We start from the raw sequence: 67,993 nt of genomic DNA, 5'->3' as shown, positions 1-67,993 counted from the left end.
ATCTGCCTCTGGCTTCTGATATTACACTGAACGAAAACCCCCGCCGAACGGAAAATGATTCTTCATTCAATGCGATATCCCTATCAACCAGATACTGATTTTCTTTATAGTTCTTTATCTGTCGATAGCGATCGCCATCGTTTCAAAACAAATCGATATCGATCGACATCGAAAATCTCTCACTGGTTGACCGGGATAGATCCGCAGAATCTCAATTTCGAATGATTTCACAGCAGAATGATTTTACTGCCTTCTACTGAATAAAAATCATCCTATTATAAAACAAAAATAGACGCAAACATAAATGATTTTTTGCTTGACGTTTGTTGTGAATGATTATCATCACCAAATCATCAGAAACCATATTCCACTGTGTTCCATATCGAAAATCATTCGACCATTGAACGAAAATCCCCACCGCCCAACGAATGAATCCTCATTCGAGCGTATGCTCAAGCGCTTATTCCCAAAACTGAATGACAATCCCGACCGAATAATTTTCTAAACAACAATGGCGGATTTTTATTTACTCTTTATATTCTATTATTTTGTATGTTGTCTGCCTTTCAGTCAAATATGAAAAGATGGAATTAACATATGAGCATTATGCTAAATCAAGCTGAACATACTTTATCAAAGCCGCGTTCCGAAAATCATTTAGTTTTAGTTTGATTTTCATTTAGCTGTTGGAGCGCCATGCCAGTTCAAAATTCCAAAGTTGAAGTGCCGCAGGAAAGGTGTCGCGTAAAAGTGTTTGACTTCGGTGAACTGTGAAAAAAGTGAATGTAAGATTAAAGTGAAATGTGATTTCTGTATACGAAAATTCTAAATAAAGTTTAATTCATACAATGAAAATGTGTTATACTTTTTTTTCAAAACATCTAATATTACAACCATTCTACTAGTTTGCTTGGAATTGACTTCAATTGAAATCAGTTTCGTTCAAACTAGTTGTGATGGTTGTAATATTAGCTGTTTTGCAAAGTATTAGAAAAAATGAAATACATACAACAACGTCTATATGAGCAACATCAGATTTTGCAAACAATTTCATTCATAAAACGACCGGTGGACTGTATGGGTTTTGAATGATAATCATCCGCACCTGGATTTGTTTTGATTCTGAATTGTATGATTATAATGGTTACTTTGAAGGATTTTTATACCGTGTGTTTTGATTCTGTCAGATAAGCATTTGAATGACAAACTTCCAAAAATCATCTGATTTTAGGCATGGGGCTCGGATGAGGCAATTTTCATTCAATTTCTGGCGGGGATTTCCGTTCAGTGTAGCGCGACAGTCACTAATCATAACAGCGTCACCAGATTTAAAAGTATATAATTCCATTGTTCCCGAGAGGGAAACCAGATTTTTACAGCGGCTCAGGTTTTTTGAAGCAACGCTTAAACTGTGAATTTTTTTAATATACAATCATTAAACATTTGTTTACATTTACTTAACTTTTAAACTACTCACAATTAGTGGTTTCCTCTACCACGATTTCTTGTCCGAAATGATTTAGCGTAGTTAGACGATACCTGGTACCGTTACCCTAATCGGTGTATGTCGTACGGATGCTAATTTTGGAATCGCAAAAATGTTCCATTATGAATTTCTAACCGTACGATATCTCTATTTGCATCTACTTACAGTTTTATTCAGTAGCACGACAGATTTCTTGGGTATTTTTCCTTGTTTCAGGATCCTTACAGGTACCCGATATTTGGTTTGCTGGAGGGAAAAACCCAGGTAAGTACATACAGACAAATTACATTTTCTTCACAGGCTCTAACTTACGGATCGAGTTACGGATGATTTCCCTATATTGTGTCACACCGCACTCCTAGCTCTTTACTAAATTAGACGCACAAATTAATTCAGTTCACTCCGAAATAATCCAAAAAAACTTAATCAACTTTAATTCGGTGTTTTATGATGGCGAAATCCGTTGTTTTCTTTTATTGATTGCTACTTCTACATCACCCTTCACCCAATGAGAGTATATTACAGGTGGGGAAGAAGAAGAGATGGCTATGTATTAGTAAGCAAAGAAAAATGTAAACACAAATAGTGACGTCACTATTTGACACGCGTTCTTATGGGAGCTCGCTTTGCTTGTAGTAGTGACATGTTTTGCACCAAACACGGATCTCACGCATACGAAGTATCTCTTCCACACCTTCATTAGACTCTCATTGCCCTTCACCTCATCATCTCTCTCACCTACCACTACCACTGCACGCGAGCTGTCATGCTGCGGTGGTTATGTTGCGGTTAGACCGGTACATTTTTAGACTGGCCCAGAAATCCAAATAAAATTTATTTTAATGCGGCATCGTAACACCCCAGCCCGTAACATCCGGCATTCCCGGATTTACCTTACCTCCAGTGCCGCTAAATTTACCACGCCTCGTCGCTGTACCTTACCGTCGGCGGTCCTAACGTCTACCTGTCGGACTCGGCCATCCGAGCCCTGGATGACTGCCTCGATGACGCCGCGTCTCCAGCACTTCCGGTTTTTGCCGTCGACTACGAAGACCAAGTCGCCCTCTTGGAGCGGCTGTCGATCGTCGAACCATTTCGACCGTCGGTTGATCGTAGGAAGGTACTCCCTGCTCCACCGTTCCCACATGCGGTCCGCAAGAAATTGGGAACGCTTGTACAAGTTCCGCAGAGCTTCTGCGGGTGTAGCTGATTCCTCCACCTTCACGTCCGCACCAGACACCGTTCCTCGTAGGAAGTGGTTCGGCGTCAGTGCTTCCGTTTCGGTCGAGTCCTGCGGCAAATATGTCAGTGGCCGCGTGTTGATCATGTCGGCCGCCTCCGCCAGTGTTGTCGCCAGGATCTCGTCCGTCAGCCTTCGTCCATCGTCGAGTGCGCGCATAGCTTCTTTCACCGACCGGACCATCCGCTCCCAGACGCCGCCCATGTGCGGGGTTCCGGGTGGATTAAAATGCCAAGCTGTAGTGGGGCTGCCTACGATCTCTGCGCACTGATGATTGATCTTCTCCATCTCGTTGTTCGCTCCCCGAAAGCACGTAGCATTATCGGAGAAGATGTGGCTGGGTTTGCCGAATTTGCTGCAGAAACGAGTGATGGCCATCCGACACGACTCCGTCGTGAGACTATGGACGACCTCAAGGTGCACCGCCCGCACGGCCATGCAGGTGAAGACTGCCACCCATCGCTTCTCCTTTCGCCGACCGACCGCAACTTCTACCGGACCTAGGTAGTCAAGGCCCACGGAGCTGAATGGCCGAAGACAAGAAGTTACTCGTTCCACTGGAAGTGGAGCCATCCTCGGAGATCGCGGCTGGCACTTGTTCACCTTACACCAGACGCACTTGTTTACAACCTGCTGTATCGCTGGTCGCATTTTCGGAATCTGGAACCGCTGCCGCATCTCGTTAAACACGGTCTTCGAATTGGCGTGTCCGAACTGCTCGTGGTAGTATTGGATCAGCTTGTGCGTCACTTCATGGGACCGGGACAGGATTATTGGATGCCTTTTGTCGAAAGAGCTCTCATCCGCGTTCGCGAGCCGCCCGTCCATCCGCAGCACACCTTCATCGTCCAGCACCGGCGAACTCTTGTAGATCGGACTGCATTTCTTGACGACCGATATTGGGCCGCCCGGCTGGCGCTCCAGATTGTTTGTGAGCGCACTCATTTCATCCGGGAAACTGTCCCACTGTGCTTGACGCCATAGGATTGTCTCCGCCTGTCGAAGCTCTTCTTGCCCTAGTGGGGCTTTCACCGACGGATAGTTGGCCGCAACGTGTTGGGTTAGCTGCCGCTGTTTCGCTGTAGCCCACGTGGTCAGTATCGGCTCTCCTCTACATTTTCGCCGGCAGTTGTCAATGAAGCGCACCACACTCGCTGTCACCCTCAGCAACTTCGTCCAACGGGAAATCGGGTTGACGTCGATCGCTCCGTGGAACAACACGATTCCTCTGGCTTCTTCGTCCGTCTCCTCAATGGACGCTTCTTGCGTTGGCCACTGGTCTTGGGGCCGATACAGGAACGCCGGTCCGTTGAACCATTCTCCGTCGCCCTGCAACGGCGGACCTTGCCCCCACTTCGTCAGCACGTCGGCGATATTTAGTTTGGTCGGAATCCATCGCCAGTCCGCTACCCTCGTCAACTCTTGTATCTCGCCGACCCGGAAGGCGACGAATTGCTTGTACCGATGTTGATCGGCATTGATCCAACTGCATACGGTGCGCGAGTCTGTCCAGAAAACGGTGCGGTTGATTTGATAGGAGTGCGTGTCCAGAACGGCTTGGTTCATCCTGGCCCCCATCACCGCACCCATCAACTCCAGACGGGGAATCGACTGCCGTTTGACCGGCGCCACTTTAGCCCTGGACATCATCAGGCTGCAGTGGACGTTCCCGTCGATGACTGCTCGCAAATATGCTACGCAGCCGTATCCGTGTTCGCTGGCATCGGTGAAGATATGGAGTTCCAACGAATCGACTTCGATGGATCTAGCGTCGCCAATATAGCAACGTGGAATCCGGATAGCTTCGACCTCCGGTAACAAACTCGTCCACCGCTTCCACAGCTCCCAGGAATTGGGATCGATTTCCTCGTCCCAATCGCACTTGGACCGCCACAGATGCTGGATGATGATCTTGCCGTGGATGGTGAACGGCGACAGCAATCCGAGCGGATCGAAGAATCCCATCACACAACTGGCGACTAGTCTTTTCGTCGGCCGCTTTCCCTCGTACAGGTACGGCATTAACCCCTCGCGGTGCGTCGTGGAAAACGCAAACTGGTCCGTGTTCGGATCCCAGATCACTCCCAAGACTCTCTCATTGGCCGTCTGCTTGTCTCGGCCGAAATGCACCGGCGTCGCCAGCTTCGCTTCCCCCAGGCTCCGTAGAACTCCCGGCGAGTTGGACACCCAGTTTCGGATTTCGAACCCGCCTTTTTTGTGGACGAGCCGGACTTCCTGCGCCAGCCTCACTGCCTCCTCTTCGGTGTCGACGCTGTCGAAGTAGTCATCGACGTAATGCCGACGTATTATGGCCACCGACGCTTCAGGATACTGAGCGGCGAACTCTTCGGCGTTCCGGTTCTTCACGTATTGAGCCGAGCAGGGAGAGCTTGTCGACCCAAATGTCGCCACATCCATGACGTAGATTTGTGGCGGTTCTTCCGGATCTTTTCGGAAGACGAAACGTTGTTTTTGCTTGTCCTCGGAGCGAATCTGCAGCTGGTGGAACATCTCTTTCAAGTCTCCACCGAAGGCAATCCGCCATTCACGAAACCCGCAGAGCACTTTGATGAGTGGGACGAGCATGTCCGGCCCTGACAGCAGCTGTGAGTTTAGGGATACTCCTTGCACGGCCGCCGCCGCGTCCCAGACTAGACGAATCTTCTCGGGCTTCTTGGGATTTTGAACGACGTTGATCGGCAGGTACCACGTTTGGTCGGCAGGAGTACCGGCCAGTTCTTCGGCGGTAGCGAGATGTGCGTACCCCTTCTGCTGGTACTCGTCGATCTGCTTGCAGACGTTCTCCTTCAGCTTCGAATTATTGTCGAGTCGCTTCTCCAACTGCTTCATTCTGCGCACCGCCATCGGGTAGCTGTCCGGGAATCGTGGATCGTCCGTTTTCCACAGCAGTCCGGTTTCGAAACGGTCACCGACGCGTTTGGTGGTTCGCTCCAGTATTTCCCGGGCGCGTTTCTCCTCTGCTGTTTCCTGCGGGATTGCCACCACTGACTCTTCCAGCGCGTAATGACTTTTTAGCAGCTCGTGCAGGTCCTCGTTGGTAATCTGCTGGTGGTAGCCGAGATAATTACCGACTGCCGCCGAGGTTGTTTGCCGCGGCCCATACACCGTCCATCCCAATTTAGTGCGAACCGCTATTGGTTCCATGGGCGTACCCACCTTCGCTTCTATCGGCGCGAACGAGTGGATGTTGTTCACCCCAATCAGCAACTGCGGCTGTCCGTCGTACGACTCAATGGGCAGCCCTCGCATATGTTCGTGCTGTGCGGCAAGCTCCTGCGAATCCAACTTTTGGTGCGGCAGCATCAACTTTCCCACAGTGTGCACCGTGTGCAACCGCGTCTTGCCGGTGGCTGCGCCTGTTCCCGACGCCCATAGGCTCAATCTTCGGGAATCCTCCACCCTCGACATGTTTCCCGTCCACCGGATGGTCAATCGCTCTTGTACTCCGACCGCGTCCAGACGGTCGGCGAGCTTTTTCTCCACCAGTGTGACGGAAGCACCTTCGTCCAGGAACGCCAGCACTGACACCGTTTTTCCACCGTAGTGCAGCTGTACCGGAACGATCCGGAACAATACCGTGCAGTTTGTCCGGATGTGTGCACTGAGCCCGACCGTGTTTCCGACCGGATGCATCAGCGGATTGTGGAAGTCTCGACAGTCACCGATGTTGCAGCGAATTTTGAATTTGCACTGCCCTCCATGTTCATTCAGACACACGTGGCACAGCTTCTCCCGGTTCACCAGCCTCAGCCGATCCGCATACCGCAGATTCTTAAACTCGCCGCAGTGTCGTAGCCGATGATCCGTCCTCCTACATTGTTTGCAGGGCTTCAAAACCTTTTCCTCGCCGGCGTTGGCGGCCGATCCGCTGGCTTCGCTGTGGCTGTATAGTCCACCTTTCTCCTTCGGCATCCTTTTTCTGGATGGTGGAATTCCTTTCGACGACGGAGAGGGCACGAACTCGACATCCACGTTGGCTTCGCAGGCGTCTGCGACGATGTCCATTAAGAAATCCGTCAGCGTTCGCAAGGTTGTTTCGCCGCGACTCCTCCGGTAATGGACCCACTCCCGCTTCTCTCGATCTGGTAGCTTGGCGACAAGGCTTTTGATCAACAGCGGGTTTATAAGGTGCTGCTTCAGATCCGCGGCCTCCAGATGGCCACAGAGTTGCTCCACCGTATTTCCGAATGGAACAAAGCTCCTCAAATTGTCCGCCCTCGGAGGTTCCAGCCGGTTCACTTTGTCCAACAGGCTTTGGAGCAGTTGTTCCGGGCGGCCGAAGTGTCGGCGCAGCTTCTCGATGACCTGCGGGATGGATTCGGGAAGCAGTAACTGCCCAGATACCAGTTCCAGAGCGTCACCTTCCAGCGCTTCCTGAAGTCGCATCAGGTTCTCGTGGTTCATGTAACCACAGGCCTCATTGGACGCTTTGTAGGCCGCGAAAAACAATGGCCACTGCGCTGGTTTGCCGGAGAATTTTGGGAGTTTATATGTCAACCCCTTCCTCGCGGCCAGCTGGGCCTTCGTCGGTCCGGTCTGCTGCTGCCCCAGCCCGTCTTGGCTGACACTTCCCACTTTCTTGTACGTCTTCAGTTTCGCCTTGCGCTCCATCGACGAGTCCGAACTCTGGCTCTGCAGATCCGAATCACCGGAATCGTCGTCCTCCTCATCCTCTTCGGAGCTTTCGTAGCTTTGCGCTAGTTTCCTCACGTTCGCCTTGCTCAGCTTCAACACATTTTGGTCGACTTTGCCGAAATGGCCCGCTTTTGAAGAACCTGCGACTACTTTCGGCTCCGGTTTGGATTTTTGAGCCGATAGTTCCGCCAACTCCTTATCCATGGCTGCCATCTGCAACTCGAACGAGTCTTGGTCCGCCTTCATCTGCCGAATTTGTTCCTTCTTCTTCTGGAGCATTTCCGCTTGCCAAGCTCTTTGCTCCTCTTGTTCCTCAGCGCGCATCTGCAGCTCTAATTCCATTTTTCGCTGCTCGAACGCACGCTGCATCTCCCTTTCCTTTTTCTGCAGCAGCAGTTCCGCCTCCATCTCCTCGTATTGGCGCTTCTGCTTCTCCTCTAGCGCTCGCACCTTCGCTTCCACGCTAGACGAAGCTAGGCGAGAGCTGACGCTGGATTTGTCAGACTCGTTGCCGTTTTTCCGGGTGCGAGCCTGCTTCTTGGCGTCCTTCTGCTTCTGCTGGTACTCCTGGGCCTTCTCCTGACAGGCCTTGCTTTGGCAGTACCATTTCTTCGGCAGTTTGCCCTCCTCGATGCCCACGCAACGGATGTGGAACCATTCCGCGCATCCGTCACAGCCGACCATCACTTCGTCGCGCGTAGACGGGCCACAGATGGCGCACGGAGTCGCCGTCAGGTCCATGATGGTTTGGTCGTGGGTGGATTCTGCATCGGAAGCCATCTTGCTGCAGGTTTTCACTCCTCACTTGACACTTTTCACTACGCGGGAATCACTTCGCGGGTGTCACTAATTTTTAAGAATGTTCCCGAGAGAGAAACCAGATTTTTACAGCGGCTCAGGTTTTTTGAAGCAACGCTTAAACTGTGAATTTTATTAATATACAATCATTAAACATTTGTTTACATTTACTTAACTTTTAAACTACTCACAATTAGTGGTTTCCTCTACCACGATTTCTTGTCCGAAATGATTTAGCGTAGTTAGACGATACCTGGTACCGTTACCCTAATCGGTGTATGTCGTACGGATGCTAATTTTGGAATCGCAAAAATGTTCCATTATGAATTTCTAACCCTACGATATCTCTATTTGCATCTACTTACAGTTTTATTCAGTAGCACGACAGATTTCTTGGGTATTTTTTCTTGTTTCAGGATCCTTAGGGAACGTTTAAAAATTACGTCCAACATTTGGGGGAGGGGGGGGGTCTAGAATAGTGTGACAGTGCGTGTATTGGGTATAGGGAAATTGCGTGACAGAGGGGGGAGGGGGGGTCTAGAAATCCCGAAAAACGATGGACGTAATTTTTGAATCTTCCCTTACAGGTACCCGATATTTGGTTTGCTGGAGGGAAAAACCCAGGTAAGTACATACAGACAAATTACATTTTCTTCACAGGCTCTAACTTACGGATCGAGTTACGGATGATTTCCCTATATTGTGTCACACCGCACTCCTAGCTCTTTACTAAATTAGACGCACAAATTAATTCAGTTCACTCCGAAATAATCCAAAAAAACTTAATCAACTTTAATTCGGTGTTTTATGATGGCGAAATCCGTTGTTTTCTTTTACTGATTGCTACTTCTACATCACCCTTCACCTCATCATCTCTCTCACCTACCACTACCACTGCACGCGAGCTGTCATGCTGCGGTGGTTATGTTGCGGTTAGACCGGTACATTTTTAGACTGGCCCAGAAATCCAAATAAAATTTATTTTAATGCGGCATCGTAACATCCATTATATTACCCGTTGCAAGAAAATAGAGAGCGAAAAAGGTGCAAAATCGCTAATAGACCTCCGCTGGTATGTTTAATCGTTATGGTGTCTTCTACAATAAGTGCGCGAATTAGCCAAGGAATACTGCGCCGAAAAGACCGAAAGGATTTTTCTTACAGGCGGAGATGTATGGGCACTTGCGCGTACAAATTTTCGCGCAACGCATAATATGGGGTTTGACAGCAAGAACACCCATTCCACTGAGCCACTCTTGTCGTTCGTCACAAATACATTCAAAAACATCTGTCACTTCGCGAAACCCACGTGCTTTTGTTTTTGGCGGGAACACTTCTAGATTGAGTTTAAATAAGGGCAAAAGTAACATGAGAGAGTTCTCTTCATCGACTCTCTCTTCTTCAAATTAAAGTGACAAGATGCAAGTATGGTTGCACTTTTTGGTCATATTATGCTTTTGGTCGAAATTCGAAGTGACCGAACGTGCGAAAATTGATTTTTATCCTACTTAGAAATGTCGCAACTCAATTTGGATTAGTGCATATTGTTGCTCTTAATTAGCTTAATGATGCGCAACAGAAAAAATAGATTCAAATTTACTTCGCAGCTGCAACTTCGCATGTGCTTCTAGCGACGACTTCGATTTGGTGGTGCGACGATAATAAATCGCTAGGTTGCGATGCAATCTAGCGTCTAAGAGCCGATGCACACGAGCGTTAATTGACGCTGCGTGAATTCACGCTGCGTCGCCGCAGCGTTCCTGTGGGGCATGCGTTGACATTGCGTGCCGCACACGGTGCGGCGCGGTTGCGGTGCGGTAGCGTTGCGTTCTCGTGTGCATCACCCCATTCACGGAGAGACGAAACTACCCAAAAGTGAGTTCTTTCCAGCCAACTTCGGGGTTGCGTGCGTCAAGCCAATTTTGAGTTGATGGAATCAATGTTTTTGTTGGGTTGTTGCCGCTTGCTTCCATGTGAAAAAAATACCTAATTTTAAGTTTTTTCCACCCAACCGAAATTTTGATTAGGTTGTATTCACTCAAATTTGAGTACTGTGCTAGAAACTCAATTTTGGCTTGACGCACGGAACTGCAAAAGTTGGGCTGTTTCTCTCTTCACTCTCTGACAACAACAGAAAGAGCGCATGAAAAGGGAGATGAAAAAGAACTCAAAATTGAGTTTAAAAGTACCTAATTTTGAGTTTTTCAGTTTCTCCGTGTTTGATTGTGTGTAACTCAGGACGCACTTGCGTGCACGCTGCGTGGACGCGCCGCCCGTGTGCATCGGCTCTAACTGTAACAAAGTTCGATTGAATTTGCATCTTGTCACTTTAATTTGCAGAAGAGAGAGTCGATGAAGAGAACTCTCTCATGTTACTTCCGCCCTTATTTAAACTCAATCTAGACTTTTTCTTTTGTTTTGCCTTGCGACTGTCATGCGGCGGTATTCCTTGCGAGCGTACGACCGCCGCAGGACTCTAATAAAAGATAAGCGCGACAATAAATAAATAAAAAATGACTCATAAAACTTGAGTATTTTCTCCAGTGTAACGTCGACCAAAAAGTGCGGTCGACAAAAGGTCGAAGATTTGACAGTGCTGTCAAGCGTCTTTGGCCGTCCGAAATCGCATTGTTTATCTTCGCACAATTTCATTTACCGAGTCAACACGTGCAGTTGCGGAATCGTTGCAATAAACTAATGTGAAATAATTTAGTTGAACAGCAGGTTATCATCTATTAATTGTGTTAAAAATAGTTTTGAAATATTGTTTTTGATCCTGGCATGTTGAAACACCCTTAAAAATCATGGTAAAAGCAAAGAAAAACCGCATCGACTCGGATGCGCTGCTCAAGAAGAAATCGCTCCAAGGCGTGAAGAAGCCGAACCCCTTCGAAATCCAAACGAACAAGGCCAAGTTTACCATTCTGAACCGGGACACGCAGGCAAATCGTCGGTTCGCAGGCGTTCCCGGGGTCCAGCGGGCACGGGCCATCGAAAAGCGAAAGCAAACCCTGGGGCAAGAATTTCTGCTGAAGAACAAGAGCAATCGCTTCACGGACCAGCGCAAAGATGGCAGGAACATGAGTCGGGATCAGATGGTCGCGGAGCGTAAGTCGACGGCCACCCGGCGGAAAGAAATGTACAATTTGAACGATACGGTCAAGCTGACCCATCGGGGACAGACGCTGGAGGAGATCGAACGATTCGACGACGCGGTGGATAACGATGACGATTCCGACGAGGACGGAGGCCAGCTGGAGGGTGAGTTTCAGGAGTTTCAGTAATTGATGGGCTTACTTTACGTGCTTTTTAAAATTCCAGCTGACTTTATGGAAGCGGCTCACTTCGGTGGCGGCGAGGAAGACGGAGAAGATCGTGGTAGAGATCGCAAAACCGTGATCGAAGAAATGATCGCCGAATCGAAACGACGGAAGGCGGAGAAACAGCGTGAAAACGATGAAGTGTACGAAATGACACAGAAGCTCGACCAGAACTGGCAAAGTCTAATGTCGGTTGTGGGGGACCACATGAAGGGGGACAGCGTTCGGCCCCAACTGGACGACTACGATCGAGTTATGCGGGAGATGATTTTCGAGCGGAGAGGAGCGCCGGCGGATAAGCTCAGGTCGGAGGAAGAGTTGGCCAGAATAGAGAAGCAAAAGTTGGAGAAATTGGAACGGGAGCGATTGGCTAGAATGAAGGGGGAAGATGGAGAAGCGAAGGGACAGCATCGGTCGGCGGACGACCTGGATGATGGATATTTGTTGCAGCCGGTGGATGGCGACGCGACGGAAGGGTACGATGAAGCGGACGTCGACGCCGAAGATGGACTCTACAATCCACGTGAAATTAGCAGAGAAGGTAATAAGGATGAAGCGCCGGCTGAAGAAGATAGCAAGGAAGAATCTGAAAGCGAAGAATCAGAAGACGAGGAATCTGAAGCTGAATCTGGTGACGACGAGGATAATCTTTCCGACCTGAAAGAAGATTCTGAGAGTGAGGAGGAAGTCGTCACTGTACAAACAAGTTCAGAGAAGCCCACGACGCCAGCACGACCGGATCCGGTGGCAGAAGCAGCTCAGGAAGCTCGAGCAAAGGCAGAAGCGGAATTGCCTTTCACATTTGAGTTGCCCCGGAAATATGAACAACTAGAAGAACTATTGAAGGGACGCTCTCCGACGGAGCAGCTCGTCATCCTGGAGCGAATGGTTAAGTCCAATAATGCAAAGTTTTCTCGTGAAAACAAGCAGAAGATGATATCAGTTTATGCTTTCTTACTTCAGCATTTGAATGATCGCTTCGCATCTGTCGAACCGGAATCGCTTCACGACAATTTTCGTCTTCTGGATGGCTTATCGCCGTTTCTGTACGACCTTGCCAAGATAAACCCATCGGAAACGTCTCAATGCTTCCTGGATGTTCTTAAAGAGAAGCAAGAAGATTACCGCAAGAAACCTCGACAATATCCCCACCTGGATAGCTTGATCTTCCTGAAATTAGTCCCGGTGCTCTTCTCCGCATCCGATTTCCGCCACCCCGTAGTTTCCCCCACTCTAGTCTTCATCAGTCAGCTTTTGTCCAGGTGTCAAGTGCGCAACCGGAAAGACGTAACCTCCGGTCTATTTCTTGTCACAACGGTTCTAGAGTGCGTAGAACAATCCAAACGATTCCTTCCGGCAGTTTTAAACTTCCTGAATGGCATTCTCTACCTATGCTTCCGGAAACGGTCCATCACCGTACTTCCGGTGGTGCCCCCATTTAAATCGTCCCCGCCGCTGTGCAACCTGCTGGCGCTGGACGACACTACGAAAAACTGTGGCGAGGAGGGATACGCCCTGCGCTGCGAGGATTTCCTCCTGGAGGAAGTGGACGATTCGTTTAAGTTACGGGCGTTGAGCGCCGCCTTGGAGATGATTTCCCGGGTGTTCCAGCAGTTATGTGACGCTTCAGGTATGTACAAACCTTAGTCCGTTGTTAACACATGAAAATGTCCACCAAATATTCAACCGTCCTTTGAAAAATGAGGAAATCTGCTCCTGGTGGGTCTTCTGGTTTTGTGGGGGTCGACTCACTGAAATCTATTACCTATCTCTTCTCTTCATCTCCGTGGTACAACCGTTTGGGATGACTTCGAGAAGTGAGGGGACCGTACTCTATTGGTAAGCGTTCCAAGCGTTGGCTATATTTTCTTTACCTGGGCAATAGGTTTTAGGGCTGCGATCTCTTCGTTAACAACCGTTAATTAAGGATGGATGGCAAGGGCTGAAAATTTGGTGGTCATGTTTAATTGTTAACCCTCGAGCAGTCGCGTCTTCGAACACCACGCTCATGCTGTGTATCACAAGCGTGTATTTTTTATGACTCAGTACACGATGCGACAGCTCACGAGTTAATGACGATTTCAGATACTTTGGTAATATTACACTGTCAAATACGAAATCATAATCTTACAGTAGACCGTATTCTCAATTATGTGTCCTTCATTGCAGCCATTCACCAGCTATCAATCGACTTCATACGAAGCCTGGAACGCATCGACGAAGAACTACTGCCGGCAGTCCTCAAAGTGTCGCTCAACGAAACGCTCAACACGGTGAAATCGCTGCACCTGCGACCTCTGCTGTACCTGCTCGCACCGGAACAGAAACCCAAACCCCTTCGTCTGCTGGAGCCGAAGATTGAAGCCGTGTACGACGATATTCGCCGTAGGCCGAAGAATCAACAGCTGTCCGATCGGGACAAACGCCGAAAGCTCCAGCAGAAAGTCAAGAAAGAATCACGTGCGGCCGCTCGCGAAATCAGACAGGATAACGAGTTTATTGCCAAATTGCAGTTCAAACAGCGTGCCGCCAGCGATCGCGAACGGCGAGAGAAAGTCAAACGGATATTCTCCGATGCCACGACGCAGCAAGGCGAGCTCAAATCGCTCGATCGGAAGGCAAAGTACAAGAAGTGAGGCCCAGGTGCGGTGGACGCTGGGCGCTTGTAAAATAGAAATATATGTGCACGTAAGTAATTTAACTAGTTTGTTATTATGCCTTATTTGGTTAAGGAAAGAAAGCCATATAAATCTTACCCAGGAAGGTGAGTATTTACTGGAATATCACAGATATTAAATCACGGAGGGCTGGAAGTTACTACTACATACTTTGAAACATGGGACTTGGGAAAATAACGAAATTTGTTATCAGGAAGTATTACCGGAGGAATGGATGGAAGGTATCGTGTGCCCCATCTACAAAAAGGGCGACAAGTTGGATTGCGGGAAGTACCGCGCGATCACACTACTAAGCGCTGCCTACAAAAAACTCTCTCAAATTTTATGCCGCCGTCTATCACCGATTGTAAGAGAGTTCGTGGGGCAATATCAGGCTGGATTTCTGGGTGAACGTGCTACAACGGACCAGATGTTCTCCATCCGCCAGGTGTTGCAGAAATGTCGCGAATACAACGTGCCCACACATTACTTGTTCATCGATTTCCAATCGGCGTATGATACAATCGATCGAGAATAGCTATGGCAGATTATGCACGAATACGGATTCCCGGATAAATTGATACGATTGATCAAGGCGACGATGGATCGAGTGATGTGCGTAGTTCGAGTATCTGGGACACTCCCGAGTCCCTTCGAATCTCGCAGAGGGTTACGGTAAGGTGATGGTCTTTCGTGCTTGCTGTTCAACAATGCTTTAGAGGGTGTAATTAGAAGAGCGGGGATAAACACGAGTGGAACGATTTTCACGAAGTTCGTTCAGCTGTTTGGTTTCGCTGATGATATTGATATTATAGCTCGTAAATTTGAGACGATGGCGGAAACGTACATCCGACTAAAGAGTGAAGCCAGGCGAATCAGATTAGTCATGAATGTGTCGAAGACAAAGTACATGATGGCAATGGGCTCCCCAGGGAGGAATCACCAGGCCCGCCACCCCGAATTTATATCGACCTTGATGAAATCGAGGCGATTGAAAAATTCGTGTACTTGGGCTCACTGGGGACCGCCGACAACGACGCCAGCAGAGAAATTCAGAAGTGCATTGTGGCAGGAAATCGTGCTTATTTTGGACTCCGCAGAACTCTACGATCGAATAAAGTTCGCCGTAACACGAAATTAACTATCTACAAAACGCTGATTAGACCGGTTGTCCTCAATGGGCACAAAAATGGACCCTACGTGATGAGGACCAACGCGCCCTTAGAATTTTCGAACGGAAGGTGTTGCGTACCATCTACGGCGGAGTGCAGATGGAAGACGGGACTTGAAGAAGGCGAATGAACCACGAGCTGTATCAGCTGCTAAGAGAACCAACCATCGTCTATACCGCGAAAACCGGGAGGCTACGGTGGGCGGGTCACGTCATCAGGATGTCGGATAGCAACCCGACTAAAATGGTTCTCGAGAGTCATCCGACCGGTACAAAAAGACGTGGAGCGCAGCGAGCTAGGTGGGTCGACCAAGTGGAGGACGACCTGCGGACCCTACGCAGAATGCGGAACTAGAGACAAACAGCCATGGACCGAGAAGAATGGAGACGGCTAATAGGTCCGTTTAAGTAGAGAAGCTCAAGGCATACGTGGGCATCCACGAGCCAGCGGAGGTTTGCTTCAAGTGCCTTGAACCGGGACACAAGTCGTGCGAATGTAAAGGCCCTGACAGGAGTAAGCATTGTAGGCGATGTGAAAGTGAAGACTATGAGGCGCAAGCAGTTCGAACTGAAGAGTAGATGCTGCTTACACTCAAAGCGACCACATATGTAGGGGGGTTTGTAGGATCATTATGGGCTGGGGCTGACGATGAGCAAAGTGTCACTGATGAGGAACTTGCGGACTGCAAAATCCTTTAGCGTAGATAAGGCCTCAAGTCTGGATAAAGTTCCCAATCTGGCCTTAAAAGTAGTTATTGTAGAGGCTCCTCCTGGGATTCTCAGATCTGTTAATCAGAATTGTCTGTTGAGTTCTTGAGTTTGAGTTCTTCACTTCTTAAAAGTGGCGCAGACTGGAAAAAAGTTGAGAAGTCCTGATATGAAGAGTACCAGTTAACCCCACTCCATGATCTTTTATGTGTATGTGACCACATTTATGACTTTCGGAGTCTAACAATCAAAACACAAAATTCTAATGTATTGCATGACATCAATCTAACTGCGATGCTAAAAGCAATATACTTGTGCAAAATTATCAAACGATGAACTTAAAATTTAGAACACTAAAACGTGATTCGAGAGAAGCAAAACCCTTCGTAAGTTAGGTGTGCACAGCTTACAGTTCGTCACTCGCCGCCTTGTCCGGCGTTCTTCCCGACTTAAAGGATTCCATTATGTTCAGTCTTAGGTTGAGATCAGCTTTCTTGTTGTCACTTATTTTACCCTTCAGCAAGTTCCGCACGCGGTCTTTCTCCCCCGCAATGAACTCTTTGACCGATTTGTCCGACTGGGCCATTTTCCTCATCAAGGTTAGATAGATTTGGAACGATTTGTGTGCTTTTTCCGCGCTGAAAAGGTTTTCCATTTGCTCCGTTTCGGTCACAATCTCGAGCAGAGCTTCCTTGGACTTTTTGGGGCAGGAGAACTTTGCGGCCAGTTCGTCGATCTCCTTCAGACATCCCGGCAATCCAATGTACAGATCGGTGTTTGCACTGACAAACTTGCGAAGGCTGTCGACCGTGATGGGATCGTCCTCGGGGTAGTCCACATAAGTGTCCAAGGTTTCATTGTTGAAGAGCTTTATGACGGGATACTTTTCCGGAATTTTGAAACGCTTGCCCAGGTCGGCGTTTTCCTTTTCTCCGTAGTCCTTTATTCCGACCAAGGCGAATAGCAGGTCGTCTGAAATGATATCAAAATTAATTGACGTTCTGAGTATGCTACGTGTATAACACTCACCAAGAGCCTCATTGCTTTCCAATGCGAAACTAGTAAAGGCTTCATGTTTCTCCCCGTACGGGAATGCTACGTCGAACTTAACCAGCGTATATCGGAACCGTTTGACTATTTTGTCGAAGCTTAGCTTGTCCAGTTCTACACAGCCATTCGATGCCCAAGATGCTCCGATGTAGAATGTAACAAGCAGGAATGGTACAAGTCTAGACATTTCTATGGTGATGCTGGAATGATTTATGAAAGTTTTTTTTTTGGGGAACTTTCATTCAAGAGAAAGAAAAATCTATATTGCCTCTGTCGGTGGTCCTACTCAGGCTTGGAAAGCGTCAGCGTCAACACGGGTCATCACGCGAATTTTACAGAAGTGCATCTCTCAATGTCATCGAATCGAGAGGCAATGACCAAGAGAGGCTAACAATATTCGCTCATTTTTCGGTCATGACGGAGCGTGACATGGTTGCAAACAAGGCAATTACCACAACATTCATGGATTTTGTCATTGTTTAAATCCTTCAAAGCATGAATGTATATCCTCTCTATCTATTAAATACAACGGCTAGCCTAAATCTGCTTGGACCAGGAGAAAATTTTAATTTCAAAACAATATGAAAGTTTCCGTCATGACGCTTGATCATTGCAAAATGGCATGACCAAGTGCGTGAATGCTCGTTTTGTCTTGTGACGATGAAAGGGCCTACTTGCTCATCGTCATGGGAAGCTCACGACCAATAACAGCGCTGGTCCTACTGCTACGTCTAGCAATGAAAGGTGCTAATGATATTGCGTGCGTGCACTGCGGTGATGTTTTCGTAAACCAGGGCAATGCTTATTATGATGACATGGAGTATTCTCATTGGTTACCGGCCGGCATTATCAATGTTTGAACATCATAGCGTGAAAAAGCGAGAAGCGAGAAGATGAATTACTTTTACTCGGTTTCTCATTTAGAATTTTGTTAAAATGTAACAGATAAGTAATCGCTTTCGCACTTTTGTGCGTAATTAAACATTTCTTTTCGTCGTATGTAACATAATGGCTAAAATCATATCTAAAAATCTCTTGTCAAATAAGATCATGGAACATCACATTCCTTTTATGTATGTAGTATATAATGAAGTTTTCTAATCCTTACCTTAAAATATCCTTAAAATGTAAAACACAAGTTTTGTTTTGTTTTGACGAGTCAGCCTATTTGCACAACTAACAGTCGAAATTTATCTGCATCGACTAACTGGTGGTTGATGACTGTCGAATACCTGTATCTGCTTTTCAATACATCTATGTACCTATTCATGTACGTACAAACAAATTCTGTATAGTATACAGATATAGCACATCCTAGTGGTTTCCAAAGTTCATCTGCACGTTACTTTATGCGGGATTTGAAATTCGAAGATCATAAATGGACCATCCATCGTAGCAATAATCTTAAGGCGAAACTGGAAGCATTTTCTCATTATTTCGGTTTTTGATTTTTCATGAAATAACGAAGCAATATTTTCAAAATCGGTTTTCGTGCACATGTAGAGCATGGATCAAGGTATCTTCTGATTTTTTTTTGTGGTGGAAAAAGTTTTCCATTTTTGCAGAAACCATTTTTTAGTGAAATTTTATTCAAAAATGGTTTCTGCAAAAACGAAAAACTTTTTCCTCCACGAAAAAAATCAGGAGATACATACCTTGATCCATACTCTACATGTGTACGAAAACCGATTTTGAAAATATTGCTTCGTTATTTTATAAAAAAAAATCAAAAACCAAGAAGTGAGGAAATGGATCCAGTTTCGCCTTAAGGTGAAACATCAAGAAATCCCATTGCGATTTTTCATACAAACTTTAGAGGCACAAATCTAACGAACAAAGCATCGAGCCAAGCCGCACTTATTTTTCCTTGCTTTGCTCACTTGCAAAAAAGCAGCTGGGTAATTCTCGCTGAGACCGGCCCACTATTTACACCTTGTCTTCAAAAATGTTTAAGGTGCCGATTTTCTGAAGGCCCTCGCCTAAAAAGTAAGAAAAATGCTTTCGGTTACTCAAATTGATGGACCCCCCGTTAGTTAGAGCCACAACAATTTTTGCAGACCCCTCGATTTCGGTCAAATGGTGGCTTACTAAAACCGTTATAACTCGAAAGTTACACCGAAAACCACCTCGAAACGAAATGTTGTTGAAAAGAGGAGAGATAGAGCTACTATTTACAATAATAAAAAGTTGGGTCGGCCATACTGATTTTGGCCGCCATCTTGGATTTTTATACAAAAACATTTTTTTCACCATGAGGGCAACCACCAGGGGGTTAGACACTCTTAATCTTCTGATACTAATCTTTTCTAATCTTTCCTAATCTTTTCTAATCCCGCCTAATCCCATTAGAAAATTAAATTCCGTTTTTACTTCAGTGTATAAAACTTACTGTCAAATTTGCTTTCGTTTTGGTGAATGTGCCGCGTTTTTCACGTTTTTTTTTTGTGAAATTAAATTTTGTGCGCGATCTATGTGATTTTCAGGATATTTTGGGTTAATTTTACATCCGGAAACGAAACACCGGTAAGCTGCAAGAACCAGAGCAGGAATAAGGACTGAAACTAGAGCGGAGAGTTCTGCGAGTGCCGAATATTGAACGGTTTCGAGTGCGTTTGCAGATCGGACGGGTGCCTGAGTGGAAGCAGCTGCAGAACACCAATCGACACCACCCGGAATAAATATGATGCGGATCCACTGCCGGAACGCGATCGTCTTCGCCTTCCTCGTCTTTCTGCTCATCCTGATGTTTGGGTTTCTTGAAGCTCTTAATCAACTTCTTTTTGTTGTTTTTTTCCTTTTCTGCTTCATGTCTCGTCATCCTCTCGCCGGGAGGTTCCAGCTGCCGTTGCCGATAGCACTGCATCCGAAGGTCCGAGGTATGTTGTATTTTTCTTCTCAATTTTTTGTTCTAATCAAATTTTAACCCATTCCATCTCCACTTCCGTATCGTCAACATGGGCCAGGCACGCCCGGAGGGTCCAGGCAACGGATCGGGGTCCGGTATTCCAAAATATGAAGGGCCAGTTCACCTGCAATTTTGACCTTTTCCAACCGGGCGCAACAGAGCTGCAAAATCTGATCAACATGCTAAGTATTTGGATCAAGATTCTGGAAAACAAAACCGAGCAACTGCCCAAGTAAGTACTATTAAACTTTATTCTTATCAGTTTTGAAGCCTGTTTTCTGTACTTCAGTTTCGCGAATCTGTGGCGAACATCGTTTTTGTAGGATTTTGCCCACCCCATTTTTGTCCTGCCCACCGTATCCTTCCGGTTTTGGTGATCTAAGTAAAGATTCCACTGCAGTGCACAGGGTCAAAGTTTGTCCAAAAAGAAATCAATGCTCAAACATCTTGTTTGACTCGATGGAATTTTCATTAGTGCCAAACCGATGTTGTTTCTTGAGTTCTTTCCTTGTCAAATATTTGACCCTGTGTACTTGAGACGTAAGAAGTTCTCACATTCCAAATGTTCGCAAATTTACCCCTTTCTTGTGCTTCTACGCTGCCCGTTGGGTTTCCCAGATCCTAACTATAAGGCGCTGCAGACAGGTGGCCCTCCTGGGCGATGAATTATGCTGCCATACCATGCTTACCAGCTGTTTTGTTTTGAGCTGGTGATGGCATTCTTCTGTCCTTGTGGGTGTTGGCTCATTCCAGTTCTCCTTGGTCAAAATTTAACTGTCAAAAGTGGTCAAATCTAGACCAACATTTGAAAAGGGCGGAAGAGCCAAAATGTAAACAAATCACATTATCTGATATTTCAAGAGAACATACCAAAAATAGTTGCCTCCTCTCGAAATTTCCCCAAAAATATTAATCCATCATCGTTGAAAGCAAATTTAAATAAAGGCGTAATTCCACACTACTATCGCTTGTCGGTAATGTGTTGTTCCGCCCAAGATATTTGCATTGGATAAAAATGCTTTAAAATGCTTGAAATGGTAAACAGTTGTGAAAGAATAGCTAAATTAATTCTTTTATCATTTTAGTTTATCATTTTTCTCGAAAAGTCAAGTCCTTATTTATATTTAAGTCACAAATTGATTTTACTCCCTCATCGAAACGCATGCGTCATTCCGCCCCGCTTCATCGCCTGTTGAAATGTCAAAGTGGAAATACACCGTGCACTTATTACTGTTGTTGCTTCCAGTTTGTTGTTACGCCCGGGTAATTTTATTCGTTTTTGTTCATTTCAACCCGTTCGCGGCCCATCATTGATGAATTTCGGTGGTAATATCCCTTCGCCGTGTCTTCGTCGTTAAAGAAAAGCCCTCAGAGAATCCCAATCCAGATGGCAAAAACCAGATATTCCTCCGCGGGCAGGAGCTTCCGTTTGTTTGCTTCTGATGAAAAAAAAACACCCCAACAGCAGCAGCAGAAAACTGAAAGCATCCTTCCTTATGCTTCTCCGGTAAGTGAATCCTATTGACCAGGTAAAGTGGAATCAGAGTGATTATTGTTACTTCGTCCGGCCGGTGGAACGACAGGTTCGTAGGTGCACTAATCGAAAAATAATTACTAATTATTAGTATTGTCGTCGCGGTTGAAACCCGAAGTTTCCCCACACCCGACAATCGAATTTTCTCAAAATCTGTTCGTAAAAGCCAACGTCGGACGTAGTGCGCTGGACAGCGGACCTGGCCCTCTATCCAGCGCACTGCGCCCGACGTACATCCGACACACGGTTTAGGAGAAACATCGAATTTCGCGTGTCAAAAATTCCGATTTTCAACTGCACGAACAATACATACAGGTATCGAGAGAAAGATTTTGAATGACAGATGGAACTGTTCCGAAGTGGAACTACACTGCATATGATCGCATATCAGTCCCATATTCGCTGGCTTTCCTATGGGACAGTTATGCGATCATAAGCTGTACAGGAATGGAAAATAGATATACCTAGTGCGTTTAAAACATCATTTCACTGCAAATTATGTAGAAGATATTTTAAACCTTGACATTCTGCTGGTCTGCCGGTTGCTCGCCACACTCGGAAAACATGTTTCTTATTTTCCAACGTTAATTTATTGCACTCTGCTAGTTTTAGTTTTTATAATCTTTCTATAAACCAAAAAAAGTACTCGGGCGTAACGACAAAAGGAAGCGGCAGCAGGTACTAATTGCCGGGCGTAAATCCAGTGTTGGCTGTCAAGCGGCGAAGCATGTTAGGCGTAATGACGGAAAGTTTTCAATGTGGGCGTGCACTTTTTGGTAGTTTTTGACACCACATCAGATAGAATGCATTGTTTTCATTATAATTCATGAATCAATCATAACTATTCTCCATAAATTGTAAAATAGGAATAAATTTTCGATTGAAAAACTTTGTATTGCGTTTTCTCGATTCGAGGATTTTGGAAATCCGCCTTTTTCACATGTTGGTCTTCAAATATTTGGTCAAAGAGTGTCATACTAGCTTAAGTTTTTGGCATGTTTGCATACCTATTTGAAAATGTTTCATTTTTCATTGAAAGTCTACTTTGTGACATATGTACATTGTCGAAGCGATGAGAGCGCTTTAAATATTGTCCAATTGTTTTCATATTTTTCTGCAAAAAAAAAACAGCTTTCAAAATCCATTTACAACTGACTGAAAAAAAAATATAGTTCTTGAATAAACTACCAATATATTTAATCAGATGATATATGACAAGAGAAAAAAATAGAAGATATGGTAGGTATTTTTGTCAGAGAAAAACCGAGTTTTCTGCTAGTTGGTCCATCTTTCCCTCTTAAAAAATCATGAGGGCAAAACGAGTAACATTTTGAAAATTTCTTGTCGTGAAACAGATTTCAAACTTTTCAATCATGTTAAGCATAGCTGACTAGTGCATTTAAGAATCGTGGTAGAAAACAGAAAATTGTGATTGGTGTTCAGGTGACCCACCTCGTGCCTCTCCCCTTATACTTTAGCTGTGCGCAGACTTAGGAACGTAGACACCTCAGAAATTTCATTATTTTACATAAACATCAGTGTTTTATTTATATTTTTTTCCTTTTTCAGACAAACCTGTTCGGTTTAGAATTTTTTAAGATTCCAGTATACAGGGTCAAATAATTGACAAGGATAGAGTTCAAAAAACAGCATCTGTTTGACATTAATGAAAACTCGAACGAGTTCAACAGGATGTTTGAGCATTGGTTTCTTTATGGACAAATATTTTATCCTGTTTACTGTGATTAAAATTGAAAAACTCTTAGGTGCACAGAATATGGGACCTTCACGAAAAATTCTAATCACTTATTTATTCTTTTGATTATTTATCTCATTATCTTATGTCATAATCTTGATTTCTTCTCTAAAATATTTGAAAGCTTGCACTTCACCCACGTAGCTAAAAGCAAACCAATAATCCATTTTTTAATCTATTCCAGTATTTCCTATTAATCATGGTTAGCTAGCTTTAACTTGATTATCTAACCATGGTAAACATTTCTACTTTGTCACCCGCCACATCTCGTCGTTGGAAACGATGAATTAGTACGAAAAGTGTCCGGTCACATGATAGTTATTGTTATGTACATTTTTTTTATTTCAGAATAAATAGTACTGCATGGGAGGGGGTGGGTGGTGTTGTTTTAATGGGTATTTAAAAGCATCCGAAATTCACTGGAGGAGGGTTCTCTGGCCCTGACCATTGTTGTAACGATAATTTGTTATTAGAAATGTTCACCATGTCCTCTCACATTGTTAGGTGATACAAAGTATGTATATTTACTTGCAGAAAATGACCATTGCTTCATTTGTTTCGTAGTCCATAAGATATACTTCAAAGTAATAATAATACATAATATTATGCCGTTAAAAAGGTTCACCATGTCCTCTCAAGTTGTTAGGTGATACAACTACAACTACGTTTACTTGATGAAACAGATCACTTCTGTTCGCAATCCATAAGAAGGATTGTGGGACACCATACTAAAGTTCGTGCATACGGGTAAGTACAAACAGTAAAACAAAGCTGTTCAGTCTTATAGGTAAACTGTTTTATGTTATAACATGTTGATAGTCAAGACAATTTACTTCTCCGCCTACTTATTCATCAAGTCCTCTGGAGTTGTTTGGTGACGCAAAATACATTTTTTTTTGAAGATAGATGCAGTTATTGGAGTAGCACATACGGTATTCTTCCTGGTGATCAGAAATTGATGTAAAGAAGGTTCGTCATGTCCTCTCTAGTTGTTTGGTGAAGCATAACACATATATTGAACAGATCTTGCCGTGTAGAAGGTTCACCAAGTCCTCTAAAGTTGTTTGGTGAAGCAAATCTCATCTACGTTCAAAATTAATTGATTCTCTTTAGGTATTTCTCCTATTGAACAGATCTTGCCGTGTAGAAGGTTCACCAAGTTCTCTAAAGTTGTTTGGTGAAGCAAAACTCATCTACGTTCAAAATTGATTGATTCTCTTTGTAGTTATTCCTCCTATTGAACAGATCTTGCCGTGTAGAAGGTTCACCAAGTCCTCTAAAGTTGTTTGGTGAAGCAAATCTCATCTACGTTCAAAATTGACTGATTCTCTTTATTTCTCCTATTGAACAGATCTTGCCGTGTAGAAGGTTCACCAAGTCCTCTAAAGTTGTTTGGTGAAGCAAATCTCATCTACGTTCAAAATTGATTGATAGTTATTCCTCCTATTGAACAGATCTTGCCGTGTAGAAGGTTCATCAAGTCCTCTAAAGTTGTTCGGTGAAGCAAAACACATCTACGTTCAAAATTGATTGATTCTCTTTATAGCTATTCCTCCTATTGGTCAGATCTTGCCGTGTAGAAGGTTCACCAAGTCTTCTAAAGTTGTTCGGTGACGCAAAATATATCTACGTTTAACCCTCTACTTCCCATGGTTGCTCTAGAGCACCATCGATTTTCGACGAACTCGAGATAAACGGAATCAGATTAATATGATGCAATAGTTTTTAGAATATGATTGTAATCCCATTAGGTAAACCCAACTCCCAACTACTTGTTTCAATAGTGGAACTATTGATAAACAATCAAAATACTATTGATTTACAACTATTTTTTTTGTTGATTTCGAAAATTTTGACCAATTTGGAATAACTTTTGTTCGAGCACTTTTTTCGGAAACGCTTTCTTGGCATAGAAATAGTCGTTCAAAGTCGTGGGAAGGAAAGGGTTAAAATTGATTGATTCTCTTTGAAGTTATCCCTCCTATTGAACAGATCTTGCCGTGTAGAAGGTTCACCAAGTCCTCTAAAGTTGTTTGGTGAAGCAAATCTCATCTACGTTCAAAATTGATTGATTCTCTTTATTTCTCCTATTGAACAGATCTTGCCGTGTAGAAGGTTCACCAAGTCCTCTAAAGTTGTTTGGTGAAGCAAATCTCATCTACGCTCAAAATTGATTGATAGTTATTCCTCCTATTGAACAGATCTTGCCGTGTAGAAGGTTCTCCAAGTCCTCTAAAGTTGTTTGGTGAAGCAAATCGCATCTACGTTCAAAATTGATTGATAGTTATTCCTCCTATTGAACAGATCTTGCCGTGTAGAAGGTTCACCAAGTCTTCTAAAGTTGTTTGGTGAAGCAAATCTCATCTACGTTCAAAATTGATTGATAGTTATTCCTCCTATTGAACAGATCTTGCCGTGTAGAAGGTTCACCAAGTCCTCTTAGGTTGTTTGGTGAAGCAAAACACATCTACGTTCAAAATTGATTGATTCTCTTTAGGTATTTCTCCTATTGAACAGATCTTGCCGTGTAGAAGGTTCATCAAGTCCTCTAAAGTTGTTTGGTGAAGCAAATCTCATCTACGCTCAAAACTGATTGATAGTTATTCCTCCTATTGAACAGATCTTGCCGTGTAGAAGGTTCACCAAGTCTTCTAAAGTTGTTTGGTGAAGCAAATCTCATCTACGTTCAAAATTGATTGATTCTCTTTATAGGTATTCCTCCTATTGATCAGATCTTGCCGTGTAGAAGGTTCATCAAGTCCTCTAAAGTTGTTCGTTGAAGCAAAACACATCTACGTTCAAAATTGATTGATTCTCTTTATAGCTATTCCTCCTATTGATCAGATCTTGCCGTGTAGAAGGTTCACCAAGTCTTCTAAAGTTGTTTGGTGACGCAAAATATATCTACGTTTAAAATTAATTTATTCTCTTTGTAGTTATTCCTCCTATTGAACAGATCTTGCCGTGTAGAAGGTTCATCAAGTCCTCTAAAGTTGTTCGTTGAAGCAAAACACATCTACGTTCAAAATTGATTGATACTCTTTATAGCTATTCCTCCTATTGATCAGATCTTGCCGTGTAGAAGGTTCACCAAGTCTTCTAAAGTTGCTCGGTGACGCAAAATATATCTACGTTTAAAATTGATTGATTCTCTTTGAAGTTATCCCTCCTATTGAACAGATCTTGCCGTGTAGAAGGTTCACCAAGTCCTCTAAAGTTGTTTGGTGAAGCAAATCGCATCTACGTTCAAAATTGATTGATAGTTATTCCTCCTATTGAACAGATCTTGCCGTGTAGAAGGTTCACCAAGTCCTCTAAAGTTGTTTTGTGAAACAAATCTCGTCTATGTTCAAAATTGATTGATTATCTTTATAGTTATTCCTCCTATTGAACAGATCTTGTCTTGTAGAAGGTTCACCAAGTCCTCTAAAGTTGTTCGGTGACACATAACACATCTACGTTTAAAATTGATTGATTCTCTTTGTAGTTATTCCTCCTATTGAACAGATCTCGCCGTGTAGAAGGTTCACCAAGTCCTCTTAGGTTGTTTGGTGAAGCAAAACACATCTACGTTCAAAATTGATTGATTCTCTTTAGGTATTTCTCCTATTGAACAGATCTTGCCGTGTAGAAGGTTCACCAAGTCCTCTAAGGTTGTTTGGTGAAGCAAAACTGTCAAAAAAAAAACGTAAACCTTGACTGAACGGACAATATGTGTTCCGTTCCAGGCTTAAGCCGGTAGCTACATGGGCATAGGTGAAGTTTAGTATATTTGTTTTTAAACAAGTTCTTCCTTAAAACATCTTAGAAACACCATCTCATCAGATTATAGAATATTATTTTATTCACTAAGAAATTGTTAATGAAATGGTTCACTAAGTCCTCTTAAATTCCTAGGTGCTTTTGCAGAGGACGCTGATGGCTGGAACTAGAAGACGATGCTAACGGAGTGGTCAGACTACTTCCATGGGTGATGCTGCCTCTGGCTATCACTCCTACGCTTACACTCCCCGCGGTTGTTTTTTTTAGCTTGATGGTCGTGAGTGGGTCTACTGGCAGTGATCGCTGGCCGGAACTGCTTTACCGGCGCTGCCATTGGTGGGATGCGGATTCGATGACCGGAAGGTGAAATGAGAATGGTGTAAATTCCTACTTAATGTAAATTCCGTGATGGTTTTCTGCCGCATCAAACAAATTCTCTCCATGGCATCCTCGCAGTACGCCAGAAGGCAATGGACACACCTGTGGCGACCAAACTTGGCCAAGGAACCCTCAACAGCCGCTTCAGACCTCCATTGGCAACGAGAATTTCTTATGGCACAGCAGCAATGCCAGATACCACTAGTTTACAGCATTTTTGAACTCGGTAAGCTGATGATCATTTTTGGTGTAGAATCATGCCCTGAATTCGAAAACGCGAAGGAAAAAAATTACAGTAGAGCGGAAAATTTTTCGACTTCCCATACAACGTTGATGATTTGAAATCGATTTTTGTTCTATTTTCAAGCAAAGTCGCTCACTTCAAACATCTTATTCTTCGTAATCAATGCTCCGATTGAGCTGAAATTTTTACTGTAACTCGCCTACATATGATATGTCAAATAAACGTCGAGAAAGAATTTTTAAGTTGGTTTTTTCTTATTGAAAAAAATACATTTCTTCAAAAAATTTTGGGAATTTTGCTAAAATTTAAGAAGATCGTCCCCAAAACTCGCCAATATCATGAATTTCATCAATCTGACGCAAAACCTGTATTCAGATGATCGAATGGTATTGTATTCAGCTTTTAATTTATGGAAAAAGATTTAAAATTGGTTGAAAAAAACGCAATATATTTGAATTTTAGTAAATTACATATTTTGAAAAGTTACAAAACTCGATATTGAGGTAAAACTCAAAAACTGTTCTACTTTAATTTTTTTGAAGGTCGGTTCCGAAATCAGCACTAAATTGTGCTTCAAAAATTTTGGTCGTTGACAGAAGTTCACGACTTTCGTTTTATTTTGTAAACTTGTGTACTTCAGCGCCTCGAATACCAGGCAGATATATTTGGCGTCCAGATTCTCGATGTAGCGGAATATCAGACTTATCGCGTTGTGTTCGAAGACGTGCGGCAAGAATTCCTGATAATTGTGCTGATTCTGCGAATGGAGTGACGTGAGAAAAGTCGGAGTCGTATATCGAGGTGAGAAATCTCGACTCGAATGAGGTGACTCTCCATTTGATTTACACGGCGAGTCACTTCATTCGAGAGTGGATTCTTCATCTCGATATACGACTCCGACTTTTCTCACGTCACTCCATTCGCAGAATGAGCACAAATCTCTCATTGGCGTAAGGTACCGCAGGATCAACATCTGGCTGGTGGCTATCGTTTCCGGGAAGATCGAATTCTTGTTCCGATGGGCCAGCCGTCCCTCGGCATCCTTGGTGTTCCAACTGCATTCATTCTGAAAGAGTGTTTAAATTAGGTACCGAAATGACGCCATTCGGAGGGATCCCAGTACCGTTCCCGGAAGGTACCCCTGAATGGGCTCTCCTCACTGCCAGCGGCCGGATTACTTTCGCCCTCCAACATCCCGGAATCAAGCGCAGCGGAACATCCGCTGGAAACCCAAAGTTTTGGTGGCTGCACCTCAGATTCAAATCACAGGTTGAGCTAAGAAAGGAAGAAAACATTGCAATCAACAATGGCAATTTGCGTATTCGGAGAAATCTTACCATTTTATCTACCTACAGGGTATTCTCAATGCAAATGCAACGGAGCTGGAACAAAACTGGGTAAAACAGATGTTACAACGGTCACAACAAAGCTAATCCCGATGCGTGCCGTCCGGAAGAAGCGAGACTTGTTTTGGGAATAGAGTTAATAAACTATAGAGGACGAATGTCGCTGCTGTTCCCTTTGTTCTCGCTCGCAAACATGTCGGGTATCTATCTGTCAAACTGCATACTTTTTCGCTTTGACACTTATAGCCCGGCCTATCTCCACCAGCAAGAGATGTTTCGGCAGCGACGCCAGCGACATTCTTCCTCTATAGTTTATTATTGCGCGCAAACCCCAAAATTTTATTCTCACCTTTGGGTTTCCGCGCCGACGACCCAGCGCCAGATTCGGCGACAAAGAAATATGACAGCATTCGCCAGACAGTTGGCAATCCTGATATTTGACGGCGGCCGTTCGTTAGTTGTGTGAGTCGACTGTTGTCATGCAAATAGAGCATTTTGCTGATAGTTAGGTTATTGTTGACAGATTTTTTGTGGTATTAGTGTGCTATTTGGCGATTTGCTGTATCGCGTAAGCCTTCGCTGGAACAAAACGTCATGTATCCCAGCGAAGCAACGAAAATTTGCAGTGAAAAAAGCAATACCTCTATTGTTTTGGGGCACCGGCTTGAACTTTTGTTTATCAACAAAACCGTTACACTGAACAAAAATGGTAATGGCTTTTGTTTTGCAAAGCGATTTCTTAATCCCGCCTAATCTTTCTTAATCTTGCTTAATCTTTGTACAAAAAAGATAAAATGGTAAGATTTCTCCGAATACGCAAATTGCCATTGTTGATTGCAATGTTTTCTTCCTTTCTTAGCTCAACCTGTGATTTGAATCTGAGGTGCAGCCACCAAAACTTTGGGTTTCCAGCGGATGTTCCGCTGCGCTTGATTCCGGGATGTTGGAGGGCGAAAGTAATCCGGCCGCTGGCAGTGAGGAGAGCCCATTCAGGGGTACCTTCCGGGAACGGTACTGGGATCCCTCCGAATGGCGTCATTTCGGTACCTAATTTAAACACTCTTTCAGAATGAATGCAGTTGGAACACCAAGGATGCCGAGGGACGGCTGGCCCATCGGAACAAGAATTCGATCTTCCCGGAAACGATAGCCACCAGCCAGATGTTGATCCTGCGGTACCTTACGCCAATGAGAGATTTGTGCTCATTCTGCGAATGGAGTGACGTGAGAAAAGTCGGAGTCGTATATCGAGATGAAGAATCCACTCTCGAATGAAGTGACTCGCCGTGTAAATCAAATGGAGAGTCACCTCATTCGAGTCGAGATTTCTCACCTCGATATACGACTCCGACTTTTCTCACGTCACTCCATTCGCAGAATCAGCACAATTATCAGGAATTCTTGCCGCACGTCTTCGAACACAACGCGATAAGTCTGATATTCCGCTACATCGAGAATCTGGACGCCAAATATATCTGCCTGGTATTCGAGGCGCTGAAGTATCTGGCATTGCTGCTGTGCCATAAGAAATTCTCGTTGCCAATGGAGGTCTGAAGCGGCTGTTGAGGGTTCCTTGGCCAAGTTTGGTCGCCACAGGTGTGTCCATTGCCTTCTGGCGTACTGCGAGGATGCCATGGAGAGAATTTGTTTGATGCGGCAGAAAACCATCACGGAATTTACATTAAGTAGGAATTTACACCATTCTCATTTCACCTTCCGGTCATCGAATCCGCATCCCACCAATGGCAGCGCCGGTAAAGCAGTTCCGGCCAGCGATCACTGCCAGTAGACCCACTCACGACCATCAAGCTAAAAAAAACAACCGCGGGGAGTGTAAGCGTAGGAGTGATAGCCAGAGGCAGCATCACCCATGGAAGTAGTCTGACCACTCCGTTAGCATCGTCTTCTAGTTCCAGCCATCAGCGTCCTCTGCAAAAGCACCTAGGAATTTAAGAGGACTTAGTGAACCATTTCATTAACAATTTCTTAGTGAATAAAATAATATTCTATAATCTGATGAGATGGTGTTTCTAAGATGTTTTAAGGAAGAACTTGTTTAAAAACAAATATACTAAACTTCACCTATGCCCATGTAGCTACCGGCTTAAGCCTGGAACGGAACACATATTGTCCGTTCAGTCAAGGTTTACGTTTTTTTTTTGACAGTTTTGCTTCACCAAACAACCTTAGAGGACTTGGTGAACCTTCTACACGGCAAGATCTGTTCAATAGGAGAAATACCTAAAGAGAATCAATCAATTTTGAACGTAGATGTGTTTTGCTTCACCAAACAACCTAAGAGGACTTGGTGAACCTTCTACACGGCGAGATCTGTTCAATAGGAGGAATAACTACAAAGAGAATCAATCAATTTTAAACGTAGATGTGTTATGTGTCACCGAACAACTTTAGAGGACTTGGTGAACCTTCTACAAGACAAGATCTGTTCAATAGGAGGAATAACTATAAAGATAATCAATCAATTTTGAACATAGACGAGATTTGTTTCACAAAACAACTTTAGAGGACTTGGTGAACCTTCTACACGGCAAGATCTGTTCAATAGGAGGAATAACTATCAATCAATTTTGAACGTAGATGCGATTTGCTTCACCAAACAACTTTAGAGGACTTGGTGAACCTTCTACACGGCAAGATCTGTTCAATAGGAGGGATAACTTCAAAGAGAATCAATCAATTTTAAACGTAGATATATTTTGCGTCACCGAGCAACTTTAGAAGACTTGGTGAACCTTCTACACGGCAAGATCTGATCAATAGGAGGAATAGCTATAAAGAGTATCAATCAATTTTGAACGTAGATGTGTTTTGCTTCACCGAACAACTTTAGAGGACTTGATGAACCTTCTACACGGCAAGATCTGTTCAATAGGAGGAATAACTACAAAGAGAATAAATTAATTTTAAACGTAGATATATTTTGCGTCACCAAACAACTTTAGAAGACTTGGTGAACCTTCTACACGGCAAGATCTGATCAATAGGAGGAATAGCTATAAAGAGAATCAATCAATTTTGAACGTAGATGTGTTTTGCTTCAACGAACAACTTTAGAGGACTTGATGAACCTTCTACACGGCAAGATCTGATCAATAGGAGGAATACCTATAAAGAGAATCAATCAATTTTGAACGTAGATGAGATTTGCTTCACCAAACAACTTTAGAAGACTTGGTGAACCTTCTACACGGCAAGATCTGTTCAATAGGAGGAATAACTATCAATCAGTTTTGAGCGTAGATGAGATTTGCTTCACCAAACAACTTTAGAGGACTTGATGAACCTTCTACACGGCAAGATCTGTTCAATAGGAGAAATACCTAAAGAGAATCAATCAATTTTGAACGTAGATGTGTTTTGCTTCACCAAACAACCTAAGAGGACTTGGTGAACCTTCTACACGGCAAGATCTGTTCAATAGGAGGAATAACTATCAATCAATTTTGAACGTAGATGAGATTTGCTTCACCAAACAACTTTAGAAGACTTGGTGAACCTTCTACACGGCAAGATCTGTTCAATAGGAGGAATAACTATCAATCAATTTTGAACGTAGATGCGATTTGCTTCACCAAACAACTTTAGAGGACTTGGAGAACCTTCTACACGGCAAGATCTGTTCAATAGGAGGAATAACTATCAATCAATTTTGAGCGTAGATGAGATTTGCTTCACCAAACAACTTTAGAGGACTTGGTGAACCTTCTACACGGCAAGATCTGTTCAATAGGAGAAATAAAGAGAATCAATCAATTTTGAACGTAGATGAGATTTGCTTCACCAAACAACTTTAGAGGACTTGGTGAACCTTCTACACGGCAAGATCTGTTCAATAGGAGGGATAACTTCAAAGAGAATCAATCAATTTTAACCCTTTCCTTCCCACGACTTTGAACGACTATTTCTATGCCAAGAAAGCGTTTCCGAAAAAAGTGCTCGAACAAAAGTTATTCCAAATTGGTCAAAATTTTCGAAATCAACAAAAAAAATAGTTGTAAATCAATAGTATTTTGATTGTTTATCAATAGTTCCACTATTGAAACAAGTAGTTGGGAGTTGGGTTTACCTAATGGGATTACAATCATATTCTAAAAACTATTGCATCATATTAATCTGATTCCGTTTATCTCGAGTTCGTCGAAAATCGATGGTGCTCTAGAGCAACCATGGGAAGTAGAGGGTTAAACGTAGATATATTTTGCGTCACCGAACAACTTTAGAAGACTTGGTGAACCTTCTACACGGCAAGATCTGACCAATAGGAGGAATAGCTATAAAGAGAATCAATCAATTTTGAACGTAGATGTGTTTTGCTTCACCGAACAACTTTAGAGGACTTGATGAACCTTCTACACGGCAAGATCTGTTCAATAGGAGGAATAACTATCAATCAATTTTGAACGTAGATGAGATTTGCTTCACCAAACAACTTTAGAGGACTTGGTGAACCTTCTACACGGCAAGATCTGTTCAATAGGAGAAATAAAGAGAATCAGTCAATTTTGAACGTAGATGAGATTTGCTTCACCAAACAACTTTAGAGGACTTGGTGAACCTTCTACACGGCAAGATCTGTTCAATAGGAGGAATAACTACAAAGAGAATCAATCAATTTTGAACGTAGATGAGTTTTGCTTCACCAAACAACTTTAGAGAACTTGGTGAACCTTCTACACGGCAAGATCTGTTCAATAGGAGAAATACCTAAAGAGAATCAATTAATTTTGAACGTAGATGAGATTTGCTTCACCAAACAACTTTAGAGGACTTGGTGAACCTTCTACACGGCAAGATCTGTTCAATATATGTGTTATGCTTCACCAAACAACTAGAGAGGACATGACGAACCTTCTTTACATCAATTTCTGATCACCAGGAAGAATACCGTATGTGCTACTCCAATAACTGCATCTATCTTCAAAAAAAAATGTATTTTGCGTCACCAAACAACTCCAGAGGACTTGATGAATAAGTAGGCGGAGAAGTAAATTGTCTTGACTATCAACATGTTATAACATAAAACAGTTTACCTATAAGACTGAACAGCTTTGTTTTACTGTTTGTACTTACCCGTATGCACGAACTTTAGTATGGTGTCCCACAATCCTTCTTATGGATTGCGAACAGAAGTGATCTGTTTCATCAAGTAAACGTAGTTGTAGTTGTATCACCTAACAACTTGAGAGGACATGGTGAACCTTTTTAACGGCATAATATTATGTATTATTATTACTTTGAAGTATATCTTATGGACTACGAAACAAATGAAGCAATGGTCATTTTCTGCAAGTAAATATACATACTTTGTATCACCTAACAATGTGAGAGGACATGGTGAACATTTCTAATAACAAATTATCGTTACAACAATGGTCAGGGCCAGAGAACCCTCCTCCAGTGAATTTCGGATGCTTTTAAATACCCATTAAAACAACACCACCCACCCCCTCCCATGCAGTACTATTTATTCTGAAATAAAAAAAATGTACATAACAATAACTATCATGTGACCGGACACTTTTCGTACTAATTCATCGTTTCCAACGACGAGATGTGGCGGGTGACAAAGTAGAAATGTTTACCATGGTTAGATAATCAAGTTAAAGCTAGCTAACCATGATTAATAGGAAATACTGGAATAGATTAAAAAATGGATTATTGGTTTGCTTTTAGCTACGTGGGTGAAGTGCAAGCTTTCAAATATTTTAGAGAAGAAATCAAGATTATGACATAAGATAATGAGATAAATAATCAAAAGAATAAATAAGTGATTAGAATTTTTCGTGAAGGTCCCATATTCTGTGCACCTAAGAGTTTTTCAATTTTAATCACAGTAAACAGGATAAAATATTTGTCCATAAAGAAACCAATGCTCAAACATCCTGTTGAACTCGTTCGAGTTTTCATTAATGTCAAACAGATGCTGTTTTTTGAACTCTATCCTTGTCAATTATTTGACCCTGTATACTGGAATCTTAAAAAATTCTAAACCGAACAGGTTTGTCTGAAAAAGGAAAAAAATATAAATAAAACACTGATGTTTATGTAAAATAATGAAATTTCTGAGGTGTCTACGTTCCTAAGTCTGCGCACAGCTAAAGTATAAGGGGAGAGGCACGAGGTGGGTCACCTGAACACCAATCACAATTTTCTGTTTTCTACCACGATTCTTAAATGCACTAGTCAGCTATGCTTAACATGATTGAAAAGTTTGAAATCTGTTTCACGACAAGAAATTTTCAAAATGTTACTCGTTTTGCCCTCATGATTTTTTAAGAGGGAAAGATGGACCAACTAGCAGAAAACTCGGTTTTTCTCTGACAAAAATACCTACCATATCTTCTATTTTTTTCTCTTGTCATATATCATCTGATTAAATATATTGGTAGTTTATTCAAGAACTATATTTTTTTTTCAGTCAGTTGTAAATGGATTTTGAAAGCTGTTTTTTTTTTGCAGAAAAATATGAAAACAATTGGACAATATTTAAAGCGCTCTCATCGCTTCGACAATGTACATATGTCACAAAGTAGACTTTCAATGAAAAATGAAACATTTTCAAATAGGTATGCAAACATGCCAAAAACTTAAGCTAGTATGACACTCTTTGACCAAATATTTGACCACTTTTGACAGTTAAATTTTGACCAAGGAGAACTGGAATGAGCCAACACCCACAAGGACAGAAGAATGCCATCACCAGCTCAAAACAAAACAGCTGGTAAGCATGGTATGGCAGCATAATTCATCGCCCAGGAGGGCCACCTGTCTGCAGCGCCTTATAGTTAGGATCTGGGAAACCCAACGGGCAGCGTAGAAGCACAAGAAAGGGGTAAATTTGCGAACATTTGGAATGTGAGAACTTCTTACGTCTCAAGTACACAGGGTCAAATATTTGACAAGGAAAGAACTCAAGAAACAACATCGGTTTGGCACTAATGAAAATTCCATCGAGTCAAACAAGATGTTTGAGCATTGATTTCTTTTTGGACAAACTTTGACCCTGTGCACTGCAGTGGAATCTTTACTTAGATCACCAAAACCGGAAGGATACGGTGGGCAGGACAAAAATGGGGTGGGCAAAATCCTACAAAAACGATGTTCGCCACAGATTCGCGAAACTGAAGTACAGAAAACAGGCTTCAAAACTGATAAGAATAAAGTTTAATAGTACTTACTTGGGCAGTTGCTCGGTTTTGTTTTCCAGAATCTTGATCCAAATACTTAGCATGTTGATCAGATTTTGCAGCTCTGTTGCGCCCGGTTGGAAAAGGTCAAAATTGCAGGTGAACTGGCCCTTCATATTTTGGAATACCGGACCCCGATCCGTTGCCTGGACCCTCCGGGCGTGCCTGGCCCATGTTGACGATACGGAAGTGGAGATGGAATGGGTTAAAATTTGATTAGAACAAAAAATTGAGAAGAAAAATACAACATACCTCGGACCTTCGGATGCAGTGCTATCGGCAACGGCAGCTGGAACCTCCCGGCGAGAGGATGACGAGACATGAAGCAGAAAAGGAAAAAAACAACAAAAAGAAGTTGATTAAGAGCTTCAAGAAACCCAAACATCAGGATGAGCAGAAAGACGAGGAAGGCGAAGACGATCGCGTTCCGGCAGTGGATCCGCATCATATTTATTCCGGGTGGTGTCGATTGGTGTTCTGCAGCTGCTTCCACTCAGGCACCCGTCCGATCTGCAAACGCACTCGAAACCGTTCAATATTCGGCACTCGCAGAACTCTCCGCTCTAGTTTCAGTCCTTATTCCTGCTCTGGTTCTTGCAGCTTACCGGTGTTTCGTTTCCGGATGTAAAATTAACCCAAAATATCCTGAAAATCACATAGATCGCGCACAAAATTTAATTTCACAAAAAAAAAACGTGAAAAACGCGGCACATTCACCAAAACGAAAGCAAATTTGACAGTAAGTTTTATACACTGAAGTAAAAACGGAATTTAATTTTCTAATGGGATTAGGCGGGATTAGAAAAGATTAGGAAAGATTAGAAAAGATTAAATAAATAGTTTTTAACAGAAAAGTACCTGATTATGGTACAGTTACATTAACAGAAGCAGGAGACATACTGTTTGGAACTTAATCCAAACTGTAATTTACTATGCGGGTAGTGTTTTGCTATAACTACCGGTGGACGAATAAATGTCCCATGTGCAAAAACAGACAATCGAGCAAATCGCGTCCAAAGTTTGAAAAAGTAAATTGTCTCAACTATGAAGTATAAATGCTGAATCGAGTTCTAACATCAACCGATTTTGAATATGAACACCAATTTTTGTTTAAGAGCGATTTTATAGTTCTATACTGCCCCCACTCGCATAACAGTCCCATATGAATAGGAAACCCAGCAAAGATGGGACTGGGGGCGAGTGGGGGCAGTATAGGATTTCCAATGAAACGTGACGCTTATGCGTCGTTTTTCTAGAACAAATAATCGTTCAAAAATTTCGATTTGTCTTAAAGTACTCCGCGGGCCGCATCTTAAGGCCCGCGGGCCGCAAGATGAACACCACTGTCCACACAATATCCTATACAATAATAAAACAACAACTAAATCGCTGCTTCAAATCATCGGTAAGATTTGTCTACGGACTTCGACGACGTGAAACGACTGAATTGGTGCGACACACTATAGTTGGATGTGATCTCCCTGAATTCTACCGTCGACGTATCTGTCACTTCATGTATGGGGCCTACCATGGTAACCATCCGGACTACATCACTCAGCATACACCAATAGGCCGGAACGAACGGGCTAGATCTTTCATCCTGCCACAGCACACCACTAGTCTACGCAAAAGTGTGCTGGTATATGGCGCATCGGTTTGGAACGCATTACCACTCTCCGTGAGGCAACAACCAACATTGACGTCTCTCAAAACTGCACTGTATACGATCAACTAACCAAATAAGTTATATAGCAATAGTTTTTTACTTGTAACTATTACCAGAATTGCCTGTAGTTATCCAGTGTTATCTGTATTTTTTCCCATTTGTGGTTTTCCTTGACATGACTTAAAGTTCAAAACTAACATTGTAACGTTTTGACGTTTTTATTCTGTTTAAGTAAAATAAAGTTTGAATTCTGTTAGATTAAATTGTTAAATTTTTTGAATATTTCGATTTTGATTTTAAAATTTGTCTTCTTTTTTATAATTCATTATTAGTTTTCATGATTATTTTAGTTTAATTTGTAGCTTTTGACGTTTTTATCTTTTCAAGTAAAATCTCATTTGAATTAGATTCGTTGAATTTGACTTTCAGTTTGAACCGTTTCTATTAGTAGAGATTATCCGTTTCATGTAAGGTTTGTGTCTAGACTAAGCTAATGACGATTCATGTTGCGTATCTTATAGGACTTTTTTCGATGGTGCAAAATAGATTTACAGCCATGTGCGAGCTGAATTTGGCGCACTTGTAAATAATTGTTTGTACATTCAATAGACGACTGCTTCAATAGCAGGAAATTTACTTGACTAGAGAAATCGACTTGACTCCATCATTTTAAGTTAGAGTCGGCAAGAGAACAGAAGTGAGCTTCGGCGACCTTCTGCCAGTTTTTTTTAGTTTGTAAAGGTGTGTAGTGTTTCGAAATAATGTAGTTCAGTTGTATGAAGTGAATTTAATGTTTATTGTCTTTGTTTTTCGTTACTTAGTGGACTAAATTTAGGATCTTGTCGCCAGGGGCAGACACTCTGTTCCCTGAGCATTCGTTTAAGTTTTCCAAAGGTAATTGTGAATTTGAACTCGTTTTTAGTGTATATTGTTTTAACTCTGTGTTTCGTCCTTGGACCTCAGCGTCCAAGAGACGCTTTTTATTTTGGCTTCAAGCCTTTCTCGCTACTCCTCGCCCGCCAAAACTGGCAGTCAAACGGAGAGTAGGGATGATATCCGGCCTACCCGCGTGCGGTTTAAGCACGATCGGGCAGAGTACCGGACCGCCGACACTCCCCCTCCGCACCTTTAGTTCGGCGAACGTTTTGGAGAGCGAACCGACGTCGACGACTGGCCACGGCGAAGCATCGAGTCGTCGCTTCAAGAAATCCTGCGCAGGTACGTCGTTTTGAGTTCATGGTCATGATTACACACACACACACACACACACACACACACACACACACACACACACACACACACACACACACACACACACACATCAGGGCAGCAGGGACAGGAGTCCAGGGGCTTGACGAACCCCCCCTCTGCGAGTCGGGTGGGAGCTTAGGAATTATTTCTTAAGCGAAAAAACTGCATACATCCGTATGGATTACCACCTTTGGCACTTCTCTCGAGAAGTGACCGAGCTCCTCCCAGTTAGCTCAAGCAGAGGATGCCTAGGATGTGGTGGGGGTTCAACAGTGGGCTCTGTTGGATCTCCATAAAAAGCCACACATCCGTAAGCAACTCCGTACAAGCGACCTGGTACCGCTTTCAAAGTGCCTTAGCCCAACAATTGGAGTGCCAACCGGCACATCAGGATCGATGCCAGTAACATCCTGATTATGGTATACTGGTGAAGGCGTATTACAACGGACATGTTACGAATCATGGATAGGATGGCGATGTTGGGCTGACAGGCGTGTCATTCTGCTCCCTGAGTAAGGAAGGGTGATACCGACTTGAAACGGCGAGTGGGCTCATGGCGCGACTGCCTCCGTCCCGGTAAAACCTTGGCAGGCCTCCGGATACGTTCGAAATCTGTCCATCAATTCTGATGGGTACGTAGGTTCGGATGAATCATTCCCGATCTATGCTGATCTGGCACTGAACCCGGCCCCCATAAGGGTCCGTGTCAACCCTAGCATGGCCTCACTGCCTGCAGGCATAGACGTTTGCAGGTATAGATAACCATGGGATCACGAAGGCGACTACGTACGGCGGATGGAGATAGCGGCTCGGAGGGGGGACCCTGAAGAATGGAAGAAGATAAATGTCAAAGCGAAGTAGGAGCGGCAAATCCGTTTGTCAGAAGGGGTTTAACGCGGACACCACCGCCGCAAACCCAACAGGTGCAAACGCAGCTCGAACAAGAGCAGGAGCAACAGCAGCAGCAGCAGCAACAGCAGCAGCAGCATCAGCAGCAGCAGCAACAGCAGCAGCAGCAACAGCAGCAGCAGCAACAACTGCAGTTCAGTGTGTGGACAAAACCACCAAAACAACCGAGGGTGGAGGCAGCCAAAAAGCTAGTGGACGAGCTTCACGAGTATGTCGACAAGAGAAGCAACGTCCACAAAGACATCAAGGCGTTGGTGATCAAGATCCAAGGCGCTCTTGGATCGGCTGTAAAGGAGTGGAAACACGTAGTTCAGAGAGCAGAAGCAGCGGAGAAGGAGTTGTCAGTGGCCAAGACTGCCATTGAAGCAAGTCGCGCGGCGGAAGCGCGAAGGGCAGAAGTCAACACGGTTGCGAATGGAGTGAACGTAGCGAGAAGTATTCCCCCAAGGATGCAGACCACGCCTTACTTCACACCGAAGAGGCAAAGGGCATCGCCTGGAGATGCTAGGCCAGGTGGCTCCAAGAAGCACAAGGAAGCTAGTGTCACTGAAGTCCAGCCGGCTCTCGAAGCAACTGACGAGGTAAACAGCCATAGTTCTTGGCAGGTCGTCGGTAGAAAGAAGGGAAAAGCGAAGAAGAAAACCAGACCCGAAAAACCTAAATTGGTCAGGAGGAAGAATAAGGGCGAGGCTCTTATCGTTAAAGCAAGCGGCGACTCGTACGTGGAGGTCTTACGTGCCATGAGGACGAATCCGAACCTCAACGAGCTAGGAGCAGACGTGAAGAAGATCAAGCGTACCCGCAACGGAGAGATGATCCTCTTGTTGAAAAAGGAACCAAAAGCTAGCAGCGTTTCGTACAAAGAGTTAACCGAGAAAGCTTTGGGCAACATGGTGGAAGTGATAGCCTTGTGTCCAGAGGCGACTATTACGTGTAAAGACCTGGATGAGATCACGTCGGAGGAAGATATAAGGCTTGCTTTGAAAGAGCAATGTGAGCTGGGAGAAGTCCGGATGTCCATCCGCATACGAAATGGACCTTCCGGTACCAAGGTGGCAGCGATTAAACTACCGATTGATGCTGCCAACAAGGTGCTGAGGATAGGAATCGTGAGAGTAGGCTGGTCCGAGTGCCCACTGAGTGTCTCTGAACCTGAAGTGTGCTTCAGGTGTCAAGAGTTCGGGCACATCGCACGGTACTGTAAAGGGCCGGATAGAAGTAATCTATGCAGAAGGTGTGGAGAAGAAGGCCACAAAGCGCAGGGCTGCAGCAAGCCTCCGAAATGCCTGATTTGCGCAAACACGAAGGATAGCAGCAACCACGCTACAGGAGGCATGAAATGCGCGGCCTTCAAACGAGCTAGTACAACGAAACCCCAGTGGAGATAGTACAAGTAAACCTCAACCACTGTGATACAGCCCAACAGTTGTTGTGGCAATCAGTTGCGGAACACAAGTGCGATGTCGCTATTATCTCTGAGCCCTACCGTATTCCACCAGGAAATGGGAACTGGACGTCAGACAGAGCTAAAACAACAGCGATATGGACAGTGGGAAAATACCCCTTGCAAGAAGTGGTGTATACCGCAGATGAAGGCTTCGTGATCGCCAAAATTAATGGCGTTTTCATCTGCAGCTGCTATGCACCTCCAAGATGGACAATAGAGCAGTTTAACCAGATGCTGGACAAGCTAACTGAAGAGCTAACGGATCGTAGACCTGCTGTTATAGCCGGTGACTTCAATGCTTGGGCGATCGAATGGGGCAGCCGCCTTACAAGTCCAAGAGGGAGCAACCTCCTAGAGGCGCTTGCCAAGTTGAACGTCGATCTTGCCAACGAAGGTACTATCAGCACCTATCGCAGGGAAGGTCGAGAATCCATAATAGACGTTACTTTCTGCAGCCCTGGACTGATCAGAAATTGGAGAGTGCACGAGGGATACACCCACAGCGACCATCAAGCAATCCGATATCGCATTGGGCGCGATCCACAGGTGGTATCAGGCGGAGCGCAGGTAAATGAGCGGAGGTGGAAAATCGCGAATTTTAACAAAGACGCGTTCGCGGAAGCGCTGCGGCTGGAAGCTGTAGTTAACCCCAGCGTGGACGAGCTGATTGCGCTACTATCACGCGCGTGCGATGCAACCATGCCGAGAGAGGGCAAGCCAAGACACAGTCGGCCCCCAGCTTATTGGTGGAACTCGAAGATCGCCGACCTACGAGCGAACTGTCACCGAGCTCGGAGGAGAATGCAGAGAGCCCGCAACGACGCTGAAAGAGCAGTTCGCAGGCCAGCTTATACGGCAGCTAGAGCTGCACTTAACAGAGAAATCAAGCTCAGCAAAAAGGCATGTCTAGAAGAGCTTTGTCGGAACGCAAATTCTAATCCGTGGGGAGACGCCTACAGAGTAGCCATGGCGAAAATAAGGGGACCAGCTGTACCACCGGAAAGGTGTCCGGAGAAGATGAAAGCCATCGTAGACGCGCTATTTCCGCAGCATGAACTGATGGGTTGGCCACCCACACCGTACGGTGCTCAGGAGGATCAGGAAGCGGAAGCTCGAATAACCAACGAGGAGCTGATAACAATAGCAAAAGCTCTTAAAACAAAGAAGGCTCCGGGACCAGACGGTATCCCGAACGTAGCGGTGCGAACAGCAATCCTAACGAACCCGGAACTATTTAGGATTACGTTTCAAAGGTGTATCAATGATGGCAACTTCCCCGACACATGGAAGCGCCAAAATCTTGTGTTACTGCCGAAACCAGGGAAGCCTCCTGGAGATCCTTCAGCATACAGGCCAATCTGCCTGTTGGATACTGTCGGCAAAGTGCTGGAAAGAGTGATCCTCAACAGGCTCACAAAATACACGGAAGGAGAGCACGGCCTGTCCGATATGCAGTTTGGCTTCCGGAGGGGTAGATCCACTGTCGATGCCATCCGAACGGTCGTGGAAGCAATGCAGACGGCGCAAAATCAAAAGAGAAGAGGTAACCGCTACTGCGGAGTGATCACGCTGGACGTGAAAAATGCGTTCAACAGTGCTAGTTGGGTTGCAATCGCCGATGCGCTGCACAAACTGAGAGTTCCCGAGTACCTCTGTAGCATTATGAGCAGCTATTTTCAGAATCGGACATTGATCTACGATACTGACAACGGGAGAAGAAGTAAAACCATAACAGCGGGAGTTCCCCAGGGATCCATTCTCGGTCCGACCCTCTGGAATGCTATGTATGACGAAGTACTGAAGCTGCGCCTCCCCAGGGGCGTGAAGATTATCGGTTTCGCGGACGACGTGGCGCTCCTAGTGATCGGTGAATCATTGGAGGAAGTAGAAGTGCTCGCCACGGAGGCGATAGATGTTGTCGAAAACTGGATGCGGGGGAAAAAGCTGGCCCTAGCTCATCACAAGACCGAGATGGTCTTGATAAGCAACCGAAAGGCGGTACAACAGGCGAAAATTTCGGTCGGAGAGTGCATCATCGAATCGAAGCGGAATGTGAGACACCTGGGAGTTATGTTAGACGATAGGCTAAACTTTAACAGTCACGTCGACTACGCGTGTGAAAGGGCTGCAAAGGTGATTTCGGCACTATCTCGGATCATGCCCAACAACTCAGCGATCAGCAGTAGCAAGAAGCGACTACTGGCAAGTGTGTCCACATCGGTACTCCGATACGCAGCGCCTGTGTGGGTGACGGCACTACAGACAAGGAGGAACAGATCTCGGCTGAACAGTACGTTCAGGTTGATGGCCATGCGAGTATGCAGTGCGTACCGTACAATTTCGTCAGAAGCAGTCTACGTGATAGCCGGAACTATTCCCATAGATCTTCTACTCGAGGAAGAAAACGAGTGCTATAGAGATAGAGGCATATCAGGAGTTCGAAGAAGAGCCCGAGCTGACACCGTAAGAAAGTGGCAACAGCAGTGGGATAACGCTGAAAACGGTAGATGGACCCATCGGCTCATTCCGAACGTTTCAACCTGGTTGGATAGGAAACACGGGGAGGTCAACTTTCACCTGACACAGTTCTTGTCAGGCCACGGATGTTTCCGGAAGTACCTGCATCGATTCGGGCACGCAGAGTCCCCACTTTGCCCAGCATGCCCGAGTAATGAGGAGACACCAGAGCACGTGCTTTTCCACTGTCCCAGATTCAGGGCAGCACGAGACGGGATGTTAGCGGAGAGTATCACAAGCCTTAGCCCCGACAACATTGTAGAACGAATGTGTCGGGAAGAAAGCACCTGGAATGCGGTGAACAGGGCTGTGGGACAGATCCTGTCGTCACTGCAGCGGAAATGGCGTGAAGACCAAAGGGCATCGGATCGCGATCGGAGTAGGCTAGATCCACCGTCGGGGACTAGTCCGAGTAGTCGTAGCGCTCTGGTCTTGGGTCGTCGGGGCGCCGGTGAACCGGAAGCCACCCTCCAACCGGAATCATCGAACCGACCTCGGCACCTGACTGGTCGGGATCAAACCACCGTGTTCGGGAGAACTTCCATCGCCGGGGAACTCTCCGTCGGAGTAGGCTAGCTCCACCGCCGGGGACTAGGACGAGTATGTCGCGAGAAGCACCAGTGAATGGTCGTCGGGGCGCCTGTGAACCGGAAGTCACCCTCCAACCGGAATCGCAGGACCGACCTCGGCACCGATCTGGGAAGTATCGGTTCGGAAGATCTTCCATCGCCGGGGAACTCTTCGTCGGAGTAGGATAGATTCACCGCCGGGGACTATCTGAGTAATCAGCGCCCGTGGAAAACCACTGGTTCGGGTCGTCGGAGCGCCAGCGTACCGGAAGCCATCCTCCAACCGGAATCGCCGGACCGACTTCGACACCCTGCCAATCAACATCGAAGGAATACGCAACGCGAACAACGGTTTCGGGAGATATTCTACCGCCGGAGAACTCTCCGTCAGAGTAAGCTAGCTCCACCGCCGGGGACTACGCTGAGTCGCAAGAAACTACGTCGAATCAACCGGGTTCGAGTCGTCGGGGCGCCAGCGAACCGGAAGCCACCCTCCAACCGGAATCGCCGGACCGACCTCGGCACTCAACCGGTTCGCCCAGGAAAAGGTCAACGAACGCAGCGAGAAAGCCACCCGAAGTAGAATAGCCACCCTCCAACTGGCATTGGCCGAACTGACCTCGGCATTCCACTGGTCAACTTGGAGAGCAGCAGTAGTATGTCAAAGGTCACGAGAGCGCAGCAGTTAAAGATTAAGATAAAGCTCATGAGAGCGCAGCAGTTATGTTGGAGATAAAGTCAGCGATCTAGCGTGACTAGCTATGCCTGATAACAAGTGAAGTGCATGAGCACAGCCCCCCCGAAGTAGTCGCTTCTAGTGGAATCCGGGGGAAGCAGGCACTGTAGACCTTGGTGGAGGTTAGAGGCGTAGGGTTCAGAGTTCTCTTCTCTGTTCTGAGTCCCTCACGAACTGGCACGCGATGGACGAAATCGGTAGCACTGGTCATGCTTATCGAACGCGTGTCGGGAAGGCAGAAAGGCTTTACCACCAAGTAAAAAAAAAAAAAAAAAAAAAAAAAAAAAAAAAAAAAAAAAAAAAAAAACACACACACACACACACACACACACACACACACACACACACACACACACACACACACACACACACACACACACACAAACACACACTTGACAAGCATTGTGAAAAATAATATACTTTGGACGAATTCAGTTGTTTAGTTTTCTTTGTTTCTTTTGTTTTTTGTTACTTTTATTTAAATAAATTCATTTCAAACACTTTTTATTGTACGGTTATTGTTGTTCATTCAGTTTCTAGTCTCTTTTGGTGTAAATTTCCGTTATAGTTTCAGTTCGTTTGTTTTTGGTGTGTATAAATTAGTGCGTTTTGGGTTTAAGTTCAATTTAGCGGCCGTTCGAGAAAGCCCTCGAGATAAGAGTCGTGGATTTAGTCGGGCAAACCTAAAATGAACCGGTGGTCTCTCGTTAGCGAGAGTGGCGCAAAAGCCACCGCGTTTTATGATCTCTCGAGCTAATTCGGCGAACGGTTACAACATGTTACCGTTTAGTAAAATAAATACAATACAATACAATACAATACAATATCCAGTTCATTCGAATATCGAGAGGGACTACGACAAAGTGATGGACTTTCCTGCCTACCTTTTAACATCGCCCTGGAAGGTGTTATGCGACGAGCCGGGCTCAATAGCCGCGGTACGATCTTCACAAAATCCGGCCAATTTGCCTGTTTTGCGGATTTTTTTTTAAACACAAAGGATGACATGGATATTATTGCAAGAACATTTGGAACGGTGGCAGAACTGTACACCCGCCTGAAACGTGAAGCAACGAAGGTCGGACTGGTGGTGAATACGGCTAAGACAGTGCATGCTGGTAGGTGGGACTGAGCGAAACAGAACAAACGTTGGCAGCAATGTTACGATAGACGGGGATAGTTTCGAGGTGGTAGAAGAATTCCTTGCTAACGGCTGACAATAACGTGAGCCGTGAAATACGAAGACGCATCATCAGTGGATTTCGTGCCTACTACCGCTCCAAAAGAAACTGCGGTCAAAAAAGATTCACCCCCGCACCAAATGTACCATGTACAAGACGCTAATAAGACCGGTGGTCCTCTACGGACACGAGACATGGACGATGCTCGAGGAGAACCTGCAAGCACTCGGAGTTTTCGAGCGACGAGTTCTACACTCAGAAAAAATAACATATTAAATTTAAAAGTTCTGCACTTAGATTGAGACCAGTTGCTTTTACACTTGGAAAATATGTGCAGCGCAATCAAATCTTTGCCGATTCAATCATGATAGAATTAATGTGCGTCGCTATTGGTTTTCAATCGTACGATGCATAGTTTTCATTATGACGAATAACAACATGATTTCCACGTGGGATTAGCTTCGAAATGTAAATAAATCAAATTTTTACACCATTTATGACCAAGCTGATTTTATTAAACTGTATATTTGAACTTAACACTAATGCATTACGTATTTTAGCACGTGAGTCGCAACTGCAAGCTTCCAGTCGCAGCTGTATCCGGCAGCTCCCAAATCGTTCACGAAATCGTCCTTGGTGAGGGTGGCGAAGCGGCCAACATTTTAGTGCAATTCTCTACAGAAAATACAAAAGGGATGTTTAGTTTGAAAAAGTTTGTACAGTCAGAATATTAAGTTGACTTCTTACCTTCATAAACAGCAAGCAACTCGGTCAACGGAGCACCACGTATGAAAATGAAATTTTTCACGACAAAGTGTGTGTTTTCTGTGCGCGCCATGTTCGTTCCATTCTATGTTGACAGGGTTGCTTTTTATGATGCTGCACTCTAAATATATTACAGGAAGAATGAAATATAATAATGCAACTTTTAAGTTTCATTTGTTGCACATAGAATGATTTTTCTCTCTCTCGTTCTCAATTCATGTGCTTTCTGCACTTAGATTCTATCAGTAAATTAATTTGAGTGTAAGGACGATCTTCGGCGGCGTGCAGGAGAACGGTGTGTGGCGGCGAAGAATGAACCACGTGCTCGTCGGACTCTACAGTGAACTCAACATCCTGAAAGTGGCTAAAGCTGGACGGATACGATGGGCAGAGATGGCATGCTCCTCAGAGAGCTAAGTGAGAAAATAAAAAAATACACATTACACATAGCCTTCATGATGAAAAAGAGTGCGTGTAAAAAATTATCTTCTGCTTGGTCCGACTGCACGCGCTCGGCATCGTTGTCGCATCGCGCACTACGGTGAGCGCAGGAAAGCAAGAGGAAGTACAGTCCAACACACAGCTCACATCGCAGCGCTGCGTTACTCTGTACTGTCGAGAGCATACAACTTGCAGCTCAGATGTGTAGCGCATTACTAGAAATGAGCGGAGCTCACGCAGAAGAAGATTGAGCTCTGCGATGTCTCGCGCAGCTGGTGTGGCAACTTACACACTCGCACTCTTACGCAAAGTTTTACGGCTGAACGTTGTGTGTTTGTTGCCGGTCCACATTCGTAGCAAAACAGAGCGGCGCACATTTTATTGAAGATGTGTACGCAGAGCTGTTTATCAGTGTATCTATGCCATCTCTGACGGTGGGCAGGGTTTGTTGCAAGAATGCCGGACAACAACCCTGAAAAGTTGACGTTTACTAACCATCCGGTTGGTACAAGAAGGCGTGGAGCGCAGAGAGCACGATGGGCGGACCAGATAGAGCGTGATCTGGCGAGCGTTGGGCGTGACCGACGACGTTGGAGAGCTGCAGCTACAAATCGAGTATTATGGCGGCAAATAGTTATCATGAATTTGAGCCTGGTAAAAGCAGATCTGCAATAAATGGTTATCAATTTCAGCACGCTGGAGATTCCAGCGGAGATTTACTTGCATTGTCTAAACCAGGTATTATACTTTGAATAATGCCTGGTTTAGACAGTGCAATTGACTTGATTCAAGTCAATGGAAAATGCCCAATTGAATGCAAATTGAACGTGTAAACACCACCATTCATCTCACATGAGCAACTCACTTGACTTGAACGAAAGTTGAACATGTTGAACTTTTTCATTCAAGTCAAACGAAATCGTCTCACTTGCCCCGTCTAAAACCGCGATTCATGTGAGCTGAATTCAAGTCATCTGTCAGTGAGATGAATTCAATTCAGTTTGCTTACGCTCCGCACGAGTTGAACAATGTAAACATGCTTCAACTGAGATGCATTCAAGAGCATTCAACACTTAAGTCATTTGCTCATTCTAAACACATCATTCCATTGGATTGAACATCTTTGAGAAGTTAGCAAGTGAAATGTTCGTTTCAGTTGAACAATGTAAACCAGGCATAACAGTTTCAAGTCTGAACAGCCTTAGGACGTTATGCTACAAAAAAATGCGTCATAAAGTCCTGGGACGTTATGGTATCGGACGTTTTGATACTGCGCCTTTTTCAGGATGCATTTCGTTTCTTGATGAGTTTTTTTTTTCTGTATTAACGAGATTTTTAGCCCTAGGCTAGTTCATCTCGGGACCCACGCTTTACTTCCCTTCCGAAGGAAGAACTCACATTTTGCGAGTTTGTCGGGAGTGGGATTCGATCCCAGGTCCTCGGCGTGATAGTCAAGTGTTCTAACCATCACACCAGGTCCGCTCCTCTTTTTCTTGATGAGTGTGAAATATTTCCCGGGAATCAGCATTTTCCCGGCTTTCTTGTCCCGAGAAATCCCGGGTTCGTTGCACCTTCCGTTCAACCAATGTCGACTACTAACACCAAGCCAGCTGCATACCGGCCTGAACGAACAACAACAATTTTGACAGATTGCGAAAAACAAAAGATTTCGCGTTCGCGGTTTGGTTCGATTCGATCGTCGTCGTTCGTCGCGTCTGCTGCGAGTGTTGCACTTATTTTGTCGAGACTTTTGTCCGTAATTTTCTTTAGTTATTCCATAGTAATTGCTCAATAATCATTCTTCAACATGTCGTTCATTGCCAAGACCATGTTCCGCAACGTAAGTATCGCCCAATAAATTGTTGTACTCCGTGTTTCCGGTGCGGTGTCCGATTATGTAATGCGCTGTGCCTTATTGTGTGTTTCAGATTCCGCAGCTGGCGAAAGTAGCGAAGGCCGGGACGATCCAGAAGAGTTTCATCCACACCGGTGAGTAACGGAGTTGAAAGTGAGAAGTACATAATTCAGATTTTAATTGTTTGTGTGGTTCGCTAGCACGATCCCTTTGCGTTGCTCAAGTACAGAAGCCGGCGCCGGCATTCTGCGGAACGGCTGTTGTCAACAACGACTTCAAGGACATCAAACTGGATGACTTCAAGGGGAAGTACCTGGTTTTGTTCTTCTATCCACTGGACTTGTAAGTATTCTCAATTTAGTTGAAAATCGAAGTTTTCGACTAGCGAAGTTGGATTTTTCTCCAAATCCATGCGTCGGACCTAACTTCGGAAGTGGTGCGCTGTATAGTAAACCTGGTCCGCTATACAGCGCACCACTTCCGAAGTTAGGTCCGACGCACGGCTTTGGAGAAAAATCCAACTTCGCTAGTCGAAAATTCCGGGATTCAACGGCACGTACAATATCTAATAATGATAGTGGGATTCCTGGGAAGTAGCTTGTCCATTCAGTAAGCTGCCCCTATTCTCATAACAGTTACATGGAACTGTTTCATGTTTGCATGGGACTGTTGTGCGAATGGGGGCAGTAAGAGTTATTTCTGTTTGCAAAATTATATCCTAATAAGAAAAGATAGTTGGGGGTTTCAATTTAGAAAAAAAATATTTTGGCGTAACGTCCCAACTGAAGCAGGCTTGCATCCCTCTGTTTACTTCCACAGTTCCAAAGCCTGCTAATGACCACCCGTACATTCACTACTCGTCATAAGTATGTATAACAAAAAGTATTGCATCACCCTGACTCACCTCGATATCTCAAAATCCAGAACATCTATAAAAATGTCGCCTTCAGAAAAAGCTTTTGGGTTACTGAATAACTTTGCTGAAGACAGCATTTTTGTAAGTCCTCAGGCTTTGGAGATATCGAGGTGAGCCAATGTGATGCAATACTGTTGCAATACTTTTTGTGAGTCTCCTGGGATTCTCTTAATTTATTCCTAGTTTTTCTCCATAAATTTTAGCTGAGATTTCTCAAGCATTTAAAGATATTTAGTATTTCATGTAAAATCAGTTGATAACTGTGGAAGTGTTCATGGAACACCACCAAGGTGAGATACAGGCTTTGTCTCATTTGGGCCGTTACGCCAACATGAAGAAAAACCCTGTGTTCCTAAAATAAGCATCGCATTTAACTTAGGTATACCTTTCCCTTTTCAGCACCTTCGTTTGCCCAACCGAGATCATTGCATTCAGCGATCGGATTCAGGAGTTCCGGGACTTGAACACTGAGGTGGTCGGCGTATCAGTAGATTCCCATTTCTCGCATTTAGCCTGGGTTAACACCCCACGCAAGCAGGGCGGCCTGGGAAAGATGAATTATCCCCTTCTGGCCGACTTGACCAAGAAAATCTCCGCCGATTATGGTGTCCTGTTGGAGGAGGCCGGAATCTCGCTGCGGGGTTTGTTCATCATCGATCCCAACGGTGTCGTTAGACAAATAACGATCAACGATCTACCCGTGGGACGATCGGTTGACGAAACCTTGCGACTCATCAAGGCTTTCCAGTTTGTGGAAAAACACGGAGAGGTTTGTCCGGCCAATTGGGATCCCAAATCCAACGCCGACACTATCAAACCGGACCCCAAGGGATCTCAGAGTTATTTCAACAAGCATGGATAAAATGTATGTCTATTTGAACTCATTATAGCGCTCCATTACAATATAGATTATGCAACTCTTTCAACGATTATTATCCGACCGCCTTGTTCAGTTCAGGGGGTGGGGGTACGCTTAATGATGTCTTGTTCGTCAATCATTTAGCATTTAACTCCTACAGCCCTTTTTTAATGCTTAAACGGTGTAAGGCCATTCGGCTGTGGGTAATTAGACCGAATGGCCATTGGGTCTTCTCCTGTCCACTGGATCATTAGCCCAGTCGGTGTTGCTGAAAGCTACGATTACCGGTGACGTGTTGCTTTCACGAAATTCGAGCCCAAATTCCAATCTGGAATTGGCTGAGGTAGTTGACGGCCGCACACAGATCGGACCTCGACGTCAAAGCAACGTACATAAGGCACGCGATTAATTAACGATAGGGCTTCTCCGTCCGTTCGAGGTTCTCTATACAAAGCTAGCTGCACTAGAGCAAATCCACTATAATCCAGCTCATAGTCCCGTTGCCATGCTGGTGGAAGGCGTTCTCGTTGCGGCCGAGCCGCGTTTCTTGGAGTACTCTCGTAATGCTGTGATTACCTGTCGCGCCGGTAAGCCTGGCGAGCCTGAAGACGAAGAAACGCGAGGCGTGTCAAAGAGTGGACGAAAGTTTTGACTCAGCCCATTCGGAGAGTGAAAGAAATGGTGGAAGACAAGACGGTGGCCGTATACAGGAAAACCCGAGCGAACGCTAATGCTCGGCCCGAATTTCAATGTGGAAAGTGAGAAAAAGGTTCTCCTATATTGTGTTGTGTGTAGAATTAGCTTAAGTTAAAATTCACAAATAAAAAGAAATTAAAAACAAATCCCCTCTATCGAACTGGTAGCGAGCATAGAAAAGTGCGCCCTAACGAAAGAAAACGCGGACGATATTAGAGGTAACAAATGCAATGATTAACCACGTGAACTACCAGCGACAAACACGACATTCACCGGAGGAGTGGATCCGGAAAGACGTCATCGAGTGCAAAAAGTTCCTGAAAGAAAATCCGAATTTGGTCATTACGAAGCGGATAAAGGCAGTAGAACGGTGATCCTAACAGCAGAAGAGTACCAAACCAAGATAAAAGACCTCCCTAGCGACAAAAGCACCTACAAGAAACTGTCGACCAATCCAACCAACAGAGTCCTGAGAAAAATCAACGGCATGCTCGATGAGTGGCATAACAAAGGGTACGACGCTCGCAGAGAAGGTTAAAGGAGTCAAGCTGCAACCCACCGCGAATCTATGGACTAACGAAACACAACGCACAAAGAAAACATGTTTACATCAGGACAAAGCCCCAGGTGAAAAGTAGAGAATTTGCGAGAATCGCAAGGTTCATTATGAGCTTTCCTACAAGACTTAGGGAAGATTCAAAAATTACGTCCATCGTTTTTCGGGATTTCTAGACCCCCCCCCTCCCCCCTCTGTCACGCAATTTCCCTATACCCAATACACGTACTGTCACACTTTTCTAGACCACCCCCCCCTCCCCAAATGTTGGACGTAATTTTTGAACGTTCCCTTATATCAAGTGTAGTTAGAGCTGGTGATCAAAATGCTCAAAATGGCATCGGCCTGAAGCAATTCATGCATGGCCTGAAACTAAAGGACTAGCTTACGTTCAGCAAATCAAAATCTGTCACAACAACGTGTGGTAATGGAAAGTCAATCACTCAGTTGGACCATGTCGTTATGTCAAAAAAAAATGGCGGGTTTGAGAAGGGCGTTTTACTTGCCACACTTGAGAAGCGACCATAAAATGATAGCATGTGTAAGAAAAAAGGAAACAAGAAAACGATCAGGAAGTCCGCATCAACATACAATACAATAACACCATACATGGCACCATACCCAACGAAAGTCCGTTACAATCTCGATCTTCTCAAGGGATACTTTCAAAGAGAAAATCGATCGGAACCTATTTATGAACACAAGCAGTATCAGCGTGATACATATTTACATTGTGATTGAGAATATACGTAGATGTGGTGGCAATTCAATCCAGGATTCAATCAACCGATTTCTCTCCACTACAAAATACTGAATCATTAATTGTGTAATTTTTATCCCAATTTAGATCCCCAAATCACTATATACTTAAATGAATGGCGGCTACACTAACTACAGAAACTGTCGACCAATCCAACCAACAGAGTCCTGAGAAAAATCAACGGCATGCTCGATGAGTGGCATAACAAAGGGTACATAGACGAACGCACGCAAATAAGGTTGAGGGAGTCAAGTTGCAACCCACCGCGAATCTATGGACTACCGAAAACGCACAAAGAAAACATGTTTACATCAGGACAAAGCCCCAGGTCGAAAGCAGAGAATTTGTGAGAATTGCAAGGTTCATTATTAGCTTTCCTACAAGACTTAGATCAAGCGTAGTTGTAGCTGGTGATCTGAATGCTCAAAATGGCATCAGCCTGAAGCAGTTCATGCATGGCCTGAAACTTAAGGACCATCTTACATTCAGCAGATCAAAATCTGTCACAAAAACGTGTGGTAATGGAAAGTGAATCACTCAGTGGGACCATGTGGTTATGTCAAAAAATGGCCTTTTTGAGAAGGGCGTTTTACTAGCCACACCTGAGGAGCGACCATAAAATGATAGCATGTGTACTGAAAAAAGAAACAAGAAAACGATCAGGAAGTCCGCATCAACATACAACAACACCATACATGGCACCATACCCACAAAAAAGTCCGTTATGATTTCGATCTTCTCAAGAATCAGGAAAAAGGGATACATTCAAAGAGAAAATCGATCGGAACATATTGATGAACACAAGCAGTAACAGCGTGATAATTATACATTTTTGCGATTGAGGATATCGATTTGGTTGCAATTTAATCCAGGATTCAATCAACCGATTCCTCTCCGCTACAAAACACTGAATCATTAATTGTGTTATTATGCCACTTTTCGCAACAAAAGCAACTAAAGCCAATGAAAAGCTATGCAGCTTTATCATGAATTGTGACCAGGTAGCACGACGTGTCCACCAACCCTTGCTTCAATGACAATATATTGCAGCGAATAGAAATCATGGGCAAATCATTGTCGAAAGCCGAGAACGTCGTTTGCATCCTTATTGTCGAGATGGCTGTCAAATAGACACTCCACTACCACCATGCTGATTGCCCGACGATGGGACATTACATATAGAAGGCACCAAAAACAATGATCCTTCAAACTTAGCGACAGAAGCGATCACGGCTATGGGTCACAGGGTCAAGGGAAAATTTAAGCAGGTTGGATAATAATGCATTTTCTAGAATCGCTCTAATTTCATGTAGAATAGGGCAATCTTTCTCAAATGAAGGGTAATGGTATTTATTTATTAATTTATTATTTTACTTGTAGCGTAAGATTTACATCTTTTCATTGCTTCAATGTTTAGATTAGAACATTGGAACACGTATCGCCAATCATTTTATCAATGATATAACGTGAATAATGTGGAACCCTACAAATGCTCTATTTTACGTTTCACTTGACGCCCTGTTACAAAAAATAAAACAGAACACTACAAATGCACAATAAAAAGCACACCACGATTGACTACAACCAACCCACTGTCCTAGTTCGTCCCGTAAGGGACTATAAAAGTTCATTTGGCCCCATCCACAAATAACGAATCATTGTAAAAAAAATCAATCCGACCATTATCGATCATCCTAATAGTTTGAATTCCTCAGACATAATATAGTAGGTGGTACATATGTAGAAAAAAAATGTACCGTAAAACGGGGTATCATTGATCAGCGGGGTAACATTGATCGGCTTAACCCTCCTCATGAAATGTTCAAATAAACAATTTTCATTGCATCAGTTTCTGCTAAGGAATTGTTTTTCGTAATCTTTTACTGTTTAACTACTAAATGACATAAGGTTCATGGAAATTGAGTTTCATTATCAAATAAAACGATTTTTCCTTAACTGTGTGTCGTAATGCAATGAAATGTTACCCGGCGGGTCGGATGGACCTGCGCTAGCACGAGAGACTCTTAGGGTCGGCGCGAGCTCGTCAAGGGTTCAAGAAAATGCACTTTTCTGTCTTTAACGATTTATTTAAACTTACGAGGTGTGTGAGTGTGGGAGGTGTGGCGTGTACTCGATGCGGACGGCCGGTGGAACTGCAGCAGTGGAGGGGTTCTGGACGCTCTGACGGGGCTTTGGGCTGTCCACATGCCCAGGACGTCCTCGCAGGTCCCTGAAGTCTTCGGAGAACACAAAACGGTCGACCGGGGCGCGGCTTGACCGTCGAGGCCGATGCTGCGGAGTACTGGGGCCTTCCAGGGTTACACCAAGGGGTCAGAGGACGCTATGGACTTTACTAACAATTAACATGAAGAACTAATTAATTTTAACTAACAATTAGGGGTATTAGGGGCATAATGGACACCCTAAGCAAATGAGTATGTTAGGCCTGTATAACAGAGTAAAACTTAACATATTATCAGTTGACTTACAACTATAACTTGTTTCCTACGTCTTTCAAACATTTACAGGAGGTAGAATGTCTTTATTGTGAAGAAATAATGAATTGTAAACCGTGTGTTTTTCAGGGCTGGCAGGAAAGGTATGGGGCGACATGGACACCCATCGGGGCATAATGGACACCTCTGTATATTTTATGCTAATTCTTTAGTTACATCGGCCAGTTAAGTAATTTGGCTACGGAGATCAATAACACAGATATAATACTCCATCTTAGACGAGTTTACTTAATATCAAAGTTAATTAAATAAACTTTAGGCTAAAATAATCGGATTGATTTTTTCCAAACTTTCTAAATCGCCTAACAATATGCAATGCACGTACATCCATTCGTAATTGCCAGTGTTTATTTCGCCCTGAATCGACTACAACATTGAAATTGTTATTTTAAGTAAATTCTGATCAAAAATAAAATACTTTATCCATGGCTAAATCTTCGCATACATGTGGATAAGGTAGCAATTCACTTGTTTTTATGGTGGACACATTCCAACACTCGTAATACCTTATTTGATGCTGCTTCGAAATTATAAGAATTTCACCATATGAAAAACATGTTTCAATTTCAATGATATTTGGTTATTTTGAAGGAATGGTACTTTTGAAAAATAGAACCATGGCTTGTTCCTTTACACTTATGCATTAAAAGTTTTACATAAAAGTCAACTGTTTCGGCAAAAAACAGAGGTGTCCATTTCGCCCCGAGTGTCCATTATGCCCCTAATCCCCCTACTAACATCAAATCTAACAATATGCAAGCTGTGCTATAACCGTCACAGTTTTTCAAGCTCTTGACGTGGAAACACAGGTTATTGCCCAAACAATTGCATTATGATTCATAATGCAACCCAAATAAATTGCATTATGACTCATAATGCAACTGCTTTTTATAGTGAGGAAAAGCAGGCCGTAGTGACACTAAAACGGCAAGTATAAAATTCAATATTATAGTTCCAAGTTGCAAAAAAGAAGTTTAAGACCTACTTTTAATAAATCGATTATTTTATTGAATTATTGAAAAGGAGCGCTTTCATAAAAGTTTTGTTTGTGAAATCCAACTCTAGGATATCATATTGAGCTTATACAATGATTTCGCATGAATGTTTGAGAATGCGTTTCTGCTTTTGTTTATTTGTATTTTTATGCAATTCAGTATCATAATTTTCATTTTGTATAACTCAGTTTGGTATCATAATAGCCAACTTTTCCGAACTGGATCATAATGCAACTGAAATGAGTTGCATAATGAAAAATAGTTGCATAATGTTCATAATGCAACTCATTTGAGTTGCATTATGAACATTATGCAACTCAAATGAGTTGTATTATGAAAAAATCATTGCATAAAATTTTGTATGGAACTCGTTGCAAAAATCGAATTTTTCAGCACTCTTCGTATTTATCCAACTCGGCAAGCCTCGTTGGATAAATGTACGACTCGTGCTGAAAAAATCAACTTTTTGCAACTCGTCGCATAAATAACTATTTTGCAACTTGGAACTATAATATTGAATTTTATACTTGCCGTTTTAGTGTCACTACGGCCTGCTTTTCCTCACTATAAAAAGCAGTTGCATTATGAGTCATAATGCTATTTATTTGGGTTGCATTATGAATCATAATGCAATTGTTTGGGCAATAACCTGTGTTTCCACGTCAAGAGCTTGAAAAACTGTGACGGTTATAGCACAGCTTGCTTGATTCAAGTTTTGCGTCTAGCTTGATGGAACACGTGGGTGATCCCGTTCAACCACCAGGAAGCATGATGATACTGATGGAAATGTTCATATTAAAGTGATTTTTGTTTATTGCAAAAAATGCAGTATGCAACTCGTTGCAAAACTCGATTTTTACAGCACTCGTCATATTTATCCAACTCGGCAAGCCTTGTAAAAATCATCATTTTGCAACTCGTTACATAAATAACTATAGCCATTGCCTACCTTTAGGCGTAATTCGCGATTTATAGAATTTTAATCCTAAAATAACTCAAAAAGTACACAACTTGTAAGATTTTGGACAACATATACAGGACCCCCAAATTTAGTAAGAGTATTTTCAACATAAACGAACATTGTTAACCCGTAGGCTACGGGCTTACAACAAAATTTCAAACCGCTGCCAAAGACGCAAACATCAATATTTTTCAATGAAATTTTGAGGATCACTTGGCTATTTGTTGTAGTTTCAATATGCTGGGAGCAACAAAAATTGGAGCCACGAGGACAGTTTTATTCCGATGGACGTCTGGGTCAGGAGGGGTAAAAATAGCATAACCTTCCTTTTAGCAAGGCCCCATTAGTTGGATTTCAAATGAATTTCATCTAAAAAGTTGTTAGTTCTATGTATTATTGTATATTACGTCAGGCCTGGGGGATAAGAAGTTTATAGGTGGTGTAGAACTTTTTCCAGGCCTCCAAAATATTTTCAATTTTGAGTCTCATTTCTATGCGCTTGTAAAAGATTTTGAGGCACGCAAGAAGTAGATTTTTCTATCCCAAGCTAGGTCTTAAGCATATTGAATTAAACCATAAGTAAAACTTGATGATAACATACTGTTTTCGTTAGAAAAATCATATTTTTCATGAAAGTAACACGATTTTACAAGAAATTGCCTACTTTTAGGCGTTTAGTGTTTCACAAAAGGTACCGCATTTATCGCCTAAAAGTAGGCAATTTCTTGTAAAATTGTCTTACTTTCGTGGAAAACATGATTTTTCTAACAAAAACAGTGTGTTTACCATCAAGTTTTACTTATGGTTAAATTCAATATGCTTAAGACCTAGCTTAGGACAGAAAAATCTACTTCTTGCGTGCCTTAAAACCTTTTACAAGCGCATAGAAATCAGACTCAAAATTGAAAATATTTTGGAGGCCTGGAAAAAGTTCTACACCACCTATATACTTCTTAAGCCCCAGGCCTGACGTAATATACAATAATACATAGAACTAACTACTTTTCAGATGAATTCATTTGAATTCCAACTAATGGGGCCTTGCTAAAAGGAAGGTTATGCAATTTTTACCCCTCCTGACCCAGACGTCCACCGGAATAAAACTGTCCTCGTGGCTCCAACTTTTGAGGCTCCCAGCATAATTGAAACTATAACTAATAGTGAAGTGATCCTCAAAATTTCATTGAAAAATATTAATGTTTGCGTCTTTGACAGCGGTTTGAAATTATGTTGTAAGCCCCGTAGCCTACGGGATAACTTAGGCGATCAATGTTATCCCAAATCAAAAATTAGGATAAAAAACTTATTTAAACATGTTTTGAAGTTTTCATCACAATACTTTTTGAAGTAGCTTTTCACATACTCAGAGGGTCAGTACTTGTTTTAAAAATATAAAACATGTATCGTTTGCTTAAGGGGATTAATCAAGAAAGAAAAATGTTGATCAATGTTACCCCGGATTACGGCACACTATTTTTTTTTTGTTTATACACTTTTAATGTATGCACCTTTTTATGCTCTGCATAAAAAGAGAGGGAGCTATTTAGAATCATTACTATGCATAAGAAAATGTAATGATGACGGTAACTACGTCAACAGTTGCCAGAGGGCGTTATAGCAAAGGGAGCAAAGGGAGGTTTCAGGTTTTGTTCATGGCGTCCGAGGGTTTCAATAGGTGCTAGGAGGTCTCAAAGACGTGAAATTGAATCTAAGAGTCGCCGCAGGGAGCTTTAGGGGATTTCAGAGGGGCTCTATGCGATCTCATGGGGCGCTTCAAGGAAGTTTTAGAGACGTTTCAAGGGGTCGCAAGGGGTTTCAAAAGCCCTCAGGGACGCTTCAAGGTATCTAAGAGGGTTCACAGGTATCCAAAAGGTCTCAGTGGTGATTCAGAAGGTGTCCGGGCTTTCACGGGGTTCAGGGAGTTTCACGGGGGTTTCTAGGGTGTTGCAGACGGTCCAAGAGAGTTTCATGGGGTCTTAGTGGCGCTTCCAGGTGCCATCAGGGTAACTTTAGGGAGTTTCAGAGGTTCGCTCCAGGGGTTCCTGGGGACGCAGGGGTATTTCAGGTGGTATAAGAGATTTTTTCCAGAGAATTTAGGGGGGTACCTGGGGGTCTCAGGGGTATTGCAGGGGTTCTTAGGAGGTTTCATACTCCGCTCTTGAAATCTCCGTATTTTTTTAATGAACGCCCTTAAGGTGAAACATCAAGAAATCCCATTGCAATTTTGCATACAAACTTTAGAGGCACAAATCTGACGAACGAAGCATCGAACCAAGCCGCACTTGATTATCCTGGCTTTGCTCACTTGCAAAAAGAGGCAGCTTTTTCCAAATCGAGCTCATTTGTTCACGAATTTGTAAGATTTGTGCTCTTGAAAACGTGAGTAGGGGTCCAAGTCGGCCATTGTGGCAGCCATATTGGTATTCTTTGAAGTTTCTCCTTAACCCTCCATGTGCATTGGGTGGGTCATTTTTGACTCAAACCTTACACTACGTCAGCTTGCTGGTCTCAACGTGATGCATTATGAATGTGATTACCGTTTAGGTAGGTACCTTTATCTTAAGAAAGAAGCCCCAATAGAGCGAGAGCAGTGGTGGTAAGAGATAGAACTCAGCCGATAGAGATGCTTACTCACCAGCATACTGCGATTCGGCATGCATTTATAAGAGCCACATTCATAGCCGTTAGTAAATAAGATTGATTGATTTGTCTTTACAAGTAAATAAGAATAAAACATAAAGAATTAGTTCTATGTAATTAAATGAATGTCAAATAATTATTTACTGTTGACCCATCAAAACTCTAATGTAATAGTCCCATTTGTAACATATACAGTAGTTTAGCTAGCTGTAATGCGCTCTAGGGGAAAGTAAAATGATGATATGATGATATTGTTCTACCATCTATTGTAGCAAGGCAGCTGCCTATAGCACTGGAATAATCTGAAAAGCGATTTGATCAAGATTGTGCTGTTGTTAGTGGTCAGTCATTCTCCTGTATGAAGGGCCAAAAAGGGTTGTGCGCAGAGTTTCCCATTGCTCATGTGTACATAAATGTGACAGCGAGCCTCCCACCAAATTGTCTCCCAGCACTTCAAAATCGCAGTGTGCTGCGCTGCTAAGAGGCTCACGAAAATCTGGTGGGTGCGAGCTAGGCATCTAGCTCCCGGGGAGCTCGTCTCATGCGCTGCGTGAGCTGTTGGTATTGTGCGTTTAGCACTAAATTGATTTCCGAAAAAAACTTCATTGACTTCCGCTGCCTTTCCTATGCGTTAAACGTAACGTCGGAAGTAGTGCGCTGTACAGTAAATCTGGTTTTCTGTACAGCGCAGTGCGCACTACTTCCGACGTAATGTTTATCGCATAGGAAAGGCAGCGGAAGTCAATGAAGTTTTTTGGTAACCAATTTAGTGCTAACGCCACAATATCTAAGGTGAAAAACAACTTCTTGGTAACGGAGAACCTTAACAACTTTTTTCCATGCAGAACACAAGTGTCTGGTTGGTCTATGCGATACGACTAAGGACTCTCAATGCAAAGGTTAAGGTTTCAATTCTCGTTTGTATACGAAGTTTTTGTCGTGAAATTTTCTAATTTAATCAGCACATGAGACGAAGCTCATGAGACACATCTTGAGAAAAATGAGGCACACAACTTTCAGTCTCAAAATGTACTGTGCTCCTGGGAGCTGGCTTGCAATGAGGCTCCCGTACATGCACACCAAATTTCGATTTTTTCATCCAGCAAAATGAATTGCTGGAATGTTATCAGCAAACTATAGTTTGCCGAAAATTCAGTATTGATAGCTGAAAAGTCAGCAAAATTATAAATTGCTGAACATCAGCAAAAGAGTTGTCAAACACTTAGAATTTTCCTAGGCATTTTTCTCGACACATTTTGCGCGCCCATGTCCGAGGCACTGAGCAAGCAGGAGGACGAGAAAACTCATCCGAAAAAGTTATAATTTTCATTGTGATTGACATTAAGTGGTATGCACCACTTCAGGAGTTAGCCCTCATTGAATTTACTTACCTCTGATTACCGAAAACTTATTTAAAACGAAAATTTCTACCAATATTTTTTTTCGTTTGGAAAGAAAAAAAACAAAAAAATTCGGCCGGACTCGAGCTCGGACAAAATTGCTGAATGACCAGCAAAACAAGCTGTCAAAATGCATTACCGAAAAATCAGCAAGAAATATTTTACTGGATGAATTACTGATTTTACAGCATGTCAAAAACCAGCAAAATTTTGCTGGTTTTCAGCGAATTAAAAATAGTGTGTGGGACTACAGCACGTGTACATAAACTCTGGTTGTGCGGAACCGCAAGCAGAGACACTTGCGCGAAACCCGCGTCAGGGGAAAAGAATCTCCTTCCAGAAGAAAGTTCTCACGAACAACTGCAAAATCAAGCCCTCGATTGACAGAATACTCCCAATAGATGGGGTCGAAGAGCCCGCCCTCAATCCACGGAATGTTAACAACAAGGAGGAGGCAGTTCCAAGCTCCTGTCCAAATCGTTTCAATCGGGTGCCCTGATGGTCCCTCTTTTTCCCAATATATGATGAGATATGTATGTGTAATGTATGTCAGTGTGTGTTGTGTATGTTTTGTTATACATTTGTTTGAAAAACAATCATAATCATGATTAATAAGCATTTATAAACAAAGCATTTACCTGATTACTCCTGAAATAGAATGTGGATTAGCAACAAAACATTAAAAAAAATAGCACATCAAATCTCGATCCTGGAATGTCTGTTCACCACTGATCGGCCACTTTAGGCATGAAAACATTAACAAGATCGAAATTTGATGCGGTGGTAGATCTTACGCCGCAACGCACCGTTCTAAGGTGATCTACCCACGTTACGGGGCCGCGCTCTAGGGGAAAGTAAAATACAAAAAAAGTACCTACACTTTGCATACACGCAAACACTTACCAATGGGATTAAGCGATATAAGGGAATTTTGGATAAGGAAAGAACGGATGAGGAATTAAATGGGAAATTCAGTCGGAACAGGGAAAATGAAGGGTCAGCTACCAGTCCCATAAGCGAAAACAGATCTTTTCCACTTGGTCATCAAGCGATTAAGACGAGCTCAGCCAAAGTGATTATACGAAGTTATACCCCGTGCAAGTTTTTAGGTATGAATTGGAGAAAGTTAATGGACTCGGTAGCGTAACCCTTGGTGCCCCTTTTCTATCGTTCATCATGACCCACTGTATTGTCGCGCTTATCTTAGATTCTCAACAAGTTGCGTTCGAAACGCGCAGCATCAGATCGCGCCAGACCGCGCCCGTATGATTTGCACACGGTGTGCACCTTGGCTAAAACTGTTTTTGCAGCCGCCAGGTGGGATCTGTCATGGATAATCAGCCGCCGTATACAAATCAAATGGGGCACAATCTTTTCGCGATTAACGACGGCTGGTTGAGATTGTCAGCATCTGAGTGATTAAGCTGGGATGCACAATATCCAGGTTTGGAGTCCCTGTCGAACCACCGCCAAGTAGTCGGGTTTCTCCAGAAGGTTTATTCGAACCCTTTTTTTTCTTCTAAACCATAGGGGGGAAAATCTGCTCAACAAACACCCTAACAGGAAGGTTAGGGTAGTGTGGAGTTTAGGCCGTCTTCTACAACAAAAGTAAAAGTCAGGACTACTCTATCCTCGACCCACTAAAACACATTCCTATGGTCGCCAAACCCTTCGTCTCTCCGGAACCACCAAGAAGGCATTGCTTCAGAGAGGGGTTAGTGCACATCGCACCCTCAAGGTTAGCTGCGTAGCCTGCAGCAACGAACATCGATGACTCGCTCTGGAGAGTCCATCACGGTAGCATGCTGGCGCTTAGCCAATTTCCCGAGTGGTCCTCGCCACTCCCTTTGTCCTCGGAAGGCGGGCAAGGTCAACCCCGCCTGCGCCCAACTGCTTTGCACACATCAAGAACTGATGCCCACGTGCAACCCGATCTGACCTGCTGAAGGCAAGGGTATCACTACCCTAGGGGGGGAAAATCTGCTCAACAAACACCCTAACAGGAAGGTTAGGGTAGTGTGGAGTTTAGGCCGTCTTCTACAACAAAAGTAAAAGTCAGGACTACTCTATCCTCGACCCACTAAAACACATTCCTATGGTCGCCAAACCCTTCGTCTCTCCGGAACCACCAAGAAGGCATTGCTTCAGAGAGGGGTTAGTGCACATCGCACCCTCAAGGTTAGCTGCGTAGCCTGCAGCAACGAACATCGATGACTCGCTCTGGAGAGTCCATCACGGTAGCATGCTGGCGCTTAGCCAATTTCCCGAGTGGTCCTCGCCACTCCCTTTGTCCTCGGAAGGCGGGCAAGGTCAACCCCGCCTGCGCCCAACTGCTTTGCACACATCAAGAACTGATGCCCACGTGCAACCCGATCTGACCTGCTGAAGGCAAGGGTATCACTACCCTTCAGGCCCTATCAGCTGCACCAGAAGGTTGCTGACAGCAGGGTCTCCACCTGCCCCGACCCTTGCCGGGGACCCCTTCCCAACCGCGGGCTCGGATCCAACCCAGTAGACCGACGCCACGACAGCACCGCTACCGGGACTTCCTCTCCGCGGCCACTTAATCGCTGTAAGGGTCGATCTCGACCGAAGGGCACCGGTATGACCTACGAAGCCGACTCCGAACCCCTGGAGCACCTCTTGTACTGCATCTGGACTAGCCATTCCCCGAGTCCACGCGCCACCTCCTCTGTAGCTCCCAGACGATATGGGTGATAGCCGTTGAAACGGCGTTTCAGCCAAACTGATCCCTACACATCCTCTGGACCAAGTTGTCCGGGTTTGTGTCCTCCCCGCATGTGGCAAGCATGCGGTCACGCATTGTGCGAAAACGCGGGCACACGAACAAAACGTGTTCCGCCGTTTCCTCTAAACCATTGCACACTGGGCATTCGGGAGAATACGCATGCCCGAAACGGTGTAGATACTGTCGGAAGCAACCATGACCTGTATGGACCTGTGTCAGGTGGAATGTAACTTCCCCATGGCGCCTATTAATCCAACTATCTACCCTCGGTATCAACCTATGGGTCCACCTTCCTTTGGTGGAACTGTCCCACGCGCGCTGCCATTTGACCATAGAGGCCATCCAGGCAGTCCTACGTATGCCTCTTGTGCCGCGCATTTTCGAAGCACTCCATGTCCTCACTGATAAGAATGCTGATAGGCACCTTACCAGTAATGACGCAGAGAGCGTCGTGTGACACGGTACGGTACGCGCTCGCAACCCTCAGGCACATAAGCCTGTAAGTACTTTCCAGCTTCCGTCGGTAGCATTTAGTACTTAGCGCGGTGCACCACGCCGGGCCGCCATACCTAAGTATGAACGTAGCAACACTAGCCAGAAGCTTGCGCTTACTGGCGTACACCGCAGAGCTATTGGAAATCATCCGGGACAGTGCCGCAATAGCTGTGTAGGCTCTTTTACAGGCATAATTGACGTGGCTACCGAAGGTAAGCTTATCGTCGATCATCACGCCCAAGTGTTTGACGGAGCGCTTTGACAGGATAGTGCACTCTCCTACACTGATCTCCGTCTGCTGCTCCGACTTCAGGTTGTTAACAACCGTCACCTCTGTCTTGTGGTGAGCCAGCTCCAGTTTCCTGAACCGCATCCACGCCTCCACAACCTTGATCGAGTGGTTGGTAGTCAACTTTACCTCCTCGATCGTTTCACCGTAGACTTCGAGCGTAATGTCGTCGGCAAATCCGACAATCACCACTCCCACTGGGTACTCTAACCTCAACACCTCGTCGTACATGACATTCCATAACACCGGACCCAGGATGGAACCTTGCGGGACTCCTGAGGTTATGTGAAAGCACTTCCGACCCACCTCCATTTCTAGGGTGGACTCGCCTAGGCATGGTCGCATCACACGCACGTGAGAGCACCGCTACCAGCTCGTCGCCGTCTGAACCGATTAAGTTTCGCTCACGGCGGAGCGCCTCCCTAAATACCCCTTCGTCGAAGTATGATGTCTTCCACCTGCGAGGGCTTGGCCTTGGCCTAGCCGCCTCTTCTTCTTTCCGCTGTCTGCTGTTGTTGTAGTCGATACTGTAGCGAACCGCCAGGTGGTTGCTGTGAGTGTAGCCATCATCTACTCTCCAGTTCGAACTACTTGTTAGGCCAGGACCACAAAAGGTCACGTCAATAATTGACTCCGCTCCGTTTCGACTAAAGGTACTCTTGGTACCGACATTAGCCAAGTCGACATCTAAGATGGCCAGTGTTTCTAGCAGGATCTGATCCCGCTGGTTCGTGAAACGGCTTCCCCATTCCACGGCCCAGGCATTAAAGTCACCCGCTATTACCACCGGCCTTCGCCCTGTTAGCACGGTCTTTAAGCGGTCCAGCATTTGCGTGAACTGCTCGATCGGCCACCGCGGAGGCGCATAACAGCTACAGAAGAAGACCCCGTTTACTTTGGCGACCACGAAGCCCTCATAGGTAGTAGACACCAACTCCTGGACGGGATATTTACCCGTCGTCCATATCGCCGCCATTTTTCTGGTCCCATCTGCGACCCAGTTTCCGTTGCCGGCGGGTACTCGGTATGGGTCCGATATGATGGCGATATCCGTCTCCCACTCAGAAACCGCCTGACAAAGCAGTTGCTGAGCCGCATCACAGTGGTTCAGGTTCAGCTGCGTTACCTGCACTGTGATTTGTTGTTGTTGTTGTTGTTTTTTTTTTTTTAATAATAATAATAATCCATTTATTTATCATTTGATAATTTACAATAAAACATAAATTCATCTTATTATCTAAACACATACAAACAAATTCATCTTCTTCGAACATTAATAAATCTTATTGTCTGAATCGTTCTTTAATCCACCTCACACAATTTCTCTTGAATTCAGGAACACTTCTCATAGTTCTTATTTCAATTGGCAATTCATTAAATATTCTTATTCCACTAAAATAAATAGATTTTTGCGTACTTATCATGGTAAATGGCACAACACGTAAATCATCACTTCGTCTAGTTGAATAATTATGTATGTTTCGTCCACGCAAAATAATATTTGTCAAGTATTCCGGCAAGAGGTTATTAGTCAATTTAAAGATTATTGTCAATACATTAAAAACTATTCGTTCTTTGACTGACAGCCATTGTAATGTGTCCAACATAACTCTTATGGGTGTATACCTGTTGCAGCTCAGAATAAACCTCATAAACTTGTTTTGCAATCTTTGCAATCTTTTCTGATGTATATCACTAGCTAAAAATATCACTGAGGAACAATAATCAATATGTGGTGCCACCAAAGTTTTATACACAAATATTTTACTCCAAAACGTCATTTGACTACTCAATCGAACTAGCATGCCGTACTTTTTCGCTATCTTTTTAATCACATTGTCGATGTGTGCTTTGAATGTCAATTTTTGGTCAATTAGGACCCCGAGGTACTTAAAGACCTCTACTCTCTCAATTTCAATTCCTTCAATATTAATTTTCAAATCTGCATAATTTAGCTGCTTCTTATTACTTATAATCATTGTCTTAGTTTTCTGAACATTTAATTTAAGTTTTTTCACTTTTAACCATGTATCCAATAATTTAATATCTTCTCTCAATTTTCTGCTAGCTGCCTCTGCATTTTTTTCTGCAACAAAAATCACCGTATCGTCAGCAAATAAATTAACATCACAATGTTTAATGGCCTTCTTCATGTCATTTATGTACAAAATAAATAGGAGAGGTCCTAACACGCTACCCTGTGGAACACCAAGTGGTACTAATTTCGGCGACGAAGTGGAATTTCCATACTGACAAATTTGCGTGCGATCAGATAAATAAGACTGAAACCACCTGAGAACGTTTCCTCCCATGCCATATTTACTCAAAGTATTCAGCATTTCCGGGCGAGAGATAGTTTCAAACGCACGTTTAAGATCTAAAAACAGAACAACAATCGTTTTCTTCTCTTCAATCATTCGTTTCCATTTATACAACAATAAATTAAGCGCAGATTCACATGAATGATGTTGTCTAAACCCTGATTGTTCATCTATTAAAATTTTTTCCTCATTTAAGTACTCAAGTAACTGGTCTTTTACTATAATTTCCAACACTTTCTCATATATAGGTAGCATATTAATAGGTCTATATTCTTGTTCACTGC

The 67,993-nt window shown here is 43.9% G+C and overlaps 4 protein-coding genes and 3 long non-coding RNA genes across 8 annotated transcripts; 3 read left to right on the top strand and 4 right to left on the bottom strand.

Annotated features, from left to right (window-relative positions):
- Positions 1-2,375: 2,375 nt before the first annotated feature.
- LOC134289773 (uncharacterized) lies at positions 2,376-9,185 on the bottom strand. The gene is made up of 2 exons (XM_062856237.1): positions 8,546-9,185; positions 2,376-8,472 (listed from the first exon to the last, which is right to left on the bottom strand). The coding sequence occupies exon 2, from the start codon at positions 8,160-8,162 to the stop codon at positions 2,376-2,378; it is 5,787 nt and encodes a 1,928-aa protein (XP_062712221.1). The 5' UTR covers positions 8,163-8,472; positions 8,546-9,185.
- A 1,621-nt stretch (positions 9,186-10,806) lies between these two features.
- LOC109412190 (nucleolar protein 14 homolog) lies at positions 10,807-14,201 on the top strand. Its single transcript, XM_019685844.3, has 3 exons — positions 10,807-11,441; positions 11,502-13,130; positions 13,670-14,201. Exons 1-3 carry the CDS (start codon positions 10,985-10,987, stop codon positions 14,134-14,136), a joined length of 2,553 nt encoding a protein of 850 aa, XP_019541389.3. The 5' UTR covers positions 10,807-10,984; the 3' UTR covers positions 14,137-14,201.
- A 2,095-nt stretch (positions 14,202-16,296) lies between these two features.
- Positions 16,297-18,345, bottom strand: LOC109431514 (protein windbeutel). 2 transcript variants are annotated; one of them, XM_019707743.3, is made up of 3 exons: positions 18,195-18,345; positions 17,066-17,321; positions 16,297-17,008 (listed from the first exon to the last, which is right to left on the bottom strand). In XM_019707743.3, the coding sequence occupies exons 2-3, from the start codon at positions 17,271-17,273 to the stop codon at positions 16,443-16,445; spliced, it is 774 nt and encodes a 257-aa protein (XP_019563288.3). In that variant the 5' UTR covers positions 17,274-17,321; positions 18,195-18,345; the 3' UTR covers positions 16,297-16,442. The 2 variants fall into 2 exon arrangements, with proteins under 2 accessions (XP_019563288.3, XP_019563289.3); XM_019707744.3 differs by having other exon boundaries at positions 17,066-17,286; positions 18,195-18,330.
- Positions 18,346-19,480: 1,135 nt separating this feature from the next.
- On the top strand, positions 19,481-23,662 carry LOC134286012 (uncharacterized). The gene is made up of 4 exons (XR_009996836.1): positions 19,481-19,609; positions 19,919-19,962; positions 20,050-20,223; positions 23,466-23,662. It is a non-coding gene; the product is annotated as an uncharacterized LOC134286012 (long non-coding RNA).
- Positions 23,663-28,581: 4,919 nt separating this feature from the next.
- On the bottom strand, positions 28,582-29,323 carry LOC134286009 (uncharacterized). Its single transcript, XR_009996835.1, has 3 exons — positions 29,003-29,323; positions 28,789-28,940; positions 28,582-28,731 (listed from the first exon to the last, which is right to left on the bottom strand). It is a non-coding gene; the product is annotated as an uncharacterized LOC134286009 (long non-coding RNA).
- Positions 29,324-34,468: 5,145 nt separating this feature from the next.
- Positions 34,469-36,953, bottom strand: LOC134286003 (uncharacterized). The gene is made up of 4 exons (XR_009996834.1): positions 36,825-36,953; positions 36,472-36,515; positions 36,211-36,384; positions 34,469-34,665 (listed from the first exon to the last, which is right to left on the bottom strand). It is a non-coding gene; the product is annotated as an uncharacterized LOC134286003 (long non-coding RNA).
- Positions 36,954-49,360: 12,407 nt separating this feature from the next.
- LOC109412192 (peroxiredoxin-2) lies at positions 49,361-51,381 on the top strand. The gene is made up of 4 exons (XM_029862048.2): positions 49,361-49,541; positions 49,630-49,690; positions 49,757-49,898; positions 50,872-51,381. The coding sequence occupies exons 1-4, from the start codon at positions 49,509-49,511 to the stop codon at positions 51,332-51,334; spliced, it is 699 nt and encodes a 232-aa protein (XP_029717908.1). The 5' UTR covers positions 49,361-49,508; the 3' UTR covers positions 51,335-51,381.
- The last annotated feature ends 16,612 nt before the right edge of the window (positions 51,382-67,993 follow it).

The sequence above is a fragment of the Aedes albopictus genome, chromosome 1, assembly GCF_035046485.1.
Source record: "Aedes albopictus strain Foshan chromosome 1, AalbF5, whole genome shotgun sequence".
Classification (NCBI taxonomy): domain Eukaryota; kingdom Metazoa; phylum Arthropoda; class Insecta; order Diptera; family Culicidae; genus Aedes; species Aedes albopictus.
The sequence above is the reverse complement of the archived record's forward strand: the minus strand, read 5'-3'. Positions and strand labels throughout refer to the sequence as shown.

Bases quoted from the DNA above. Each gene is read 5' to 3' on its own strand.
- LOC134289773 (XM_062856237.1), bottom strand. From the start codon at position 8,162: ATGGCTTCCGATGCAGAATCCACCCACGACCAAACCATCATGGACCTG.
- LOC109431514 (XM_019707743.3), bottom strand. From the start codon at position 17,273: ATGTCTAGACTTGTACCATTCCTGCTTGTTACATTCTACATCGGAGCA. The intron at 17,009-17,065 runs GTGAGTGTTATA...ATATCATTTCAG, and splicing joins GGAAAGCAATGAGGCTCTTG to ACGACCTGCTATTCGCCTTG.
- LOC109412190 (XM_019685844.3), top strand. From the start codon at position 10,985: ATGGTAAAAGCAAAGAAAAACCGCATCGACTCGGATGCGCTGCTCAAG. The intron at 11,442-11,501 runs GTGAGTTTCAGG...TTAAAATTCCAG, and splicing joins GGACGGAGGCCAGCTGGAGG to CTGACTTTATGGAAGCGGCT. The intron at 13,131-13,669 runs GTATGTACAAAC...CCTTCATTGCAG, and splicing joins GCAGTTATGTGACGCTTCAG to CCATTCACCAGCTATCAATC.
- LOC109412192 (XM_029862048.2), top strand. From the start codon at position 49,509: ATGTCGTTCATTGCCAAGACCATGTTCCGCAAC. The intron at 49,691-49,756 runs GTGAGTAACGGA...GTGGTTCGCTAG, and splicing joins GAAGAGTTTCATCCACACCG to CACGATCCCTTTGCGTTGCT. The intron at 49,899-50,871 runs GTAAGTATTCTC...TTCCCTTTTCAG, and splicing joins TTCTTCTATCCACTGGACTT to CACCTTCGTTTGCCCAACCG.